Genomic DNA, 72,089 nt, shown 5'->3' with positions numbered 1-72,089 from the left:
AACATCTTCCATTGCTAAATTAGATTTTATAGGGGCGTTTTACATTAAAAAACAATCATTCTCTTCTAGTTAACAAACCTCATTCCAATCCATCTTTATCTTCAGTCTTTAAGGAAATTATTTTTCAGCTTTCTTGCTCCATCAACAGATGGCGCCAGTAGCTTAACTCCTGTTCAGCCATTCGTATCTTATCTTATCGCCATATATTTTCTCGTTCATTTGGAGTTTGGCAGCTGAGGTAAATGTTTCGGTAGTTAAGCCATCGAAACTAGTCCTGGTAAATTTGCAAATATAACACTGCGAGCCGCCTGAGATAACCACTGACCTGACTTTGTTTTAAAAGTCTTACAGTGTTAATAGTCATCCTGGCAGAAGGGAATATTTCCTCCGTGTAAAAATATACATATAAATATTACATGGGCATACAAGGCCTGTGTATAAGCATAGCCTTTTCCCGTGGGCTATAGGGTCTAATTTCGAATGTATTATTGGCCATTTAGTCACTTATTTTAACTGAAAGGAACAGAAAAACAAATCGACAGGGTATGGCACTTTCTAATCCATATTAAGGAGTAAATTTTAAATCTCCATACTTTACTGAAATTTCTTGAGACACATTTAAAGTAGTGAACGTGCGGGACATATATGTCCCAGCCCCCGGAAAAAGGATAGATATGTTGATTAAAATCATTGTCTTGTACAAGTTACATATGATAGATACATAAAATCATGACAGCTATGTGTACATTTAAACCTTATATGAATTCATATTTACAATACTTTTACTGAGATAATCAAATTAAACTTCTAATTCCTTTACACATTGACTGGATTTTCAATATCATTTAAACTGCTTTACAATATTATTTTTATCAGGTACATACAAACTGGATAGTAACATGCTTACATTACAACAGTTTTGCTCTTACAGTCCTGTTATTATTCTACGGGGTGAGCTATTTTTCTAGTGTTGATTTTTAGTTGTTGTAGTATTTTGAATTGCCATGAAAATTATGCTGCGAAGATACAATTCTCAAGGGAGGGAGAGATTTCTTAGTACCTTGCTGAGCATAGCCTGATTACCTCCTCTATTTTAGTTTTCGTCTGCTTGTTGCCGCAGGTATTCTCCGCCCATTGCGGGCAGTATTCACTGCTTGGCATTTTTAAATGCAGTTTATCGGTTTGTGGGCAGTTGAAGAGGAAGTGACCTGCATCACCTACCGCACCACATTCACACAATTCTGATGCTCGTATGTCGAATCTCTTAGGATAATGTAGGAAGGGACCATGGCCAGTGTATGTGCTCCGCTGTATGTATTAACTGAGCACATGACTTTCGGAAAGAACTTGTAGGTTCTTCTCCCTGTGCTTTCCCTTTCCCATCTTTTCTGCCATTCTTAAATACAGGGATTGAACAAAAATATGGAAACACCTTTAAAAAACATGTTTCTTTGCTTAATATGGTGTAGGAAACCCGTTGGCATCCAAAACAACTTGCAGGTTTCTCGGAATGGATAAATACAGTTCCTGTATGTTTGCCAAGGGAATATTATACCATTCTTCCTGCAAAACGGTGGCAAGTTCAGATAACGATGTTGGCGGTGGATAACGAGCACGCACTTTCCGTTCCAATGTAGACCACAAAGGTTCGATAATATTCAGGTCTGGTGACTGTGGTGGCCAGCGGAGATGGGACAACTCATCTTTGTGCTCAGAAAACCAGTCCTGGACAATGTGATCTGTGTGAACAGGGGCTTTGTCGTCTTGAAAGACACCATCACCATCGGGGAACAAAGTTTGTACCATGGGATGAACTTGATCGGACAAAATGTTCACATAAGTCTTGGCAGTCATGTGCCCTGACACAGTTATCATGGGGCTAGCAGAGAACCACGATATGGCTGCCCAAACCATAAGAGAACCCCCGCCATGTTTCACTCTTGGCAACAAGCAGTCTGTATTATAGGCTTGAGATGGCGTTCTCCAGACGTAAACTCGGCCAGAAGTGGGAAACAATGTGAAAGAAGACTCGTCAGACCATATTACTCGCTTCCACTGCTCTATAGTCCAGGCTTTATGACTTAAACACCCCCTTTTCCTGTTACGGGCATTAGCATCACTGATGAGTGGCTTCTCAGTCGCAGCACGGCCAGCAATTCCCTGTTTATGAAGCTCCCTTCTAATTGTTTTGGTACTCATAGGTTCGGTAACACAACATTCATTCCAGCAGTAACTTTTGCAGCTGTGGTCTTCTTATTTTTCGTCACAATTGCCCTTAATGATCGTCTGTCACGATCACTCAGGACACACTTTCGTCCGCGCTGTGATTTAGCAGATGATGTTTTCCCGCTTTTCAAATAGGCGGAATAAATCTTCGATACAGTACCTCTTGAAACACTAAACACCTCGGCTACCTTGCTTTCGGAAGCACCTACCATACAACAATTTGCCCACGTTCGAAGTCTGTTAACTCTGACATAATGCAATGACAACCTCACATAACAGTACTCCGACAACAACTAAACTGTTTAGCACATTTACGAAGTTGTATAGGTGGCGTCAGTAGTCAAACACGCCAGCACCAGCTACATATTTCATTAAAATCAATCTTTCTTTTCAAACATGCATTTCACAAGGTGTTTCCATATTTTTGTCCATCCACTGTATAACACTGACTTTTGTTGTTTAACTTCTAAAGTAATCGTTGTTTGGTGTGTTATTTTAAACTAAATTAAAGTAAATATCTGTTGAAAACTTCAAAAATTGAAATTTCAGTCATAATCATTTTAATATTTTTGATAAATATTTTAAAAGAGAAGAACGAAAACTTTAAGATTTATAACAAATGCAAAATATATTGATTAATTTCCCCTTTATACCGTTGTGAATTTATTTAAAATTTTTCATCATATCCCAGGACTAGTTAATTACGACAATAAAGTTTTTATTTTCCTCTTTTATTTTATTTTATTTTATTTTATTTTATTTATTTATTTATTTATTTATTTATTTATTTATTTATTTATTTTTATTTATTTATTTTTTTTTTGTTACGGTAAAGGGCAAGGTGGGTAAAAATTATCTATAATTTCTATGCTACCAGAAAACTCTTTCCCTTAGATGCATCTTAAATTTGCATGTGTTCAATAACTGCTTTCGCTAATAAACAATCTCGACTTTTGCTGACAGTTTTCGGACAACCCTAAATCGAAGTCATAAGTAATGCTTAAAAAAGAACAATTCAGTTTTCCTGCCATTCATTAAGGAGAAAACGACGACTTGAAGTTGATAAAACAAAACAACGTCAACATTGTTAAACGTACTTCGCAAGATACACATCACCCGCAAAGATTACGGACAGAAACACACCACTGACTCACCCGAAAAACTTCATCCCTGACTAAGTTCCAGTGAGAACGGCAATCGAATTAGAGGCCGTCACTTTACCAGAGGAGAATTCAATTAACGGTGCCGTCCATTTACATCCCCCCAAGTTGGGGTAAGAATACGAGGCACATCAATCCACTTATTACACCAAGCTCCAGGAGATACTACGTCAAAGGGTGGACAGACGTAGACTCCTGTGGGTTAAATTAAATAGAGGAAACGACGGTCAACGTCAACGGTCGTGCTCTCGGCATTTATACTGTGGATTAAATGCCATTATATTGTTGGTCAGGAATGCTCATACAGCCTGTGCCACGAAAATTCAATAGCATAGGCATTTAACATTTTCCGTCCATTTATTCACACAAAAAAAAAAAAAAAAAAATTAAACGATCCCGTTTTTCTTGTTGATTTCTGATATAATCCACCACTAAGATATTTAAATTAACTGCAAAAAGAAAAAAAAAAAAAAAATGTGAAGGCTTTCAGATTTTATATTACACCGAAAAGGGCGTCTCTTTTAACGTTTTGTGTGTTACCTTTATTTATTAACCTTCCAGCACGTTCGCTGGGCAATTTTACACGAGCGTCGTATATTTTCCGACATCCGCTATTTTACCGTTTTTGCCACAAAAAACGACAGAAATGAGTGAATATTGATAATAAATTTAAGAAAATTTAATTTAAGAAATTAAGAAATAAAATATTAATCTTATTATTGCAAAATACAAATGATATCACATTCAAATATAAGTAAATTATTTTTTAGTTCTTATGTGAGTGAGATGGAAATGCAATGATACATTTCATTACAGAAAATTTTAATTTTATTATTTAATAATTATATTTTTAAACCGAAGCTAATTTTAACATTCATCAAAGGCAAGTATAGACAAATAAAAAAGGAAAACACCTTGGTAGAAAAAAAAAGTAAGTTTGGCATTACTTACTTCTGCAAGGAAATTTACTTCTTACTGGTTACAAAAACGCACTTTAAACTAACTATACTATTTTTATTTATTTCTATAAAATATAAATAAAAGAAAATAAGGAATGGAAATCGCTATTGTTCTCCCATCCGAATGTTTCCTTGTCTTCATTTTCTTCATCACATAATTCTTGGAGAATGCGAGCAAAATCAACTGCTTGCACATATTTTGTGCCATGAAAACCGATATAAAGTTTACAGAGCCAAATGTATTCAAATTAAAGTAATACACGGCAATTAATAACACAAAATTACAAAATATTTTCCGAATTTTCACGCGCGTGTCGTAAAAGCCGCCACTGTAGCACAAAAAACCAGTAAAAATAAAAGTCAAATGACTTCTTATTGGCATATTCCATGAAAGCTAATAAACCACGGCATAATATCATAAATAAATAATTTTGCTTTAATTAAATTATCGTACTATTTGTATTATAAAACTAATTGATTTTTGAAAAAATCGCATTACTTTAGTTGCACAATTTATTTTCATCGCAAAATTTTAAAATGCTTTTCTCTTCCTCCCTAATTTACGAAAAATTTACGAAGCACGATGGAGAGCAAGTGAAATTGAAGTATAATCCTTAAAAGGGCAAAACGCCCGAGATTGCTCTACATTCAAACGACCACAACTACCCGAAACGGCCGAGATTACAATGTTATTTTCTTCCCTTCCTCTAACGTATGCAGTAGCAGGTACACTTTCCCTAAATGCATTGTATCAGATTATTGCAAACAGTTTCTCCTAGAAGGTTAATGGAAGCTTCTTTGTTAGGAAGTAGAAAAGACGTCATCTGAAATCTTCACCCCTCTTTGTGCGTTAATGAACGGGAAGGGACAGGAGTTTGGGTATTTTAAGCATATAGATTAGCAAAGGCTCCAGGTTTCTAAGTATTAAAGCAGCGAAAAATATACATCATAAACTTCATTAATTTTATGCCTTATTAAAAGACAATAATTATTCTGGGCTATACGAAATTAAAAATTATGATGAGTTCACTAATATGAAACGAAAAGTTTGTTTTACTAGTGAAATAGCTGCCTTGATTCTAATTGCGGATGTTTGAATCCAACGTCCATGTTAGTGGCGTATATGATATCATTACAGCTGTTAAAGAAGTAGCATTTCTATATAGACAAAACGCTGTTCATAGTATGGAATTTCATGCTGGAAAACACATTACTGTCTTCTCGTACAACAATTTCGAATACTATTCTAAAACTAGCAAAAGTACTCGATGTTAGATTGAAAGTAATATATCTAACAACAGAGAGAACGATACCGCTGTAACCCCTCTCTGCTAGCGATACAAAAAATGCGATTCATACTCGTACATATTTCAACCTCATGCTATATGGAACCTACATATAAAATTTTGATGGAAAACTGAACTTATTCTCTCTCATTATATCAGCAACAATGGCACGCGGTCATTAATGATTTTCGTCTGTCTAATCAAATACTCGTCAAAGCTGAAGTTCCATCCAATATTTCACCTATATTCAATTTCAGTCAATTAAATGTGGCAAAAAATTGATCATAATTGATCAGAAATCAATAACGCGAGCAAACACACAAACAGACATTCTTTATATATACAGATTTTATAAAACTTACAAATTTTTGATTAACAAACTCTACGACTCGAAAACGAACAGTAGCAACACTTTTCGAAATAAAGCATTTTTGTCTCCAAAGTGCAAGTCTGTTGCCACTGAGGAAAATGACTGCGAAAATTAATATTTTTAAAGTTTTTAATTAATATCTCGGATGATTAAAGTCATACGAAGATGGCAACAGTTGAATTGGCTTCCCACGAATTTTTGGAATCGGGAATAATGTATTTAATGTCTGACAATGCTATTTTTATTTCATTGTAAAACTTCGAATTTTTTTATTAACAAACTCTACAATTTGAAAGCGACCAGTGGCAACACTTCTCGAAATAAAGCAGATTTTTTATCTCGAACGCGGAGACTGTTGCCACTCAGAAAAATGAGCGCGAAATAAGAGTTTTCAGAGTTTTTAATTAATACCTCGGCTGATTAAAGTCGTACGAAGATGGCAACAGTCGAAATGGCTTCCCACGAATTTTTAGAATCGGGAACAAGGTATTTAATGTTTCGCAATGCTATTTTTATTTTATTGTAAAAATTGGAAACATTTTACGAAAATGCTACGATTTGAAATGCTAATAACTACGATTTGAAAGTAAGCAGTGGCAACACTTCTCGAAATAAAGCATATTTTTATCTGCAGCGTGCGACACTGTTGCCACTCGGAGAAATGAGGGCGAAAATGAGAGTTATCGGACTTTTTAATTAACATCTCTGATTTTAGCTATTTTTTGGGGGGGATGAAATGACTTTCCAGGACCGAGAAAAGAATTGTAAAAAGTTTGGTGACAATAGCTGTAGTAGTGACTGCGTCAATCGAGAACGGACACACAAACAGGTATTCTTTATATATAGATTTTGTTTTCACAAAATCTTTCATTGTAATCAGCAATTTATGTCGAAAAAAAAATATTTGACGAAATGAATGTAAGCGTTTTGAAGACCAATATAATTTCAATTTAAAACAAATTTTAACTCTTTTAAAATTAAAATTTAGCGAAGTATTTGTAGAATAATATACCACAGGTCATGGTTTGTTTAATTTGTAAGACTATTTTCCATTACAGCTTGAAAATATCCTGCGGAATAATGCTGATATATTAATTCGATAATCTCGAAATGTAAAACACATTTCTCTAAATTTAATAGAAGTTAAGCCATATATTTTGCGTATTTTCATGGAAGAAGAACTTTATATTAGAAATGCCCTCAGAAATAAGTCAGACATTTACTGTAACTAATTAAGTACACTTATGAAATGCATTTAAATAGAATGATGCATGAAACTCAAGTTGAAACTCATAAGTTCGTGAAACTCTTAAATTCGGAATATTAAACACTAAAAATAGCTCTAACAGAATTTTCGAACGTGGTAAAATATTATTTGAGTTCATTATCATGCATGAACAAATATTTAAATAATTTGTCATCGTTTTAAACAGTTTAATATTTACTAAAACAGTGAAGTAGAACTTTACGAGAGATTACTGACGAAATTTCTTTGTTTGGCATATGGACTGATACAATTAAAGATCTGCAAATAGATTTCTGGTCGACTAGTTTCAGCTCAAAAGCATTAATTCTTCAGTTAGTGGTTTTTCAGCAACACAGAATCTCTCAGCTTTGTGGAAGGTGAATATCTAAAAACCAAAATTTAAATGAACATATAGTATAGTGTCTCATAAACAATGACAATCGGAGACAAAACAAGGAAAGTCTCAGTTTGGTAGGTAACGTCTGGGTACGAGAACACAGAGTTGAAAAAAAAAGAAAAGAAAAATCTGGAAGATTTCAGATTTAAACGATAGACTGGAAGGGTTTGGAAAGGTTTTTTGCGCGGAGGTCGCAGTGTTTCAGTCTGCTTTTATACTCAATCCTAGTAACACATTTTTTTGTCTTTTAAGCTTTGTTATTAAGCATAATTTTCTTCTCATTTACTCCATTAAAAATCAATAGCGAAATAAAAATTTTAAAATCGGCATAAAAGTATACGTTTAGAATTCCTGATGCATAAAGTATTGGCATTATATATATATATACATATTTAGCCCTTTTTATATAAATTATAATAATAAAAATGTATTATATGAAATTAACCTTTCATATAAATTAAAACAATTATCTTTAGATAGTTATTTACTATTATACTTCCTTTCTTGAGATGGGTTGCCACAATTATTTTTGGCAACACTTGCATCAACAATAGTTTGGCGATTTTTTACGGTCCTCAAACCGGAATAGTACCTTACATTCTTTCGACGTTTGTTTACATTTAGCTTTCTTTTAATTTTTCAAAATTACAAACTTAATTAGAAACTTGAATGCCTTTTAAAGTCTGATAAAGGAAGTATTCTTAACAGGATGCTAATTACTCTTTAAATTCAGCAAAACAGAAAACATGTGAATATTTGCATGGCGTTTATGCGTTTTGTGTTCCTATCTTCCTATCTGGACACATATGAATTTTCCAAAGGCTGAAAAATTCTCGCAAAAATCTTGCGATGTACAGACGCGAATGGAAGGTTTATATGTCAGAAAAACTAGCGAAGAAATTGAATTTTGTTAGCCTCAATTTCGATTCGCTTGGTGCCTAGACGGTATAGTGGTTAGGGTAGTCTACCAAGGAATTTTACGGGTCTCGAACCCGGAACCTTCAGTACTGCAATAGGAGTTCAAATCCCGGAGAATATATGCTGTTTGCAAATGTACAGTGTCTTTGTTGCATTGGGGCATTCTAAATACATGACGAGCCGAAAGTCTTCTCGAGAGGTTGGCGGTAGAGGAAGAGGTGTCGGAGCCACTGGGATCCTTCTCTCTCTCGGGGTGATCTCTACTCAAATTGTGGGCGGAACTGAGCGAGGACGTGATGTCAGCTGTATGGTGCTCACGTCTCTAGCCAATGACAGATATAGTTTTGTTCTCCTTGCCATGACGAATTCCGTGGAATTTTTTTTTCTGATGTTACAATTAGACAAGTGCAATGCTATGCAACAAAATCCAATCCATCAACCTGTTAAAAGCATAAATGTGAAAAATATACTGCTGAAGAATTCAATCCATTTGTAAAAGCTTATGTGGTATTTTCTCCCTGCTTTCTGCATGGCTTCTTGATGTAACGATAGCACACTCGGCACGTATTCGAGAGATCAAGCTTCGAGTCCCGGCCAGTGCATTACACATTTTTCATGTAATCCTGCTAAAAATATCCTAATGAAATCTACAGTGGTGTCCTAACCAAAAGGGCACGGACGATGATTCTTTACCACCAGGATTGGGCTATTGAGTCCCTTAATCCCCAGTCGCCCTTTAACTCTTTCGCATCGAGAGACGACCAAATCTGTTTTCATCAAACATCGAAAACGCCTGTGTTTACGAATTTGTCTTGCAATAGTTTTCCTTTCCCCCTGCATGGTAGATAGCTACAGCTTTAACAATCACCTACTTAAGTGAAATGACTGTTTCTCTCTTGGTCGTTTTTCAGCGGTTTCATCCATTGTGTGCAGTTTCACCTTAGAGCCGGATTGCACTTGCGAACGTTAATAGCTTTCCGTATGTCTCCTTTAGTTGCTTCAAAAGAATGATTGACATATCTCTTAACAACTCGCGAAACCAATGAGCCATACACTAACGTGAAGGGGGAAAGCACTAGGTGGAAAATAAACGAGGCGTTGGGGCGGTTTGCCGTTGCCTGAATGAACGGGCGTTACGGGCGACTTCGATGCGAAAGAGTTAAAAGGGGGTATATAGGTCACATGACAGCAATTCCATTGTTTGGTATCCTTTCTTACTATTTATAAAAAAATTCTATTTAATAAATAAGCCAAACGATTTGAATCGTTTGGCTTATTTATTAAATAGAATTTTTTTCGAGTTTCATCAGCATATTATTAAGCATTATATATTGTTACGAATTTGGTATTTAAAAAGCTAATGTTAGTTCAATTATAAATTAAATGGTTTTATTTCTCGCGCAGTGCAGCGCGTGACGAATATTAAAAGAAAGCTAAGCCGGAAAATTGAAAATACAAGAGCGCGTGCATTAAATAAATAAATATCTCTTTTTGATTTCGAGAAAGTACTGGAAAATTCTAGCGCGTGATTTTAAAATCTTATAAAAGGGGGAAAACATCTCAGTTTGTAGTTGGTTGCTTGCTTAGTTTGTTGTTGTTTAGAAAACTGCTCTTGTTGATTGTAGCGAATTCGCGGATTAGCGTTCTTTAGCTGTTTTGAATGACGTTCTATTGGATATTTGAGTAGTTAAAAGATAACTACTGTGAGATATTGTAATACTGCATGATAATTTGGGAAAATTTAAGCATTTTTGTTGTGATAATAATAAATTTTTGTTCATTTTTCATCGGACTTGTGCATTCATTTCATAACGAACCCGTACGCACGCAACAATATCTTATATATATGAACAGTTATCTCTTATCTAGATTTTTGGATAACTATTGCAGTTTTCGCTTCGAATTTTGGTGTCAAAAGATGGACAGCAGTGTTTTTAATATTAGCGTTTTTGTCTTTGTCTTGCTGAAATTTGCTTGTGTCATTTTTAGTTCCATATTTCCAATTCACAAAACTAACAACGTTTATGTTCTTGAATGCAGTTTTTTAAAAAAAAATCTAATAATTTATAAAAGTAGATGAAATCCAAATTCTCGTAAATTTAGGCTAATCTTTGGAATATGGTAACAGGTAGTTTGGCGACATTTTGGTAAAGCGATAAAGGTTACTAGCTAGGACTTTAGCAGTGTACATGGATAAAGTCAAGAGTGTGCGCAATGCCATTTTTGTGCAATTCTGGGATGTTTTTTTAAGTGAAAATAGGTCGACGTGTACATGGATAACGTGTATGTGCAATTCTTAAAAACGCGGCAAGCAGTTTGCGATTATGCACTTTTTCCCAATTTCGCACCTAATCTTCGTCATGATTAAGCATTTTTGTTCCATAAATGTTCTAGTATAAGCGTAATTCGGCTAGCAGATTGTTGGAAAAAGTGTTGAGTAAAAAAAAAAAAAAAATTGCCTTTACTTCGTGAAAACAAAATGGCGTCCAAAACAAAACTAGCAGGTTGCTGTAACAGGGTTGGTCGCCAAATTTTCGCCAAAAAATCGCCAAGTTACCATAATTCAAAGATTAACCTAAATTTATTTTCCTTTAAATTTCCAAATTCCCGAGATAAATTCTAAACCAGAAAATAAAAAAAAAAGTAAAATAAAGTAAAAAAAAATACATTCGGTCACCTTAACCAGTCTCCAAAACTAGAAACCTGTTTCGCTCGAAATTTCGCAAGAGAACTATCGAATATTGATTTGGGAGATATTAGAATACTTAAAATGTAGTATTAGGAATATTATATTGAGCGACGCATTCGTCTTATTCGTCTTTTATTAAAACTACTGAACGACCGAAACGAACTTTCTGATCACTAGCATTTGCACTTAGTACTTAACGATGAATTTTAATCGAGATTCGCAAAGTGTAGTGATGTCAAACACAATCGATATTGCTTTTTAGAAAAGCAGGAATTTTCATACTATGCAACAAAATCCAGTCTATCAACTTGTTAAAAGCATAAATGTGAAAACTATACTTCTGAAGAATTCAGTCAAATTTTAGAAACTTATAAGGTATTTTGTCCCTGCTTTCTGCATGCCTTCTTGATTAAGATGATGTAACGATCTGGGTGCGTATTCGAAAGGTCACGGCTCGAGTCCCGGCCAGGGCAATGTTAAGTGAATGTTAATGCACATATTTCATGTAATCCTGTTAAAAATATCCTAATGAAATTTACAGTGGCACCCGAACTAAAAGTGCATGGACGATGATTCTTCACCACCAGATTTGGCGACTGAGTCTCCTAATCCCCAGTCGTTCTTTAAAAGGGGGTATATAAGGTATTTTCTCCATTCTTTCTGCATGCCTTCGTGGATTCCTGAGGTCCAGGGTCGAAACCTACTGAAGGCATTGCTCATTTTTCATATTTCCTTCTTCAAAAATACCTTATGTTTACTAGTTTACAAGCTTACCAGTTTTCAAATTATATACATGTGTATGATGTCAATATGAAATGGTATATTTATTTGAACTTTACTAACAAAATATCGTTTTCGATTTAAGAAATAGTGTGTGAAAATAAGAATTAAAGGATAATCCCGTACAAACATACAATAAATATGGAATTCTAGCTGAGCTAAATCGCACTGACACCTGTTAGGTGCTGAAGACTGTTGCCAATGACAGGCGTATTTTGCGCTCCTTGCCACGAGGAACTTCGTGGGCTTGGCTTAATGTTACTGTCAGACAAGTGAGCGTAAGTAACAACCACAACTTACTTAGGTGATCAGAAATGATATCAAATTGTTAACGACCATAAATCAGAAAGCTTTTACTATGTGTTTATCATAAATATAATTGCATCAGATCGTGAAATAGCTTTAACATTAAAGAGTAAACAAGACGTTAACAAATGGCGGAATTCTGGTTGTATTTAACCAAGGAGGTTAGAATAGAAGGAGGGAGGGTTCGCGGTTTCCTCCACTATCGGGGAATGAAAACTTCGCCGAACAAGCGGCGTCCATGTTTGTGACTTCAAAACATTGCATTACGGCAGTGACATGTACGTGTTTCTAACCTGTTCCGTGCATTTATTTTCCAGTAAGAATATGTTAAATTTATAATGAAATCCCTCGCTATTGTTGAATTTTTGTTTTAAAGTAATAAAGATGACATCCATAATTTACTATGTACAGCAAATTATTAAGAAATAGTTTGAAATCGAAATGCATGCGCATAACATTAAAGCCTTTAAAAAATGATGTTTCTGCATATTTCACGGATTTGCTTAGGTTAGAAAATAAATCTTAATAAAATAAAACAGATTTATGTGAATTCATTGATTTCAGTTTATGCGCATTTCATATTTATTAATCTCAAAGAAACTGCCTTTAATTAAGTTTAATTACAGAAATACGCAGAAATATAAGTTTTTGGATACATCTTTTCACATGTTCAATTGTGTAAATATTTTACTTAATTTTATCACTATACTGCCCAGAAATTTGTAATTTTATGCAAAAAAATTTTAACAACAGAACAGTTTAACTTAAAAAAATGAATAATAATTAATATATAAAGAAAAGCATTGCTTTATTTAACACCTTTACAATTAATAAAAATAGTAACAATTGATTTCTTACTTTTCATGAAAGTTATAAAACGAATTAACTAAAACGTTCAAATTATAAAATTTAAATCCTACCATATAGCATTGTATCTTAAGGAACGAAGATACCAGCTATAAACAGAAATATTAAAATGTATTTAATATATTTTGATTATAGTTATATTAAATAACCTATTTTAAGTCCTTTTTTCACATCTGGAAAGAAAACCACATGACATTGTGATATTTTTTGACATAGTTGTCATATTACATAAAAAAAAGAAAATTAATACTTACGTGTGAAAAATAATGCCCGGAATTTTTTTCGAGAATCTAAATGTGTATCCATATGCAATACAAGCTGACATGCTTCAAAAAGAAAAGAAAAAAATGTTGCAATGACCGACTTCCTTGCACAAGTCACGGTGATAACAGGAAGATGGCCGCCAAGCTTCACCGTTTGAGTTGAACCTTCCCTCCTTCTATTCTAACCTCCTTGTATTTAACTGCATTTGTAATCTAGTATATGATCTAGTTCAAGTATTCTTTCTTTTATTTATTACTGGCGGCTAAGCGGCCAGCCGTCGTCTGGCTTTTAAATGTACCGGAAAAATGTCCGAAGGAAACACCAAACATTAAATTTAAAAACTGTACAGAATATTTCTCTGCAGAGTATCATATATATAAAAAATGACAATGAAATATGCCAATCTCTTAAAAAGAGTGACGTAAAAGAGTGACGATGAAAAATTGTTGCCAAACCCTTATTTTTAAAAGAATGAAACTATTCAAAATGATGCGATTTCATCAAAAATCTATCAACAACAATAAGACAAGGAAAATGGATGCCAAAATCACATTTTTAAAGATGTGAGAAGTGTACTCGGAAGCTTCATTTAAAATTTTTTTTAAATACAAAATATTATCATTTTTCCGAAATTCTTTTTGTAAAAGCAGTCGCAAGGATGAAAGTTAAACGTGTCCAAAAACCAAAGAAAAATAAACTGCGCATTTTTAAAAATAAATTTTTTTAAGAAAAAATCCCGTTAGAAAGGTGTTAAGCTCCCTTTGTTAAATAAATTCGTAATGAATCGATTTATTGAAACACGAAATTTATTTTAAGTTCATAAAATAGCTAAGTGCCTAACGTTTCGTGACGATGTGAAAATGGAGTGTGTTGAGTAAAATCTCGCCTTCCTATAGCCCATTATGTCTCCAAATGACGCGAGTTTGTCACAAAACATAAAATAAAAAAAAATTCGAATTCGAATTTCGAAAAAATCGCTTCGAGGTGTGCTAGATGTCTAGATGCACCTATGTACCAAATTTCGTAGCCTGTGGGTCTATTAACTTACGCGCAGCGCGTACGAAAGACATACAGACACACTGTTTCTTTTATTATATGTATAGAAGAAGATTATAGATAGATGAACATTCAACATTTGAAATTAAACCTCTGTGAATGTTTGCGATGGCAACTCTGTGTCCAGAAATGTCAGACAGGAAAAGCTCACCACAAGACCGTCTGATCAAAATGAAATCCAGGTGTTGGATCTGGCGGTGGAAACAACAAGTAATACAGCCGAAAGTAAAATTTCTACAATTTATAACTTCGGATAGACTTCTGTTGGAATCCTCCCGATCTCCAGAGAATGGACGAGCAAACACAAATTTCGATCTGCGCTGGTTTCTCTTCTCCTCCCCTGGAACAGCCCCTGGTTTTATGGGGGGGGGACTGGAGGTTGGGGGTTTCTTTTCCGGCAATGTAATGAGTTTTGAGCGGAAATTAAGACTTTTGGACACGTCCACCTGTCTCGCCCCACGCACTCTCTGGAGAAAGGTGGAGCGGAGGATTGGTCTCTGCTTTACGCCTCCTCGCAAGAAGCCGCGTTGGAAAGAGGATAGAATCATTTTGAGTAAGTTTCCATTGGAGCCCAGGTTTAAAGTGTTTGATTGAGTTTAATGAAACTGGCGAGGGGTTGTTGTTGCTGCCAAACCGTATTATGAAAATCGGAATTTTAGAAAAATGAATTTCGGTGTTAGGCTGTTGGTTTTGTGCCATTTTGATTATTTTTCACCCAAATTTGCAACAACCGATACAGAGATAAGGTGTTGCCTATATATTAGGCTTTAGCTGATAGGTGTTCACTATTTAAATGTTTTTAGTTTTAGTATCACAAGATAAAAATGTAAAAAAAAAAAAAAAAAAAAAAAAAAAAAAAAAAAAAAATTGGGCGCTTATACGTAAAATATGTGACAAGAATGTTCAATTGCAGAAAAATTTATTCTAAAATGTTTACCACAAATAAAACAAATATGCAATTAAATAATTAAAAGCACTAGAAAATATTATAAAACTACACGGAAGCAGCAACGGGTATCTCATTTGTAGAGATATTAGGTTAACCCAAAAATGATAACCAAAAATGAAAAATGAAAAATATGCAAGGCCTTCGCCTGGAATCGAACCGCGGACCACTGGATACGCGCCCAGCGTGCACACCACCACATCACGAAGGCATGCCAAGAAGCCGGATAAATACCTTATGTGCTGGGGATTTTTAGGGCTTACCTGGGGATTTTTAGGGCACTTAGTCGCCGAACTCTGGGTGAGAAGAATCATAATCCACAACTCTTTTAGTTCGGGCGCCAGAGACATTAGGTATTTCCCCCTTTTTTTTCTGATTTCTGATTTTTTTTTTTTTTTTTTATGATTTTGAGCAGGCAAGATGAAAAATGAGCAAAGCTTTCGTCGGGAATCAAACCACAGACCTCTGGATACTCGCCCATTGTACAGACCATCACACCACGAACCCATGCTGAGAAGGTGAGAGAACCTTATAAACTAATGTGGCGATAAATCTCCAAAAATGTGCGAAATTTGGCAAGCATTTGGAGAAAACTTTTGGTCCGATCCCTGTATCACCAAAATATGTATTTAAATTGAATAAATGTAATTAACCACCTGTAGACACATTAGGTTATTCTGAAGAAGGGAAGATGAAAAATGAGCATGGAGAATTATCTTCCACTGCCCTTTTGTTCGGGGGCCACTGTAGAGATGTTAGGTTATTCTGAAGAAGGAGAGATGAAACATGAGCAACGCCTTCGCCGGAATTCGAACCACGGACCTTTGGAATACGCGCACAGACTGCAGACTACTACACCACGAAGGCATGCTAAGAAGGCGGGAGAAATACCTTATACACGTTTTAGCTATACCTGCAACTCCAACCAACATCCATAGCAGGGGAACGTCTTAAATTAAGGCTCGCCGTCTCGAAAAGGTTAAGCAGAAATCAGTTAAAATTTGTTCCCTGAATTATTGCTTCGAGTGCACGTCTTCTAAAAACGAAGTTGGTCATACTTAAGAACCAGGCATATTAAAATACTTAAAGACTTTTAGAAAATATTTCTATATCTAATAATGCTAGAGAATTTCAAACAAAAAATCGGCCGCAAGATAATAAGGATACGTCTCATAGAATATGCATATTATTTTTGCTGTGGTAATAAAACAAGAGATTTAAAAAATCATGTGTATTATTTTAACAATCTACAAAACTCATATGTAACAGACGGAAATTTTACTTTTTTAAAGAAGTATCTGAAATCAATAATTTGAAAGAATGGAAACCGATACGGTCAGGGGGTAATGGGAATCATTGAAGGAAGCTAAAAAAACGACGATAAAAGGATAAAATAAAAAAGACTAACACATAACTTCAGAGGATGTTTTTAAGTTTCTCAGAAAAATGTTAAAAATGTATTGTACTAAAGAACGTGTTTTCTTTTGCAAGGTAAATTCTCTGAATTATATTATTTATTTATATTCCACATTGCTAAAGTTAAGAGCGATATAAATTTATTTAAACTATGTGCTTACAGATTCAATAAGCTTCTTTGAGATATTTCCTTAAAAATGAAATAATAATTTAAAAAAAAAATTCCACTCTTTGCGACGGCAAAACGTAAAAAATATTAATGCGGTTGAATGTTTTCCAACTGAATTAACATGAAATAACATTATTCGAAATTCTTTTTCCACTGCAGTAAAAAGAAAGAAAGAAAAAGGTAAATATTTTCTAAAATTATTAAATTTTAATATTTTTCCTTACAACGCAAACAATATATTAAAATTTTAATATTTCGAGAAAAATATATATTAGTAATAGCTGCTTCTTACAATATATCCACAATGAAGCTGCTTCGCAATTTACTTGCTTCGTCTGCTTTAAAAGCAGACAAAAAACTTAATTTATTCACATAATTAACTAATCATATGCATTCCCAGATATTGCAGTAAATATCATAAATATTTAACAAGAGCTGTTATTAGCATGAAAGCATAAATTACAATACTTTAAATGATACAACTAAAATACAAATAAAGTTTAAATGTATTACGTACATACACCTAATAATCTACAAATAAGATTGTGAGGTATATTTTACTCTTATAACAGTTATTTTAACTTTAATGTCCCTTTCCTATCAATTCTTGTTTCCCACCTACAATTCCCTACCAGAATGAGTCACGTTGAATGGAAATGTGTAGTATTAAAAGTATTAAAAGAAGTAGTGTTAAAAGAAAGTAGTATTAAAAGAAAGTTCAACTTACTTTCATAGTCAGTGCTAGGAATCCTTGGTAGCACGTGTTTGTCACTCTTGAAGGTACAGAGGCTGTTCACACATTTCATAGACGATGTATATTGTATTCATTAAACTAAATTACATAAAATTCTTGTCTTTTAAATGTTCTATTTGACATCCCTTATTCCGAACTATCTATCTTTCGACACCGCAATTTCCAGGATAATAATGCCTTTTGAAGCGGCAGAAGAGGTACTCTATCCCTGAAATTCCGAAAGCACAAAAATCCATTGGTGACACATCGGGAGATTTAGTAGGGGTATCAGTGAAGGGTATGGCCTCGATACCAGTTTTCTTGTTCCATTTCTTTTAGGAAATTTACAGTGGATTTTGATGTGTGACTGCTAGCTTTGTCGTGACAGAGTCTCACAGATGGATGACACTGTGGGTAAAGCGATGCTATTTCATTCAGACAAATTGGCAATAAAAATATGTTCCTGATAGCATTTGGAGTTAATCTTGACATTTTTTTGCACTCTCTATATTTTTCACTTGCCATTATAAGAAAAACCAGCAACAATCATGAATCCCTTAGAAAAACTTTCTTTCGATTCTTTGAACCATGTACTTAAATTTTTTTCTCCCCTTTTATGATAATGAATGGCTCTTTTTTTGCTAAAATTATTTAAATACAACCATGCTTCATCTATTGTGACGATTGTTTTCCATTTTTCTTTGGATAAGTGTTTCTCATATAGAATTCGGCAGCGTGTCCTGCGTCGAGCGATATGCTTTGGAAGATGACGATGCACATTGCGTTTTTTCGCTTTCTGAAGATTGAAATCGACATTTATCATTTTGTTTACTGTGGTGGTGTGGTGTATTTAATTATGGCAAAGAACACTAGGGCTATCTGCCTAAGGGGAGGGATGCCTTTCGTGGAGGACTTTCTAAGGGAAACTGGCTCGTATACACGTTACACATGGGGAAAACCACGAAAACGCCCATGCAGCCAGCCCGTTCGCGGGATTCGAACCTCGGACCGAACTACCAGTGTTCAGCGACTTTACCGCTCGGCCGCTGGTGGGCCCTATTTCTCTTCGGAAAGAGCGTAAATGTAGCCTTCGAACCATTGCTTTGTTAAATTCGCCATTTTGAATAAAAAAAAAACTTCCAAGCCACAGACGATAATTTTGACTTTTAAAAATGTAGTACTATTGCAATTACTTCTTTTGCAGTAAACGATGTTTTATTACCGCTTACCAAAATCGTCTAAAAAATGTGCGAACAGCCTCTGTAACATGGCGGACATATTTGTTTACATTTGAAACAGCAGAAGAGTAGATTTGTTGCCAATCTAGAGAGACGAAGCTTCCGAACAACAAAGATAACACCTTCATTTATTATTGCGAATTAAATCATGCTTAATCCTTTCTGGAATTTTTTCTATGAAATATGTGTTTAAGATTTACTTCGTAATTTTTAATACAGATATTTTGAGTTTTTGTGTATTTTTGCCTTTTCGCGAAGTGAGAACTGAGTTAATTGAATGAGAAATAATCAATCGTCTTTGAAAAACTGTTTCTTTTTTGTTTTGTTTGCCTAATTTTTTATACATCGTTATAGCTTTATTATAGTATTTGAATCCAGCGGCCGAGCGGTAAAGTCGCTGAAAACTGAAGGAGATGATGTTACTTCACCCCATATATATATATACGCGGCTTAAGTATCTGTTTGTCGCCGATAGTTTATGGGTTGCTTGCGTAACTGTTCTAGCCAATGGGGTGAAATTGCCACGGCACAGGGTTGTCGTTTCAATTGAGACGTAGACAATTTCCTGTAAAACATGCCTTTGCTATGACCATCGATAAGTCTCAGGGCCAAACGCTTAAGCATGTTAGCATTTTTTTACCTGAGCCTGCATTTGCACACGGTCAACTTTATGTTGCCTGTTCAAGATTTCGTGAAAGAAAGGACGTAAAATTAAAAATAATGGATGGTCCTCTGCAAAGCGAGCTTAAAAATGATCGAAAGATCTGCACAAGAAATGTTATGTACAAAGAGATCTTTGACATGTGAATTAACATTTTATTATTTAAATCACCTTTATTTATTGAGCTAGCGGTGACTCTTAAGAAATGTGCCGCCAGTGGTTTCCTTCATTGCACTCTACTTTAAGCAATTAGGCAAGTAGAAGGGGTAAACCCCGTGGGGCAGCAAAGGGGCGTCCTCGCCTCCTGCCCTGAGTAATTCAGTTTGAATTATCGGACACCTTTGCACAAATCATTTTAATTACAATTTGTAATATCTAGAAGAGCAGTCATTTCGTATAACCGCCTAGGTTTCTAATATATATATATATCTACTCTGTTACCAGACTCGTTGAGCTCAATTTTTTATTCTTATATGTTGGTGAATCGTGCATTTTTACTTAAAACTGATTGAACTATGTTCTTCTTATGTTCCGGTTAAAAATTTTATGCCTTTGGTTAATTTGCATGCAACGGTTATAGAATTATCAACAATTTAAAACTCGTTTATGTGCTACTAAGCGTAACGAAACTGCCATTTGTTTACATTTGGAACTCTTAGTAGAACAGTGAATGAAGTCAGTTTCGGCACCAACTTCAGTGTCTCTTTACCTAATGGGACCAAAGTTAATCTTTCAGTTTTGTTCACCGAAAAGTCTTTCGGCTGGCTGGCCAAATTCCTTGTTTTTGTGTAGAAACTGTAATTTTAATTGTACAAATTTTTGTTTAATTGTTTTAACTGCATTTGGTGTATTACACTCATGTCCATAAATAAAGGATAATTCGTAGTCACGCGGAAATCGAACGTTAAAATAAATATATCATCTGTAAGATCACTACACACATCTCCAAGAATCATATGCAAATTTCAGGAAGTAACCAGATGACACCGATGGTACGTCACAATGACGAGAGTGTAAGAGAGTGATATATAAGAAATACAGGCAAAGAAGTTAAATTGTTCGCAGGCGCTTTATAAGCATTTCAGTGCAATAACCGAATAGTTATGACACAAAGGGCGCATTTGGATGATTTTTACGTGGTAGAATTATCGGCCGTCTGGAATGTGGGCATACCCAACTGGAAGTATCAGACGAACTTGGAATTGCGCAGAGTGTCATCTCCAGGCTTTGGCAACGATTCCAAGATGATGGTAATGTGAGTAGACGTTACAGCACAGGTCGCCCCAGAGTTACAACGCCGAATGAGGACCGGTATTTGGCAGTTACTGCCAAACGGAACAGGTGGAGCACAGCCTCAGACCTGTCTCGTCAGCTCTCTTCAGCCACTGGTACGACAATTTCAAGGCAGACCGTGTACAGACGCGTAGGGCAGATTGGTCTATATACTCGTAGACCTGTCAGATGCGTTTCACTTACTGCAACTCACTGTCGCCAGCGGTTAGCCTGGAGTAGAGAGCATGCATTGTGGACACCGCAACAGTGGTCTTGTGTGATGTTTTCCGACGAGTCCAGGTTTAGCTTGCAGTCTGATTCTCGTCGGGCTTTCATATAGAGAGCTCCAAGTACTCGTTACCACCAAGAAAACATCATTGAACGACACAGTTACGGTGGTGCAGGAGTGCTCGTTTGGGGACCTGCATGTTCAAATTAGAACCTTGGCAAGCCAAATCTATCGGGACGTGATTCTGGAACAACATGTACGTTTGTTTCGTTGCGCCATTGGCGCACAATTTGTGTTTATGGATGACAACGTCCGTCCTCACCGTGCAAACATCGTAAGCGAATGCCTTCAATCGGAGGATAGCACCCGTATGGACTGGCCAGCATTCTCACCGTACTTGAATTCAGTAGAGCACGTGTGGGATACGCTTGGCCGACGAGTTGCAGCCCGTCAACCTCCTCCTAAATGTCTACCGGAACTTCGGAGAAAATTGCTTTTTGGGTGGTGTAATATCCCCCAAGATCAGATCGATAATTTGATGCTCAGAATACCTAGGGGTTGTACGGTCTGTATTGCATCGTCTGGGAGACATAAAATGTATTAACAATCATACCAACCGAGTAATACTGGTTTTTTGTAAATAGGTTTTTTTTTTTTTTTTGTAATTTGCTCCAGGGAGAAAAAATCGCTAATTGTTTTAATAATATCAAAGATATAGCATCATTTTTTGCTCTTTGCCTTTTGTTTAATAAATAAGCTTTACAAATAAGTCACGTTTGGTTTGCTTCTAACTCTTTCTTTGCCCGATTTTGCATTATTCTTAATTTATGGACATGAGTGTCTATTTTTCTCTATCTTTCAATTTTCAATTAAGATATTTTGAGTTTTTATATATTTTCTTTCTGTGCCTCGAAATGAGAACTAACTTAATTGAATGAGAAATAATTCTTAATGAAATTTGCGGAAATAATTTTCAATGAATTGCAGCAAAAATATGCATAATTTAATAGACCGCACAAGGAAACTCGTGGTGTTTGTCAGATATCTTCAATGAGCATTATTTACTAATCGATATATACTGCACAAATAAATTAAAAATTGAATTTAATTTTTAATTGCGTTTTGACTTTAAATATTGTTTGTTAATTATGCTATGGTTTTGCATAAAAGTACCTTTTGGTGAATATACTCATCAAAGGCAATCCTGGGTATAATAATTTTCAGTGCGATAACTGCTTCTAATAGCTGAATTTTCTAGTAAAATAGTCGAAATTGAAACATTCATTTCACAAACTACCTCCTCAAAATAGTATAGCACTAAATATATTTTAAAATGTATGAAATAAAACTTGTACATGTGCTCCTTATTCCTTTTTAAATAAAAGCATCATTTATTCTTAATTTTGAAATCAAATTATTTACTGTTGAATCAAATTTGAATTCAGCTTACAAATAATTTTATTTAAAAAACACTTTGGCTTTCCTTTCTATCTTTAGATTGTATAAAGAGAAAATATCAAAGTACGGAAATGTATATTCCTATTTGAATAAAAGGAAAAATATAACGCATTTGAATGATTGCATTTTCTATGTTGCTGCAGAATGTTCGTCATAATTCATCATTTTTATTTTGCATGCAGACGATAGCGTGAAACGGTAATAAAGTTATAAATTGCCAGACAGTATATTGCAAGATATTTTTAAACGTATTTCGTTCTTCATATTTGCGGTGTAGAATAACAATTGCTGTAAAATATTTTCAAGAAATGCATATAAAATATTTAAATAATTTGTTTTTTTTTTTTTTATGAGAAATGCAGACTTATAATAGCAGAGATAAATAAAATATCTTATGCATCATGGATTCGAAATAACATGACGTTAAGCGTTTGATTTTCATTTGTAAAGCTTCATTTGTAATATCAGCTTTTCAAATTCTTGTTCAATTCTTGTTGACAGGAAGATGTGATATTTCGCTTGCTCAGATTTCTTACTCATTAACCTGAGAAACATTTAGAATAATCCCACATAGCACAAAAACATCCTTGGGATATCCCGAGGATGTTGCTCGCGGGATATGCGCACATCCTCAGGACATCCCGGAATATCCCACAAACCTCCTAAACCCCTCTTCCCGAGTGCTTAATGTCACATCCCAGGACATCCTCAGAACATCCTAACTAAGTCCCATCGACAGCGTACGGAATGTTGTTAGGATATGAACTCCTACTTACTACATCCTCAGGACATCCCGGGATAACACATACCATTATATCCTAAGAACATTCTATCTATGTCCTATGTTTAGTAAAAAAATTATGCTGTACTTTAAAGCAAAGAGAATTTTTTAAATAATACAGCTTTTATGAACTGGATTTGAAAAAGTACAATAAAAACAATGTCTGATTTAATGTGAGTAAAAGATATAAGGTATTTTTACTTTCCTTCCAGCATGCCTTCGTAGAGTAACAGTGAGCACACTCGGCGCGTATACGAGAGGTCCAGCTTCTTGTCCGGGTGAGGAAATTGCTTATTTTACACTTCTCCAACATCAAAATAACCTAATGGCTCTACAGTGGCGCCCGAACCCAAAGGGGGCGGATGATGATTCTTCAACACCATGATTTGGTGATTGGGTTTCCTAATTCCCAATCGCCCTTTAAAAGTGGGAGTATATAAGGTATTTTCTCCTTCCTTTCAGCATGCCCTCGTTGTGTATCAATTAGCACACTCGGTAGGTATTTGAGAGGTCCAGGTTCGAGTCCTGAAGAGGGCATTGTTCATTTTTCATGTCTTGAGTTTCAAAATAATCTAATGCCTCAACAAAATAACAGATATTCATGACTATGTTACTATATGTACGATTTAAAATTTAATCACCAAAGCTTAATTGTTACAATACAATATGAGCAATATCATATCTAAGTAGCAGCTTTTTCGGTCAAAGAAGCAATCACATAGAAAATAGCCGTTTAGGGAAAAGCAGGCAGGATAAAGTCGCAGCACGATAACAATCAACAGAAAAAAACTTAGTAATTTGATGATAAATGACTTATTTACTAACATTACGAGCTAAGACACGTTATATATGCATTAGAAATGAGTTTTATGAACGGCGTGTTGATTAATAAACACGATACAAATGTTTTTTTAAAAATTATTAGTTACTAACAATTTAAATTATGTAAAACAAATTCATTATAATTTATCAGGTATAGTAATTTTTAAAACAAAATACGACGTTTGACAGAAAAAAACGAGGCTGGTCCAATAAATCAATGTACTTACAGAATCAATTCTCCGGGACATTATCACCTTCAACGTAGTTCCCTTTCAGCATTCATACATTTCTGATTTCGGTGCTGCCATTGCTGGTAACAGTTCTGAAACGAGGTTTTTGGAAGGTCTTTCAGGAGATTTTCCGTTTCTGCCTGAACCTCTTCAGCTGAGGTAAAATGGGTTCCCTTTAAGTAAGATTTATCTTTAGGAAATAAAAAATTGTCGCAAGGAGCTAAATCAGGTGAATAAGAAGGATGCCGCCTCATCACAGTAATATTGTTGCCGGTCAGAAACTGCTGGACAGGTAGGGCCGTGTGAGCGGATGCATTGTCCTGGTGCAACAACCACCCGTCACTCCACAACTCTGGCCTTTTTGTTCATAATGTTTTCACGAAGTCCTTTTTAGTACTTCAATGTAGTAGTATTGATTAATAGTGTGAACATCTGAAACCCGTTAAATGATGATTAACGTGATGGGCGCCCTCTTTGGCGCCCAAAACTTTCATCATCTTCCACACTGTCCTTTTCTTCTGAAATCCGCGTATGCCATTCAAACACATGAGAATAAGACAAAGTTTCATCTCCATAAGCCTCGGTTAACATTTTAACTGTTTCCTCCGTGGCTGATTTCTTAAGTTTCACATGACACTTGATTTTGATTCGCTGTTAGGTTTTTACATTGGACACTTTTCCGGCAGAATGCAGTTGAACGTGTTCACTAAATGACGCAGTACTCCCCACTGGCGTGGTCGGTCAAATCGAAACTGGCCGCATAGATAGGTGTGGCATGACATTACCAAAACAGTTATTGCCAACTCCACTCAGTTTTCAAGCATCACACTTAGTCTCTTTTTTTTTCACACCTCGTAATGTTTTAAATCATTATATAGTGAAAACATTGGTTTTAAATCGCTTAGTCTGTTAAACAATAAACATTTAAATTTCAGAGATAAAGATCTATATAAATTAATAAACCGGAAATGAGGGGGCTTCGATGAGAACATGTTGGACATGGTACGATGATGGCTGCAGACATCTTTCTGACGTGTTTATTCTAACTCAGTATCATCTATGTTTATTGTTACGATAAGCTCATAAACATCGCACGTGTACTCACAACAATGGAACCAACTTGGTCGGACAACGGTCAACGCCTACTCCGTGGTCGTGTCAAGCTTGGCCGTCTTCAAGATGATCATCTGGTCGAAGCATTTGTCGTAGAATGTCAGCAAGCCAGTGGTAAGAATAGCTTTGAAAAATAAACACAGAGGACTAAAAGTATGTAATTACTAACAACGTCATTCAATGTTTTTTTTTCTTAAATGTACCCAATAGGATTAATATCGGGAGAGTTAATAGATTAAGACACCAACTGGAAATCCCCAGCATGTTCCTTAGCCATGGTAGCACAATTCCATGTCATCGTACGCCGTACTGTATTATCATATCCCGCTCCTAGTGGCAAAGACAGAAATTGTGAAGCGAATAAACAACCAGAAGTGATACTGTTCACAGATGTTAGGGTATCGTTTTCAACAAACATCGCTTCCAAGAACGCCCATAAGAAAGTACCCCAAATCATAATATTCTTACCATTGGCTCGCTTACATTCTGAAGCGAGTACTCCGACCAGCTAATCAGCTTTAGGGTATGGTAGCTACACACGACCATAGATTCAATGTTGGCCATAGTCCGACCATGCAATTTTGTTCCATTGTTGTGAGTGCAGGCACCACCTTTATGGGCTTGTTGTAATATTAAACGTTGATGATTATGAGTTAGCAAAACCACGCGAGAAATGCATTTGCTGCGGAATGGCATATCCAGCAGCGTTCCATATAAAACAGGGTCCCATCCTTCGAATAACTGTGCTTCCTGATACGATAATAGATGGATTTGGTTTCTATTTACATCTCAGATCCTCCATTGGTCGTTGCTTTGCAGAGTATTAGATACGACAGTAAATGTACACCATTTTGTCCATTCATCAACTTCTTTCTACCTAAATAATCTCTCACAAATTTAAACACAACCAAACAAGTTTATTCTACCAAACTAAACACATTTTACAGCTGTTGCCACACAAGCAGAACTAAAAAGAAATTAATATTTCACTGGTTGAATGTATATGAGTTATTCTATGCTTAACACAGAGGTTGCTTTAAATTTGTAACAGTTATTTTAAGTTTAAACATGCCTAAGTGTCTATTCTTGTTTCCCATTTACTATTCCCTACCAGAATGAGATTTTGGTTCAGCATTGTATGCAAATGAGTTAGTAGTAGTATTTAAGGAAAGTTAACTTACTTCGAAAAAGGGAGAGCTTAGGAATATTTAGTGCCGCGTTTCTGCCGCCTGGCTACGTCGTTCTGAAATCTACTGCCTTCGGCCGTATTACGTGCTTGTTAATAATCACTTTCTTGTTTAAATTAAGGGCCAACTACCTTAGGTATTTGTGTCTAGCTTCAGCTAAGTCTGTTTAATTTAGAATTATCTTAGTTTCTGATTTTCTTATCTTGAGTTAAAAGCCCGAATGGAGGCTTTCCTGTAAACTGGAGAAGGATCCATCTGTTATTATTTCTTTGAGTGAATAGTCTTTGATTACAGCGTTTGTTAATCAGACGTGGATGTCAAATGCTTCGGCAATCATTACGGTTTCCACCGTACTTCTTTCCCCTTTCATAAATACTAACAACACAAGTTCTCACACACTCAATATCCTACTTAACCAGTAATCATTAAATAATGCTACCACCTTGTCAAGTACCATCTGTATAAATGAAAGATAATGCATTCCCACAGTTTAAATTTGATCATAATGTTTTAGCGCTGACCCACATATACACACACACAGATATATATATATATATAGAGAGAGAGAGAGATATAGATATAGATATATACATACATATTATATATGCTTAGGTATCTTTTTGGAAGCAAGTAAGATGAAACATGAGCAATCGCCTTCGTCGGGAATCGAACCACGGACATCTGGTATACCGGCCCAGGGTGCAGAACTACTACACCACGAAGGCACGCCAGGAAAGCGGGAGAAATACCCTTTTTAAAGGGGAGTATATAAGGTATTAAAAGGGGATATACTGGGGATTTTACGGGGATCCAATCGCCAAATCCTGGGTGTGGAGAGTCCTCATCCACAACCTTTTTATTTCAGGGGCCACTGTAGAGACATTAGGTTTTTTTTTGAAGCATGCAAGATGAAAGAGTAGCAATCACCTTCGCCGGGAATCGAACCACGGAACTCTGGAATACCGGCCCAGAGTGCAGACAAACTACACCACGAAGACATGCCAGGAAAGCAGGAGATGTACCTTATAAAGTTAATTTTAGCTATGAACCTTCAGTTATTGAATTCACTTATACGGATATATTTTGAATAACACTTAATATCATCTTTGTCAGCCTGACGTAAAAGTGAATAAAATAAGGAAATGTAACCAGAAAAATATATTGCTCTTTGTAATTCATGTCTAAGTCATTTAATGTAATAGAATATTGTTTTGATCTTTTTCCTCGATACGCTTACTAGCAAATGTGTTCTGCCATCTTTATACGAACTGTTCATATGAGACTCATTTTCTGAATACCTATTTTACAGTTCTTTACAAAATATGCGTTTACCAGTGAAAAATGAAACGACGAGAAAAATAAAAAAAAAACTTTGTATATGAGCGATTTTAGCATTTATGATTCAGCTTCCCCGGTTTCTTCAAAATTACATTTAATCCCCATTTCGCTTAACCCTTTCACTACTAACGGGACATCCCAGTCGTAGAATCAAACTAGTTATGCATGTTCCAACTCTTGTTACCCAGTTGGCGCTAAATGTTATCCTGCCAAATGCCACTGTTTTCCCCGCCAAATGCCATTATTTATTTTTCAATTCGTAGGCAAAGGGTTAAACTATATTTTTACTGTAAATGTATTTAAAAAAGTTTGTATTTCTGAGTATATATATGCGTAATGAAAATGTGGTTCGATGACACGACATGAATGATTTGATTGAGAATGCGGCACAAACTTGCATTAAAATCTTAGGTGAAAATAGGACTTTTCCCATGATTCACTGTGAACATAGCTTAACAAACACGTGTAGATTTCTTCATAATTAGAACTTGCCGAATAATGTAATGACAGAACAATTTTGGAAGCACTGAAATAAGAACACTGAGACGTAAATGCGCAAAAATATTGATTGCGTAGATACTTGATGTTTAGAGCGCCCATCCATTCTGAGAAAGAAGCAGTCGATCCGGATTAAATTCTTTTTACTACCTTGTACGAAGTAAAAAGGAAGTATTGTAATCGCGAAAAGTTTCAGGCAGCATATTTCAACGAAAATATCCATCTTAACCGCTATCGAATGCAATTTTACGATGTTTTTGCGTGATATCTGTACGTAAGGACAGAATAAAATACACTTTTCCTGCAAAAAAATTACAAAACTGCTTTAAAATTAATTCTGAAGAGAATTTTTCGTGGCGTCTGTACGAACGTACGTGCGTGCGTACGTACGTATCTCGCATAACTCAAAAACGAGTAGCCTCAGAAAGTTGAAATTTTGTATACAGGACTGCTATAACATGTAGATGTGCACCTCGCATTTCGGTTGCAATCGGCCGCACCAAACGTATATAAATATATTTATATAAATATATTTATATATATATATATATCCACTCTGTTACCCGGCTCAGTGATCTCAGTTTCTTTACGCTTATATGTTTGTAAATTGTACATTTTTTGCTTTAAAAATGATTGAATTATGTTGTTTTTATCTTCCGGATAAGGATTTTATGCCTTTAGTAAATCTGTGTGCAATATTTTTAGAATTATCAGCAATTTTAAAGTTGTTCAATTGCCGCTAAGCCTCTTTTTAATGGCGGCCATTGATGTTTACATTTGAAACAGGTGACTAGTGGATTTGTTGCCAATCTAGAGAAACTTAGCTTCGCAACAACAAACATAACGCATTCATTTATTATTGCCAATTAAATCATGCTCAATTCTTTCTGGAATTTTTTCGAGGAAATAAGTGTTTGAGATTTGCTTCGTAATTTTTAATATAGATATTTTGAGTTTTTATGCATTTTTGCCTTCTCGCGAAGTGAGAACTGAATTAATTAAATGAGAAATATTCAATCGTATGTGAAAAACACTTTCTTTTTTGTTTTGTTTGCTTAATTTCTTTTATGAATCATTCTAGCTTTATTATAGTATTTGAATAGAACATGGGCAACGATTAGATAATTCTATTCTTTAAATGATATAAATTTTCTGCATATGAACGAAATATATAAGTTAACTGTTATATAATTATTGGATTATATAACAGTTAACTTAGTTTCCGTTATAGAATTATTATATAAGTCAACTGTTATATAATATTTAATATTGTTAAGTGAATCTAGCGCCAGAGTGTCGCTATGGTAAACAAATACTAGAGTGAATTTTAAAGAATGCATTTATTCTATTGTGATTTATTCGCTGTCGGCGAAGTAGATTTATTTCAATCCAATAAGTTTAAAGTGCCTATTAAAGAACACTTACATTTTTGATATTATTGCCATAGAAGCGAGTATAGCAGCTCAGACTAATTGTAATACAGCATCTGGCGAAGAGGAAAGCAAAAGTGGCGCATCAGTTCATAGAAAGAAGGGAGGGAGTCAAAAGTTACAGTTTTTTGTTTGGTTTACAATTCGGTGATTGAACAAGAGGCATCTGCATTAAGGGTTACGTAAGATCGCAGCATTAATTTCAATAACCCAGTGTACACTTAAGCTCTATTTGTAAGACAAATAGATGAAGTTCCCAAGTGAAATAAAAAATAAAACAGGTTATAGTGAATTAAATTTAGAAGATTGCTTTCATAATACTATGACCCAGTGAATTTAATCTTACTTAGTAGAGAATGATTATATGCCTTTTCAATTGAAGAAAGATATGGAGTTATAAATTTAAATCTTTCTGTGTCGTCATTGGATTGACAAGTTTCAGTAATGTGCCTGACTGCTAAAATATTACATATATACCTTACGAAAGTTGTAATATCTACTTGTTTATCTTCGGATGTGACGGCTGAAGTATCTGTAGGAACCATACACCAGAAAGGGAAAAAGCGCACCTTTTTAAAATCTTTAAAATTCACAAACCGTCGACTTAACACATAACGCCTCACTCGGGCTGTAACACAACTACCATGAGCTAAACTAAAATTTCGAAGATATTAACAAGCAGTAGAATTACCGTACAAAGCTCAGATAATCTTGTTACTTAAAACGGCGTCGAAATCTGGTGGCAGATATTACGTCATTTTAACCAGCAATAAATGCAGAAGCAGAAGCTTGCGCTACAGAAAAAAAAAACGCTCGCCCACGCTATCTAACTTTTTCTGGAACTCTGTATTTAAACCTTTTCTCCTCAAAGTAGAATTTGCTTTACTTCACGCGCGCTACCAAATTTAAATATTCTGGCATTGACAATTAACCCTTTGTTGCATCATGTCCACTGTAGTAGACAAAAATTTAAATTTGTTTATTCTTCTATAAATGCCTTAACAGATTCCATTTCTGTGTTTATTCGTTCTATATTATTAGAACTTTCAACTGACGATCATAGATGACTGTATAGCATCACGAAGTAAAGCACTGCCATTTAAAAAATGGCTGCTACTTCTGTTTCCAAGTTAGTACAATTTCTCTCAGTCAACATTATATAATATTGCTTATATTTTCTTATACTGCCATTTTTTATTCCTAATTAGTCATTTTAGACATTTTATTTTAAATGCCAATTTAAGAACATTGTGGAGTGGGTAGATAAAGATCTACCGAAAAGAGTGAATTGAAACCCAAATGTACTGCTTTATCAAGCCAAAACACCACTGGAAATGTTTATGTTTGGCATAGAATTTCTAGAACATTTGACACTTGAATCCAATAGTTACAGGTTATGAAATCGTAGCAAAATGAATTCAATCACAATCGACGAAATGAAGGTATTTTAGGGGATGTGTATGTACATGTCAGTTGTAGATTTACCATTTAGAAGATGGTAGTGATCAGTGCAAACAAGGCAGGAAATGATTTCAAATGCAATGACCGTAAATCGTTGGGAAGAGATTTGTATGCATGTACGTATAAGCATGCTGTACACTGTAGTGAACAAACTGTAGCAATCATTTAAAACGGCATTTGAATAAAATTAATTTTTTTTATTATTACTAAAGTTATTTTAAGTAGAAAAAATACAAACATTTTCGTTTAACTTCTCTAGATTATTTGTATGCAACAAAGGGTTAAGGGAAGGAAGACTTATAGGAAGGAATTTAAATTTAACTGATTATTAAAATTCAATATAAATTCCTACAAGGTTTTTAAAATTCAAGAATTGCTTTATTTCATCAAATGTATAATTGTTGAGATAAGCCTTGCTATTACTTTAATACAGTATAATTCTGCTTTCTCTATGGGAAATTATCTAATACTAGGTATCAATAAAACTGACATAACATTATATTTATACATAACATTTTTCCTCGGGAATATTATACTTGCCAATCATGTCCGGAGAGGTCCTATAAATTGCATTTCTTTTATATCACAATTATCAACATCGAAGCACATTATTTCGACAACGCCATTTTCATTGATTTTGCATTTTACCTTATTCAATGCGATTTCTTTGTTTGCGGCGTTGGGAAACAGCAACAGTTTTGAGCTGAGGCCACGTCAGCATCTGTTGAAAAGTACCTGAGGGGGTTTCATTCATCATAAGACGATTTTAAGCATGGCTGCATGTTCTTTATCCATTTTCGAAGGAACTCGAGTACCGCCATTTCTTTCGGCACATAGTTCACCTTGTAATAACTTCTTTTTAATTCTTTCCTTTTCTCAGATTGTTTTTCTTCTTCTATAGTTAAGTGTAAGAAATAAAAACTGTAATATCAGTAACCATTTAAACGCTAAAAATCTACTCTCATAACACTTTAAATTGTTCCTAACTATGTTTTTGATATTTCATATTAATTTTCCAAGCAGTTAGAACAACATTTATAGAATGAAATAAATATTGAGATGATTGATTTTGCAAAGGAGCATAGAGAGAAAAACTTTGCAGCCCACTTCTAGTAGAATACATAAATGTGCGGCGAGCCGAAAGTCCTTTCGTGTGGATTGGCGGTGGAGGAGAGGGGTGTGAGACCCCCGGATCCCCCTTGGGGTGCACTTCCTCAAAACTGGGTGTCGAAAATAGAAATCATACCCGTCTTTGGAATAGGCTTTGGGCAAACCATTGTTCCATGTAATATGGACAAGACAACAACAACAATGATTATGTGACAATGGAAAAAAAACACATAGTCGCTGTTATTATTGTTGTTGTTTAGTCTATATTAGTCACATATATGTGACAATGGAAATTCATAATCACTGTTGTTGTCTTGTGCATATTAGGCACATATAGAAAACATCTTATAAGGTTTTAAAATTTATTTGTAAAATTGAATACTGCTCCATATGTATATTAGGGATTTAATAAATCCTAAATTATTATTTAATAGAGCATACGTTTTGTTATTTGTAAATAATTTTTTAAGAACAAAGAGTTCAAAATTTGTAGAGGAACTTGATTCCAAAAAACCAGTCAAATGTATGTCAAGGTAATGACTAATTGCACACACATCAATTTAGGTTCATTGTTTTAAGGCAGTTTATTTTTACAGTGAGCGCATTTGGCAAAAATATTTACAAGTTTTGGCAAGTGTACAGAGTGATACTTATAAACGGAATAAACGTATTTAAGATTAAAACAATCTACGGAAGTAATAAAACCGCTAGCATAAAAGCTAGCGGTTTTATTACTTATTTTATTCATAGAAGGAAATTGAGAGTTTTTATCTTCAAAAGGCAGAAATTATTCCTTTATTCTAGCTTGATTGTGAATAAATTTCTCCAGTATTAATAACAACGTAATTTTGTGACAAATAATTTAAAAATCAGCATTAACATCATCAGTGGGTGCATTAAAGTTCCTTTTAAATAAAAAACAGTTCGAAAGAGTGTTCTTACGTTTGGTGACTATAACATGTTTAAGAAGAAATATAATTTTTCATATAAAATAATAATTTAGGTACACTTCTTTGAAAGCTCTAAAAGTAACCATCAAGCAGCGGTTACAGCCGAAAACATCGCAGCAAAAACATCACGGACGAAAATGTCGCGGAGAAAACAACGCAAGGCGAAAACGTCGTGCTACAAAACATCGTGGGAGAAAACATCGCAAAGAGAAAACATCGCCGTTCTAAAACATCGTGGTACAAAATATCGTCGTCGAAAATAAAGCGGTTCAAAAACTTCGCAGTTTAAAAACATCGTCGTCGAAAATATCGTGGTAAAAAATAAAGTATCTACAAATCATCGCATGACGATAACATCGCAGACATGCTTCACGACACGCTGAACCTTGATAGCTTCGGCTATATTTCTTTAGTTAATCTTAGTTTTAGTTTAATTCTTAGTCTTTTAAGTTCAAGCCCAAGTGCGGGCTTTGTTTGTACACTCCCAAGCGGAGTTTTGTTAAATCTTATTGGAATAATAAAAGGTTAGTTACCCTTCTATCTTGTTGTTTCTTGTCACCCGAACTTGAGAGCGATTATTTGCTTATCAGTTCTTAAGATTCTTCACTTCCAACATTAACTTAGAATTACAAAGTGAGGAACTCTACAAGCTCTCACTTTTTCGAGTGGCAAGAATGCTGACATCAGCAATAATGGCTGCGTGCGTGTGTTGCCGATATAATGAGAGAGAATTAGTTTGTTTCTACTGAGAAATGTGTCACTATGAATCGTATTTTTTGCTCAAAATAATGATGTATTTGTTTTTATGTTTGCTGACCCAAATGGCAATTCCATATGATTCTGTGATTACGGGTTACAGGCAAAAACATCGCACACGAAAATGTCGCGGAGAAAACAACGCAAGGCGAAAACGTCGCGCTACAAAACATCGTGGGAGAAAACATCGCAGTTCTAAAACATCGTGGTACAAAACATCGTCGTCGAAAATAAAGCGGTTCAAAAACATCGCAGTTTAAAAACATCGTCGTCGAAAATATCGTGGTAAAAAATAAAGTATCTACAAATCATCGCATGACGATAACATCGCAGACATGCTTTTCTCAGGCTTTAATAACTATAAACGGATATTTCCGTAATGATTTGTGAGCGCAAGATGAAAAGAAGGATAATTTTTACTTTCATATTTTTTATTAATCAATAAATTTTTGCTGAGAAAATAAAAAGGAAACTTAAGCATAGAAAATTAATGCAACTTATAGCACTTAAAAGAATTTTAAACCGACATAGTTAACTAACAAAGATCATTAATAAATCATTCTTTTATAAAGTTTTTACTGGTAATTGTTAATGAAAAGTATAATCTATAAGTTGCATTTAGTTTTCTATGCTTAAGTTTCCTTCTTACTTTTTCAGCAAAAAATTATTAGTTAATAAAAAACTGTGAAAGTAAAAATTATCCTTCTTTACATCTTGCGCTCACAAATCGTTATGGGAATATCCATTTACAATTATTAAAACCTGAAAAAAGCATGTCTGCGATGTTACCATCATGCGATGATTTGTAGATACTTTATTTTTTACCACGATATTTTCGACGACGATGTTTTTAAACTGCGAAGTTTTTGAACCGCTTTATTTTGGACGACGATATTTTGTACCGCGATGTTTTAGAACTGCGATGTTTTCTCTATGCGATGTTTTCTCCCACGATGTTTTGTAGCACGACGTTTTCGCCTTGCGTTGTTTTCTCCGCGATGTTTTCGTCCGCGATGCTTTTGCCGCGATGTTATCGGCGGACACCCAAGCAACAATAGAACATTCTTACATGAAAACATCAACTTAACAATGAGCAACTTTTACAATGTACACTGGCATGAATTAAGTTGATGTTTTCCCGTCTTATTTTGGCTAAAGGATTTCCAACGAAATATTGAACTTCCGTTATTTTGATGTTATTAAATATTAGTCGCTATGTATTCGTCTGGCTTTTAAATGCACCGAGAAACAAACTTCCTCTCGACAAACTCGACATTTGTCGTATCCAAGTACCTCTCGACGAACGTCCAGTATCCAAATATCTCACTCGAATTTTGGAAAACTCGCTTCGAGGTGCACTGGCTATTCACTAGATAAAACTACGTAAAAATTTAGTAGCCCTGTGTCTATTAGCGTACGGCCAGCACGAACGAAAGGCACACACACACACACACAGGCAGTCTCTGTCTTTTATTATATGTAGAGATAAACTGTTTTTTTTTAATTGTCAGAATAATAATGCCAGTTTATTTTCTAAATGTTTTGAATATACCTTTTCCGAAAACGTTTTCAATAATTTTTTAGAAGTAAACAGGTTTTTAGATATTTAACCGACAGTGTAGGTGAGAGACAAGTAAAGTCATTTTGCTAATATATAGCAACTGATATTTGCAAATAAATTTGGAAAACAAGTTTTAGAAAACAAAAGTGAGCCTATGTAGTATAGACGGTAAGTGAAATTTGGTATAAAATACATAAAAAGATGCAATTAAGATATTTGAAAATATTTTTCTTGTTATCTGTTCTAAAATAAACACAATGAGAAAATATTTCATATTGTCAACAGACGTCGCATTGAAATGCATTTAAATAATAAATACATCATAAAATAGCAATTGAAATACATACATCACATTATTTTCATGTCAATAACATCAAAGAAGAAGTTCAGCCTTAGGCGACTGAGATTAAATCCAATTTTGCAGTCATATTAGCCTTTATTCAAAGAACTGAAATCACTTTTTATCCTCGAGAAAATTAAGAAAAGTGTTTTATGTGGCAAGAGAAAATAAACGCAATAAAGAAATTTTTCAAATGAATATTCCAATCGACAATAAATTTGAAATAATTTAATTACCAGCCAATGCCAAACATTGTTATTACTTTCTTCAGATATGAAATATTCTATTGAAATTCAATAAGTTTGATTATAATTAAATAAAAGAAATTCAGCCTTCATAAAAGCTAGCCTCTCCATAGCAATTCGACGCTTTGGAATATTAAATATCGTCTACGGTCGGTCCGAATTGAAGTGCAGTGCAGTGAGGGTAATTATGTGAAATTAATTGATTCATACTTTTCTTTTTTTAAATACTGAATAAGAACCATTGATATTTTATTCTGGTGTACTAAATTATATTTCGCTTTTATGAATGACAGCTTAACATTCCAATTAATTTTTAAGCTATTTTCTAAGGGACAAAGAAGCCTTTTGAAGCTTTATTCAAAACATAAATTTATCTTGTATTTTTAGAAAGTGGGTCTAAAATATGCTCGGCTAAGCTATAATTCGAAAGGGTTTACAACGCGGATGAAACCGCGCAGACGATATAGTTGCTAGGAGAGCCTACTGCGATATCGAAGGGCCTGGGTTCGAATCCTGGGAGAAGGAATGGCTGTAATTTTCCGTCCATTCGTAAGTGATAAGTGACGGAGGACGTGGGCACTTTCCTTTACCTTAATGGTTAATCCCGTCTTCCCACATATTAGGTGCTTCCAGAATGAAGTGGCCATCACTTCTGGCCTTAGTAGTGGCCAAGCCTAAATCGGCTAAGTGTTCGCCTATGGAAAAAAAAACATGGACGAAAAGGATTACTTTACACTGTTTTTCAAAGAATCATTTTAACTGAAAGATGCCTGCTCAATTCCTTATATATTTTACACTACCTATTAGAATCACAGCTTACTTGTTTTAATGCGAGTTATTTTAAGAAATTTCTGAATAAATCATTTATTTTCACCAAAATCGTTTTGAATAATTTTTCCCCAAACAAGCAGGATTTAAGAAATGCGATAAATACCATTAATATATATTTATTTCACTAGTATTCTGTAACTCATATTTGCAAATAAAACTGGGAAGCATAAGAGTACGAAATCAAATATGAGTCAAATGTAAATAAAAGAAAAATAAATCAGCTTTATAAAAATTTAATAAGATTTTAAAATTTAACGTTTCGAATTTTTATTAATTAAAGCATTGATTTTCAGGTAATTGCTTTTGATAATAATATCAGTAGCAAACTTGGCGTTATGATGTATTCTCTGATAGAAGAAAATTTGCCTATTTTTTCTTGTTTTCTTCTCTTATTTGCATTTGATGTGTATAAAAAACAAAATTAATTTATTGGTCTGTTTTGTTTCCAGTTCGAAATAGGCGTTATGGAGAAAATAACATAAGTTTTCGAAAATTAGCTTAGTTTCAGAGCTTTATATTATGGAGAGTATAGAAAGAAAAGAAGAAGCGGGAGAAGCTAAGAAAGCGGGAGAAATACCTTATATACTCCCCCTTTTAAAGGGATTAGGGGACGATTGGGGATTAGGGGACAGAATCGCCAAATCCTGATGGTGGAGAATCATCATCCAGCAACGTTTTCAGTTTGGGTGCCATTGTAGACATATTAGGTTATTTCGAACGAAGAGATGGGAAAAATAAGCAATGCTCTCGCCAGCACTCGAACCTGGAGCTCTCGAATGCGCGCCGAGCGTGCTGACCATTACATCCCGAATGCACGCTAAGAAGACGGAAGAAATACCTTATAAGATAAACCAATCTTTACCTTATTGTTGTTTTTTTTTAACTTAAAATAGAATTTCACTATATCTGTATGGAACACAGATGTAGTTTAATAATTTAAGTGTTTTTGAAGAAAATATATGTCCCTGAAAGGAATTGAAATATGTCCATTCACTTATTAAAGGAAAGTGAAAAAAAATATACATATCGGGTTTTAAAGAAAGTTTCGCACTATCGCAAATATTCTCTGAGAAAACATTTCGCGCAAACGATATTTGCGATGGTTAGCGTTGGTATGTATAAGAATATTTCATGAAACCATATTTGGCATTGGAAAGAAAGAGACTTGCTTTAGAACGCTGAACTGTGAAATTTGTAAAGAAAATATCGTTGCCATTATGTACAATATGTCTGAAATGGAACTTACACGCTACCAGATTCGAACCATTATTTTCTTCCAGTTCTGCTGCAAAAAGTCAGCTACAGAATGCACCAAATCACGAGTGCAGCCTCCAGCGCTAATGTTCTGACATATGACACTGTGAAAGTTCGGTAATAAAAGTTCAAAACAATGACTATGACATTCAAGAATCAGTTCACTTTGACCTGCCTACCGATCTTGATGAGGCCCTTCAGCAGTAAATTGTGGAAGATGTGTATGCAACCATTCAAGAGCGTGCTAAAGAGTTCGACGTTAGTGCCATATTCGCTAGTCACGCTCTGCATTGCATAAATTTGACGTGCAAGTTCAATCGCTGTGTGCCGTATGAGCTGACTCAAGCAGATAAGGGCAGACGTGTTCGGGCCTGCACTAATCTGCCCGAATATTAAATCAAGAAGAAAATTCTGGACCGGATTGTAACTCGCTATGAAAATTGGATTTACTTACACCACACAGGTCGAAAAGGGGGTTGTCAGCGCCCGGTGAACCCGTCAGTAGCGTCGCAAAGCGCAATTTAACTAACAAGAAGATCATGCTTTGTATCTGGTGGGATTTCCGTGGTATTATCCACAAACAGTATCTGAAAAAAATCTGATGTGTACACCACATGACTTCCTTGTACGGAATATTAAATTATATGCATTTTTTCCCCTTGAATTTCATTTAAATTGATTAAATTGAATTAAACCTACTTCGTCGACAGCGCATAAACCACAATAGAATAAATGCACTCTTTAAAATTCACTATATTTGTTTACTATAAAGACACTCTGAATGCACAAAATTTATATCATTTGAAGAATTATCTTATCGATGCCATATGTTCTATTCAAATACTATAATAAAGCTAGAACGATGTATGAAAGAAATTAAGCAAACAAAACAGAAAAGAAACAGTTTTTCACAGACAATTGAGTATTTCTCATTCAATTAATTCAGTTCTCACTTCGCGAGAAGGCAAAAATACATAAAAACTCAAAATATATTAAAAATTACGAAGTAAATCACAAACACTTATTTCCTCGAAAAAATTCCAGAAAGAATTAAGCATGATTTAATTGGCAATAATAAATGTATGCGTTATCTTTGTTGTTGCAAAGCTAAGTTTCTCTAGATTGGCAACAAATCCACTAGTCTCCTGTTTCAAATGTAAAAATCAATGGCCGCCATTAAAAACAGGCTTAGCGGCAATTAAACAACTTTAAAATTGCTGATAATTCTAAAAATATTGCACACAGATTTACTAAAGGCATAAAATCCTTAACCAGAAGATAAAAACAACATAATTCAATCATTTTTATAGCAAAAAATGTACAATTTTCAAACATATAAGAGTAAAGAAACTGAGATCACTGAGCCGGGTAACAGAGTGGATATATTTATAAATATATTTATATACGTTTGGTGCGGTTGATTGCAACTAAAATAAGAGGTGCGCCTGTACATGTTATAGTAGTCCTATATACAAAATTTCAATGTTCTGAGGCTACTCGTTTTCGAGTTATGCGAGATACGTACGTACATACGTTCGTACAGGCGCCACGAAAAATTCTCTTCAGAATTAATTTTAAAGCAGTTTTATAATTTTTTTGAAGGAAAAGAGTATTTTATACTGTCCTTACCTACAAATATCACTCAAAAACAATGTTAAATTGCATTCGATAGCGGTCAAAATGGATATTTTCGTTGAAATATGCTGCCTGAAACTTTTCGCGATTACCATACTTCCTTTTTACTTCGTACAAGGAAGTGAAAAGGTAAAAATCTCGACACTAAGTTAGGCAGTGAGATGCTAGTCCGTGTTGACGCTGCTGTCAAGGAAAAACATCGAACTGAGTTCCGTCGCAAAAAGATAACGTCCCTTCAAGATAATGCAAGATCAAACGTGTTTGCATTCACCGGCAGGTGACTCTGTGTGAACTTGAATGGAATCTTTTGCCACACCCACCCTATAACCCCGACATCGCTCCTTCGGACTTCTACCTTTTTTCACACATGCAGCTATATCTTTGCTAGTGCTATCTTCCGTTCTGCAGAAGACGTCTGAAATGAGGTTCATTTGTTTTTGAACTCGCAGCCACGAAGTTTCTGGGACGAAGGCTTTGAAAAACTACCAAAACATCTTCAGAGAATCATAGATTTGGGTGGGGATTATTACCGGCAGTAAAAGTAAACAACATAATTCAATCATGTTCTTTTGTAAATTTATTAAGAATGTTTTTCGGCGAAAAAATTTTCATTACAAGGAGATATCATATGATGATGTTACTGTATATTGATGTTATTATCATTTTTTCAGTGATCTTAACGTGAAACGTACAACGTTAGATTCGTGCAAGTTTTAATAAAAAGGACAATTAACAGACAATCGGTGATTTTGTAACTTTAACCCTTTCCGGCACGCTACCTTTTAAAGTCTGAGTTTTGATAAAAAAAAAAAAAAAAAGGTAGGCAGTCTAATTAGGCCTAGAGGAGTACACAAATAAAATTTTGTGAAGATAGCACTTATCTTTAATTTCAGTGGGTGAGCCCGAAGTGAGCACACTGATTGAATAGAGCTTCGAAAAGAGTGCTGAAACAAGCATTGTTGTCAATGAAATGACCGATGAGATGCGGCGAAACAAAGAATACAGACTCTCAGTTGTCCTAGATTATCGGTGAGCCCAATCTGGGAACTCCTAAGGTCCGCCGTTTGATTTTAGGCAAGATTTCAAGGTAAAAATTTTAAAAATTAATAGAACAAGAAGATTAGCATACAGTCAGAAAATAACATAGAACTTTCTATGCAAACAATTCCTTTCATACCCTAAAAAAATCTTTGAAAAACAAACTATAGGCTGTATTAAATATGCGCGCATAAAAAGTATTAAATTAAAAATTGGTTATTATTTTAATTATCAAAATTTAAGTTATAATATTTTAATTCTATAATTCAGTGCGAAATTCGGGCCTCTTTAAGAGAGATCAATTTCTTTGCGTCAGGTCTTATTTCTTTTAAATTTAACCGTAAATTAGGATCCGTAGTTTTTTCTCTATTTCTTTTTCAAATAAAATGTGGAAGAAAATACTTGTTCACAGAAACAGGTTGTGCAAAACCACAATAAAACAATTTTATTGCGGTTTTGCACAACCTGCCAAATTTAACAACTGTATTATTAAATTCCTACTTATTAGCAGAAACTGTGCCTATATGTCTTGTTAAAAATTTCAATCGTTAATAAAATACTTTTTATTCATCCACTCAAGTTCAAATGCATTTTTTAAACTTGTAGTGGATGACACTTGATGTTAATACCGTTTTTTCACAGATTAAATTTTTTTTTAAATTTTAATATGTGACATTTTTTGTAATTTAAACTTTTTTGAATTTTGAATTTTTCTTTGTATTTAAATTTTTTTTTATTATTTTGAAAATTATTCTTTTTTGACTTCAGTAGGAATTTAATTAATTTTTTTATTTAATTAATTAATTTTCAATCATTTGTAGGGTTTATATTTATTTTAACTAACATTTATTTTAAGTTTAAGCTATCTTTCCTGTCAAGCCTTTACTTTCCCCTAGAATTACCAATGCCAGAGTATGTAAATTGTAGTAGAGTGCGAAGTGTATTCAAATTTTTAGCAGAAGTAAGTTGAGTTTAAATAGAAGAGAAATGAATTTGTAAGTGTGCTTCTTGAATCGCGAACATGAAGGTTGCTAGGTAGAAATTTAAGAACCGCTCGTTTCGGCCTGTGTGCCTATCTCGGCAGTTCATTGAATCTTTCAACTGCTTAATCAGTTGAATCTCAGCTGTATTTTAGAACGCGGTTAGGTTAATTACGATTTCAGAGCCTCGTAGGTAGTGATCCAGTTGTTTATTCATCCTGTCATTTATTTTTAATTTCACATTTTTGTTTTGTTAAACCGCCGGGTCGGCGTAGTTCGTGAGCGTCAAGTGAACGCAGCTGTTATTTCTAAAGTGAAATAAAAAGGGATTTAAACCTTTCTTACGTGTTTGTGTAAATTTACAGTTCATAGCAGTCACTACCACGGTTGCTGACAAGTTGAGGCCACACCATACTACAAGTTAATAAAACACCTTTTATTAACCACTCAAGTTCAAATATATTCTTTTATCTAAACTTTTATCTAAACAAGTGCATGGCACTTGATGTTAATATAGTTTTTTCACGTATAAAAATTTTAAAAAATTTAAATTTTAATTACATTTGTTTTTTTATTTTTAATTTTTTTGAGTCCAAAGGGGTTTTGTCCCTGAAGGACTACCGTTTTCGTTTTGCGTTGAATCAATATAAATGTCCGTTTCACTTTTCAAACTGTTGCCACTCAATGTTAGAGTCCTGTATTATATTTGAAGATATTAAATAATGAAAAATTTGCATAAATGTATGTATACTTCTCGCATTGTGATAAAACAACGGTACATAGAGCCATCGAATTTTGATTGACGTCACCCTACTGCAAATATCGACATGTGGAAAGCCAAATTTGGAATTTGTTTTATGATCGATTTCACATTTTGTAAAACTTCAACGAATTTTTGAGTAACAAACTGAATGATTTAAAAGCGAGCAATAGAACCACTCTACGGGGGGGGGGAACCCTTTCTATCTCTAGCGCGCGAAACTGTGTATCCGAAATTCTAAAGATATGCTCATTTTAAAAATACTTTGTGGCATTGCTATTGAGCTGAATTTTCTGGTTTAAGGCACCTGGAAGCCCGAATTTTTAATTTGTTTTATTATCTGTTTCATATTTTGTAAAACTAACTAATTTTTAGCTATAAATCTATGATGTTAAGAGAGGTTCTTGAATAAATTCCCAAAGTCTGAAGAAATTACACTCAAAAGATTTAATCACTATAAACGGCGAATCACTTTTCAAACTGTTGCCACCAATTGTCAGAGTCTTGCATTATATTTGAAGAAAATTAAATAATGAAAAATTTGCATAAATGTTTATTTCTCGCATTGTGATAAAAAAAAAAGGTATATATAGCCATCCAATTTTGCATGACGTCATCCTCCTACGACTATGGGCATGTGGAAGACCAAATTTGAATTTGAAATTTGTTTTATGATCGGTTTCATATTTTTTAAAACTTTGATGAATTTTTGATTAACAAACTCAAGGATTTGAAAGCGAGCTAAGGCAAGGTTGCACAGAAAAAGACATTTTTATCTGCAGCTCGCGAGAATGTCTATCGGAAATTCTAAAGATATGCTCGTTTTAAAATTATTTTGCAACATTGCTATTGAACTGAATTTTATGGTTTAAGTGCAAAGAACGTGATATATAAATAAATAAACGTAACACACAGAACGTTAAAATAACGCCTCTTTGGATTTAATTTAAAATCTGAAACCTTTCTTTTTTCTTTTTGTATTTTTAAAATTTTTCTTTGTTGGTCTAAATAGGAATTGACTTAATTTTTTTTATTACTTGTTTTTAAAATCTTCAGTTAGAGTTCGATCACAGAAAATTTCTATCATTTTTTTCTTTTTTTTCGCGAGATTTTGAAATGCAAAAGTTAAAAATATTTTGTTTCTTTGCGTAACACCTATTTTTCTCTTGCGTACCACCAGTAGTACGCGTACTACCAGTTGAGAATCGCTGCTGTAGATAAAGAACTCCTATGAATTCCATGAATTTCAAATTCCTCTGAATGTTACAAAAGGAACTATTGAAACAGAGCTCATAAAAATAAAAATCTCCTCCAAACCTTGACATTAGAAAATAAAATGAAACTGTAGATACGTTTCCAACGTCAACCTCGCATTGGAACCAATAGGTATAAAATCTGAAATCCAATAAGGGAACTTGGGTTTAGTTGACACAAAACAGAGTTTATTACGCACTAAATCGAGCTATTAAGGTTTGGGGTAATCTCATGACAGCACCTGGCTTTCAGCATTTTCTCTACGCAATTAGACTATAAAAGATCGCAAAATATATTTATTTGGGGTCATAAAAGTTTCCGTATCTTCCTTGAAAACGAAGAGTAATGAATGTAAAGAGAAGAGGGCAGAGGAATTTTAATAATGGAAATATATAGTTTCATTGTGACATGATTAGCAGCTATTCTAAAATGTATGCAAATATCAGTAACAGGAAAATTCAAAAGGAAAAGATTTTCTCTTAGAATTACATTATGCAAAAGAAAAATAGCTTTAATTAGACAATTTCCGAATCTTACGACTAGTTTTGTTTTTAGTGAGTATATTGCTAAAATCCCCAACATGTAATCTCTATTTAATTAAGATTAAAATCAAAATTTAAACATTTGCATCACTAACTCAAGCGCAGTCATCACATTAATTGAATAGAACTAACATTAATTGAATAGTCATCACATTAATTGAATAGCGCAAGTAGAATCTGTGATATTTGTTTCTGAAAGCTTGTTTATATTTGTAAAATAATAATAAAAAAACTAATACAAAAAAATAAAACAAAAATTAAGAAAACTATTTCAAGCCTAAGAGCGAGAACCTGGTCTCAGTTTCTATTGTTGTTGTGAGTTGGTATTTCCGCGTGAATTGAGTTAGCTTTCTCTTTAGAATCCTTTTGCATTGCGTTAAGTTTATCGCTCTTAGAACCTTGAAAAATAACTACTGATTCTACTCTGTGATACTCTGAACAGCTGTACGAGAATTTCTGGGAAAATTTCCAGAATTTCGAAGTGTTCCTTTTAAGGGGACTCATACACCTTAAACCCCTCATGATCTTCGAAAATGTGACTGTTGCAAGAATTGGGATATTTTATTTATTTTAAAAGCAATTACTTCCAACGTTTTACAGCTGACTACATAATATAGCTGCTTTGGAAACTAGTAACCAGAAAGTTTGTGTTGCCACAAATATTTTTGTAATTTAATCCTCTTTGTGACAAATTATTTCGCACTGTTTTCACCTTGCGCGCATGACATTTTAAAAGTGGCTAATGGTACATACTTGAAATTGGATGGAATTCTTTATATGAGCACTATTTTCTAACTGAACCAACAATCTGATAAATATTTTAATATTGAAAAATTTTATGGACGAAAACATTAAAATTTTTTTTAATAAAATACATTTTATAAACTCAACTCAAAATAAAATAAAAATTTAATGTGAAATTCTTACAATTTTAGGTTCACAGTAGTTTCCAAATGTTATAAGAGCTATATATTAAATATGGAATTAAATTATGAAACAGAATGTTTTAATGTGTGCGCGCAAGTTGGAAGCATGACGAAAAATTTTGTCACAAAACGGATTAAATTATAAAAATATTTGTGGCAACACAAACTTTCTGATTACTATTTCAGAGAGCAGCTATATTATGTAGTCAGCTGTAAAAAGTTGGTAGTAATTGCTTTTAAAATAAATAATTAATCCCAATTCTTGCAACAGTCACCTATTCGAACATCTTATGGGTTTTAAGGTGTATGAGTCCCCTTAAGAAAATGAATTGTAGTCAAAAGTCGTTAATCCGGACTCTTCGGGAATTCGGCAATTCCGGATTATCGATTTTTTCCGGATTATAGATCATCAGTTTAAATCTGGTAAAATGGCATGCAGAAATTATAAAATTAAAAATATGAAACCGTAATTTACGAAATAAAGAACAATTATGATCTAAAGGGTATCAAAATGTACAAAAAAAAGCTTATTATTTATTTGTTTACTTTACTAAACATTTCTTTCAATGTAAGTTGTTTAAGTTGCTTCGTTTTTTATGTGATAATACATTCTCTTTAATTCTATAAACAGACATAGTTCTTGTTCAGTTACAAAGTTCCGCTGTTCAAGTCCTATAATTGCTGTGTTGAGAATACCGACTAATTTGTCAATCGAAATTTTTTCGTTTTCAATAACCTCTGTCACTTTCTTCGCTATCGGAAGCGAATTATAATGACGAGGCATTTGATTTAAATCATATCAAGGAGTACATCGAGATGAAATACTACATTGAGTAAGCAATTATAAGCAAAATAAAATAAAAAAATCTGGCCTTAAGCTAAGGATAGTGTTGACAGATCAACTTCCAATTCATTGCACGCGGCCGCGGCGTTAAAGATAAACAAAGTGTAGATAAACAAACGTTAAAGTTTAGATAAACAAACGTTAATGTTTAGATAAACAAAGGATATGCCTTTATCCATTTTTTGCAGCAATTCCACTTTTAGTTTAATGGACTTCGAAAGATACTTTCGCTTTGTATATCCTTTACATATTAGTAAATATATATCGGAAATTCTATTTGACATAATCGAAAGTTGAAGCTTACTTTTATAAAATTGCTCTAACAGTCTGCAAAAAATAATAATCTGGAACATTAACTGAAATAGATAATTAGATAATTTTAGCTTAGCTTATCCCGTTCGTTATACATTAAACGCGCATTCGTAAACGTATTTTGCGCACGCGCACACTCGACGCATGCGCAGAAAGTTTGTAGCTTTGCGGTCCGGATTATAGATCATTCCGGATTATGGGTGTCCGAATTAACGACTTTTGACTGTATTAACCTCTCATCAGACCTGTGTGCATTCAATCCATTACGAACTTGTACACACGCAGCAGTATGTTGTTATATTATAATAATATGTTATTATATTATTCGTACTGATGTCCGGTGGAAACGATAATTTTAGGAATGTTACGTGAAGTAATATTAACAATTAAAAGCGTTTTACATACAAATAGAGATTTTATTTCAAAATATCGAGGAGGAAAACCTATATTTCAGCTTCTATCAACGCACAGAAAGAGCAAAACTGAGAAGGTGAGTAAAGAAAAAGCAATGAAAACTATGAGTCACACATACGCTCCTTTGTTCAACAACTATAAAGTGCTATGAATTTGTTATAGCTGAAATGCGAAAAAAATATTACCTAATTATTATTATTATATCTTCGTAGTTAACATTTGTCGGGACACATCAGCCCTTCTCAGATTTTAAAGCATTCGTGGCGAGGTACTTTATTTTTTACATTTTAAGCTCTATTTTGGATAGCTTAAATTTCCTGAAAACTTTGATCCCGTGGAATTAGACGATAAGAGAGGACGTTCGCGACGAATGATGCGAAATCTGACAACTGAGATAGCTGTGGAAAGAAAACATCCAGTTTTTGATAAAAAGAAAAAAAAAAGTAGCGTTCACACATGCTTTGCTAAATATACAACGCTGCGGTGAATTGTCGAAGGATACTTTGATTTTTTTTTTACATTATAATACGAGTTACGTTGTCCCAAAGTCCACCAATGTCCATGCGGTCAAGTCGCTGAATATTGGTGCTACGATTAGGGGTTCGAGTGCCACGAACAGGCTGGCTGCATGGTCGTTTTCGTCGTTTTCCCAATGCATAACTTGTATACGACCAGTTTCCCTTAGAACGCCCTCCAGAAAGGCATCTCTTCCCTTAGGTAGATAGCCCTGCGGCTTTAGCGTAATCACATCAAAATACCTTCGTTGTCCCGAATGATAACACCTTATGAGTTTTTTCTGGTTCTGAAAAGGCCGCCACGATCTGTGTGTAGTTAGCGGCGACTTTGGCTGCGTATTGATGGACCCAAGTTTTGAATTCTCCGTACGTAGATGTTTAAAAGTACATAATGGCTGTGCGGCGTGGGGAGCTCAAAATACTAGCGAGCCAAAAGCCCGAAAGCCCTATAGAGTGGTTTACTTATAAGAGAAAAGAGGCGGAAGACCCTTAAACTATTCCACGGGGGCTCCCTAACAGAAGCGGATCTCCACAGTTAGTGGCGAAGGATAAAACTATGTGAACTTCTAGTGTTCCGCCCACTTTTACCTCTGCCTGGTTCTGGTAGGCATAGGTATAATCTTCACAGGTATATGTAGAATTAGGCGCCTTAGAATTTTATCACTGGTCGCTCAGACATAGAAGTTCCTTCACCGATTTTGCACGGGTAGTGCACCCCTGAATTCGGCGATGCAACTCGTCCCAGAGGTTCTCGATAGGGTTCAGGTCTGGAATCTGGACAGGCCAGTTCATTCGATGAACTCCATTGGCACCATACCAAGCCTTGTTTAACGTCGAAACATGACAACTGGCATTGTCGTCCTGAAATTAAAAGGGGTTCAACCGGTAAAACTGCCACAACGTAGGAAGCACATTATCATCCAAAATAGTGCAGTAGGCATCGGAGTTGAGCTTACCATGAATGCGGACTAAGGGCCCCAGCCCATACCAGGAGAAACACCCCCAGACCATAGTTCCACCTCCGCCGAACTTGAGTGTTGGCACAATGCATTCTGGCAGGATACGTTCTCCAGGTAGACGCCAGACCCAGACCCTGCCATCCGAACGGAAAAGGGTGAACATTGATTCGTTACTCCAAAGAACCCGTCTCCACTGATCTACGGTGCAATTTCCATGTGCTTTGCACCACATTAACCGAACAGCGCAGTTGGACTTTGTGATCAAAGGCTTATGGGCAGCAGCACGACCATGAAATCCAAGCAAATGTGCTTCCTTACGAATGGTATTCATTGAAACAATACTCTCGGATGCCTGTTGAAACTCCTCGCGGATGAGGGCCATCGGTTGGGTGCGGTTCTTCCGAATTTCTCTGGACAGCACTCGCCGATCTCTATCTCCCATTTTCGTTGGTCTGCCGACTCGGGGCACATTCCAACAATTACCACTCACCTTCCACTTCTTAATCACATAGGCCACTGTCAATTTTGGGTACTTCAGATCGCTAGATATGTCCCTTAAGGATCGGCCACATTTGTGATACCCGATAATTATACCTTTCTCGAAATCAGAGAGCTCCGAACTGCGAGACATCTTGCATGCGACTAAAGCCGATGCTGTGTCCTACACGATACATACCGGCGGAGTCCGTGACGTACCTTAGGACCGCAGATATCGTCGTTTGCATAGGTGTCCAAATATTTATTGGTAGTCAGTGTATAATGCAGTTTCCCAGAATAATAGCTGTGCTTACAGTGAGACGATCGCTACATGTGGGGCATATGTATTCCACCATTAACTACGGCTGGGACGTCCCAGCCTTTGACTTGAATACCGTTTGTCAAAAATAGCCCAAATGCTAAATTTACATTAGTTATGACATATTTTGTTCACATGTATAGTAAACGGGGTAATTTTTATTCCAAAGGGGCAAATTATTCTGAAGATTTATTAATTTCGATTTGGCATTTCCCGTTGAACACTATAAACGGCAAATCACTTTTCAAATTCTTGTTACCAAATATTACCGACCTGCATTATATTTAAAGAAATTAAATAATGAATAATATGCATGAATGTATGTACGTTTCTCGCATTGTGATAAAACAACGGTACCTAGAGCCATCGAAATTTGATTAACGTTATTTTCCATAGAAATATGGGCACGTGGAAGACCTAATTTGAATTTGAAACTTAATTTATTACCAATTTCAGATTTTGTAACACTTCAACGAATTTTTCATTAAAAAACTAAAGGATTTCAAAGCCAGCAATGGCAACACTGTAAAAAAAAAAAAAAAAAAAAAATCTCTAACGCGCGAGACTCTGTATGGGAAATCCTAAAAATATGCGCATTTAAAATTTATTTTGCGATATTGCTGTTGAGCTGAATTTTACGGTTTAAGTGCGAAAGACTGGATTGGATTGGATTTTTCAATTATAGCAAAGCACACGAGGGCTATCTGCCTAAAGAGAGGAATGCCTTCGTGGAGGACTTTCTAAGAGAAACTGGCTCGTATATACGTTACGCATGGGGAAAAACCACGAAAACGCTCATGCAGCCAGCCCGTTCGCGGGATTCGGAACTCGCACCGAACTACCAGTGTTCAACGTCTTTACCGGTCGGCCGCTGGTGGCCGTTTAAGTGCGAAGAACATGAGATTTAATAAATAAAGATAACACGCAAAACGTTGAAAAAACGCCCGTTTGAACGTAATTTAAAATCTGAAACTTTTCAGACATTTTTTTTTAATTCGCAGTAAAGGGTTCCCCCTGCGTCGCACAGGCATTATGCAGTAAAAAATATAAATATCTGAGTTTAAATCCCAGTGCATTTTTATTAAATCAATTAATATTTTGCTGCAATCTGAACTACAGTTCGGGATGTACTGGAATCTAAAAACGCACTGCATATTATATTAATACCAATATATATATATATATTCTCTCAAATAATTGCGGATTATATTTGCGAATAATTGCGGTAGGAAGATCTGTCAGCTGAATAATACTGAATAAATTGAGAAACCAAATAAATAAGCGTTTTTGAAAAATTATATGTCGGAAAGTTGTCTTGAAGGAGCATTGGACTATGCATAAAAATCCATCTTGAGCGTTAGCGCTCTCTCAAATCAAATCATTCCTTTAGATTCTCCAATTAATCTTCCTTTCTGACATAATGCAAGAAAATATGGGATGAATATGCTCACATTTCGTCTTGCAATATATTTCGATCGCTGTTAGTCAGATCCCTTCGCGAATTCCAACGCACTATAACCGTCGTATCTGCAATAACGCGAAACAAAACAAATATCTGAGGCGCAATGAGAGTATGAAATAAAAGAATCTTATTTCTACTTATGAAAGGATATAGCAGGAACTAGAGACCTTCATTTCATCTCCAAGGTATTGCACACATATCTGGCTGAAGGAGATTAAATTTTCGTAGATAACTGTTGGTGCAGAATTTCTGCTGAATTTCAGATACCGAGCCTCAGGTAAGAATGTATTTCATTATGGGAAGCTTTTAGAATTTTTAAGATTAGGATGTATGTATATATATATACACCTTATTGTTACCTTCTTTCTATTTTGTGTTTTATGATAATGGAAGTGAGTGGATTTCCAGTTTTCTAAAACTTAAAATGATTAAAAGTTATATTTGGAAACATTCAATACATAGTATTACGCATAGTTTGATCCTAGAATATATTTAATAAATTTCGCGTGATATCCTCTGAGATACCCTTCTTTGGTGTTAAAGATAACAGCGTAGTTCAAAAGACTAATTATGCAAGATGTGGAAATTTCTTTATTGTGTTTGTAATAGAACACGGATAATTTTGTTTCTAAATAATTGGATGCTCTGATTAAATAAATTGCATAAGAAAACATTTAAAACTAACATAACTTCTTTATTTATTTTAAGTTGAAAAAAGCATGTCTTTAATCAAAATGCAAATTTTAAATACCTCAATGCTTAAGTATTTCAGCTAAATTTAGTTAGTGATGTCGGTATTGTTGACAGTGGTGTTCTTGTTTGTCTACGATGCATTGTTTAACCCTTTGAAGACCAAACCACCCGAAACTGTCTTACATTCAAGCCATTGCAGCCCCCGAAACTGCCGAGAGACTGCGATATTGTTTTCTTCCCTCCCGCTAAGGTATGCAGTAGCAAGCGCAGTTTCCCAAAATGCACTGTATTTGTTTACTGCAGACAGCTTGCCCTAAAGTATTAATGGAAGCTTCTTTGTTAGGAAGTAGAAAGGATATATTGCGGCACCTTTTTGTGCGTTAATGGATGGAGAGGGGAGGAAACAGATGGGACGGATAATGGAGGCGGGCGGGCGTTTCGGTACTTTAAGCATACAGTTTACCGAAAGTTTCGGTTTTCTAAGAGTTAAGCGATAAAAATAAGATGAAACAGCAGAGAGAACATGAAGAAGGCTGGATTTATATTTTATTGTTCCTTTAAATTAAAAATATTACTTTTATTATAAGACATAAAATTAAACCCTGTTATTTTTAAGTCATACGTGTCACTTGTACTTCACACACAGGAAGCTTTTATTTGAAATAAATGGAAAAACGAACGGATTTCACACACGCACAAAAAAAGATGTTAGAAAGGGCTTAGATTTCTTATAATTTACATTCTAACAGAATCTACTATTTCGCTGAATTTCATGCGTACACTATAAAGAAAACATAATTCTGAAGAAAATAAAGCAAATAAAATTGTAGAGAGGATTGTACTCAAAAGTTAAACAGTCAGAAATATTTCGAAAGATTTGTATTTAAATAAAATTAATTTTTAAAACTTGATTTTTCGATTTATATTTAAATGGTGTAAGTGTTTGAAAACATTGCTCGCTAAAGAATTTTGTAGGTTCTTTTTTCTGTTACACTTCAGTAAAATTATGCTCGTTTTAGACTACTTGAAGATTTTTAAAAGGAAATCCTTTTTGGAATTATGTATTCAAAATAGAAATTTAAATGGATCTTCACAATTTAAAATATTTTAGATCAGAATAAAATAAAGAAGAGTATATACTCCAATAAATTCAACTTAAATATATTTAACAGATTTGTTTAACCTTTAACTGCTGTGAGCGGTCTCTCAGGCCGCGAGACATTTTCCATTAAATGCTTCCACCCCTTAGAATAATTAATGGGTATTGCCATTCCTAGTACCTTCCTAAATCAGTTGTCCACGGTCACATACCAAGTTGCGTTTGGGTAGCTATATTTCTTCTTTCACCTTTTTTAATTTTTCCCCCTCATCAGTCTGTGGGACCGATCACAGCAGATACGATTCAAATTTCGGCCGATAAAGTTCACTTTTCGTTGAAAAGTTCACTTTTCACTTTCAGTGAATTGAAAGTTCACTTTTCGTTTTTGTTACATATTTCGCGTTTTTATAAATATTGTTCAAATGCGTGCAGAAAACGTTCTAAATATCTTACCTAAGACCAAATTGAATACATAGTTCGAAATTGGTCTAATTTAGAGTTCTCTGATGAAACTTCCTATGATGAAATTATTGAGAACGATCACGACACAACTTCAGAAATATCTGCCGATGAAAATGAAAACCCATGTTCTCCTTCTACAAAAAAATCTTTTTATTGGAAAAAATGAATTCAAATGGTCTATTCAAGAGCCCAACAAGGGTGTTCGAACTCGTAGTCACAATATTGTTCTTCGTTCACACTATTCAACTGCTCGTCGAACCCGACGTTAACCTATGGTAATATTCTTCAGAAACTTGGATATCTGTGCAACAAATGCATTCGTATTATTTCAATCTTATCCCATTGGCTCCGAAAATGAAACGAAAAGATTTCATTAGCAATGCAATTGGTGCAGTCTCATGTAAAACGGAGGATAACTTCATCATCTTTACTTAAAGAACTCAAATTTACAATAAGGAGAGTTTTCGGAATAAATGATGATGAAGGAAACATTGCGATCGAAGACGATAAATTAGATAAAAAAAAGAACGTGCTATATTTGTTCACCGAGCAAAAAAAGAAAAACAGCTTACAAATATATAGCATGCAAAGAATCAGTGTCTCTACAAAGCAGTAGAAAAGCATGTATAAAATCAGCTCGAATTATAATTTTTAAAATAAAAATTAATTTTCTATATTCTTATTAAAGTATTCTTATCGCAAATTTTAATGCAAAATAAAAAGTTGAATTTTAAAATTTACTTCATCCATCCAGATACGTAAGCGAAGGAATTATTATCATAGTACATATTTTATTTTAATGAACTGATTTAAGTATAAAAATTGCTTTATATCTTCATGAAGAAGTAAAATATATGAAATTATATAATATTTATTCAAATAAGAAAACAAAAACAATATCTTATTTTGTTTTTAGCAGAAGCGGTCTGAGAGACCGCTCACAGTAGTTATGCGACAATTTAAGTCACAGTAGTTAAAGGTTAAACACTCGTAAAACTCTTCAATAATCTTAATAATATTTATGTAGCATACACTATCAAATTTTAAGTTGTTTACATAGAATAGGTGAATGTTTCTCATCAGGAACAACACGGCGATGTTTTTGATGCTTTATCGGCTGCATAATTTTCGCTTAAATATACTTACGTAATGCCAGTAAAAAGAGTGTTACATCATGAACTTTACTTTGAGAAACTTTAAAAATTTATAACATCTTGTATGCTTGACTATCGTAAACTGAGCTCTACGTGAGAAGATTGTTTAGAGAATCATCAATAAATCTTAAAAGTACTACAAATCAGGAGAAGCCTTTATTTACTAACTCGTGCTTACAAAAGCCAAAACTTTTCTTTGAACTTAAAAGATAATCAATAACTTAAAATCAAATGAAGCATAACGGCTTGCTTTGGTTAGCCTAACTGCTAACTTCATGATGATTAGCCTAACGGCTTCACAAGTTAACTATCGCGAAAACTGGCTCTGACTCAAACATTCGGCATAAACAACACAAATGGCAAGAACTGCTCAACGCCACAGAAAACTAATAGATAGGAAAATCAAAGTTAACGACGTGGCCTTCAAGCAGACAGAACACACTCTCATTTAAAGCCTTCCTTTAATTGCTAACTTCTTTCTACTTGGATAGTACAGAAATGGTTGACGCAACGACTCGTGAGGTAGACACAAGGGGACGTGGGCGACTCAGAATGCAAATATGGTGCTGGCCGCAAGCCGAGCAGTATACGTCAGCGACCATTCTTTTCACCATCGTCATCGAGAGCGTAGACAGCAATGATCCAAGGTGATTATCATGGTCGGCATTGGACAGCGTGCTTCCCATGGATGGAAGGAATACAATGGTGTCGGCGTGCGGGAACAAAGCACCCTCAATGGCTTACCGTATCTCGTTGGTTGGCCAAGTTCAGCAATGGAGTGGAGACTACAGCCAAATATCTCAGCGCGGGACAACCAGCAACATCGCATACAGCAGCAGATGTGGCAGCCGTGTCGCATTTGATCATGGCAAACAAGCGCATGACGTTCAAACAGATGCAGAAAGAGCTAGGTCTTGCGCAAGCAAAACATCGCAGGCGACTGTGCATGGTGATTTGGCGATGACAAACGTGTGCGTAAAGTGGGTGGTCCTCAAACCAACACCTTCGACTACGCCTTGCTTGACAAGATGAAGGACGCAGTCAGGGGCCCAACAGCTTAGAATTTTATAAAACAAATTCATAATCAAAATCGCTGTTGTTAGTGATCGAAAAATAACCAAGATTTGATTTTTTGCGTAAATGTCTTTAAACTATACAAATTGCTATTATCCATCACATCATGAATGTTTCTTTTACGCGGAAATGTTCTGTTTTTCGATTTGTACTGAACTGACGTGCGTCGAAATACCAGCGAAGCGCTGTCAAGGGAGCTTCTGAATGTAAACAAAAAACACCTTATCTAGAGACCGAAGCTTAGTGACAAGCTCTTAGCCACAAGCTTAGCTCTTAGTGACAAGCCACTCCTTCCTTTCTTACCTCTGGTGTCGGTGTGGGGAAACTAAGCATCTTCAAGACGTACCGTACCCCGCTGGCTGGCCAAGTTCAGCAGTGAAGTAGAGATCGCAGCCAAAGATGTTAGTGTGCAACATCGCATACAGTAGCAAATGCTGCAGCAGTGTTGGATATGACCATGCCGAATAGGTGCATAAAGTTCAACAAGATGCAGGAAGAGACAGGCTTGCACAAGGAACATTGCAGGCGATTGTGCATGGTAATCTGGAGATGACAAATGTGTGTGTAAAGAGGGTGGAGCTCGAACTACGCCCTGCTTGACAACATGAAGCACGCAGACAGGGGCCAACATGTTGAATCTACTGCCGAATTGCATGCAACTGCCCATAGGGTGTGCACCAACTCCACCACAGACTGGTTTACCAAATACCTTCCGGACCTCCCAGCCATATAGTAGAAATGTATTCGCATGGGTGGGGATTATTTCTAACTGATGCAGTATTTTGTTAATAAATTGCATTCCGCTCTGTAGCAGCATTTGGGTCATTCATTTCTGTACGACCTTAACCCTCTGTTGCGTACAAATAATCTGGAGAAGTTCAACGAAAATGTTCGTATTTTTCTACTTAACATAACCTTTAACAATTAAAAAATTAATTTTATTCAAATTTCGTTTTAAATAATTGCTACAGTTTGTTCACTACAGTGGACAGCATGCATATACGTACATGCATACGAATCTCTTCCCAACGATTTACGGTCATTGCATTTGAAATAATTCCCTGACTTGTTTGCAGTGATCATTACCATCTTCTAAATGGTCAATCTACAACTGACATGTATATACAGATTCTCCAGAATACCTTCATTTCGTCGATTGTGTTTGAATTCATTTTGCTACTATTTCGTAAGCTGTCCCTATTGGATTCAAATGTCGAATATTCTAGAAATTCCTTGCCAAACATAAATATTTCCAGTGGTGTTTTGGCTTGATAAGCAGTCCATTTGGCTTTCAATTCACTCTTTTCGGTAGATCTTCATCTACCCACTCCACAATTTTCTCGAACTGACATTGAAAATAAAATGTCTAAAATGACTAATTACGAACAAAAAATGGCAGTATAAGAAAACGTAAGCAATATTTTATTATAATGTTTACTATAAGAAATTGTACTAATTTGAAAACAGAAATAGCAGCCATTTTCCAAAGTGCAATGCTTTACTTGGTGATGCTATACAGTCATCTACGATCGACAGTTGAAAGTTCTAATAATGTAGAATGAACAAACACAGGAATGGAATCTGTTAAGCCATTTACAGAAGAATAAACAAATATAAACTTTTGTACACTAGAGTGGACAAGATGCAACGAAGGGTTAATGTGTTATTTAAATACACGCGCTATAGTCGATTTGCATTCCAGCAAGAAAGTGTGCGTTGAAAGGAAGAGCGACAGGAAATCTACTCCAACATAAAATAACTCTTAAGTGAAATAAATAAATTTGCACAAAGTAATAAAAATAAAACACAGATTTGCTAAGTATAAAAAAATTAATGCAGGAAGGTGTAATCGTTTAATCATTTATTCTAATGGGTGTGAAAAAGATAGCTCCCTGTAAGCTGCCGTTCATAGCTACCTGTAAGAGACATATGTAAAAGAATAAAAATGGAAAGTATCTGAATAGAATTTAGTTATCAAAGTTTTTAAAACACTTAACCTCGATTGCATGAAGCATCAACCAAAAAAAGTTCTGAAGATTAAAATAATGTACATAAAATGATGTATAACTGTTAGAAATATGTACCATATAATAAAAGGAAGAGTCTCTCTGTCTGTGTGTGTGTCTTTCGTTCGTGCTGCGCGTACGTTTATAGACCCAAGGATACGAATTTGGTATATGGGGGTGCATCTAGACAAGAGCCAGTGCACCTCGAATAGATATTTTCAAAATTCGAATGAGTTTTGTTTTTCTTTTTACATTTTATGTTTTTTGATGAAATTGCATCAAATCAATAATTCTCTCTCATTATAGCAGCAACAATGGCACATGCCATTGTTGCTTATATATCACTGTTGCCACTAATAAATAAACAAATTTGTTTTTATTTTATGTTGCTGATATCAGCACTATTGCCACTCGGAGAAATGAGGGCGATAATTCTGTGCAATTTTATATTTAATGTTTCTCTTGGATACTGGACGTTTGTGGAAGAGAAGGCAACGGGGAGTTCGTTAATTTAATTATTAATATACTAGAAAACCCGGCTGTCATACGAAATGACCGCTGTTCTAGATATTACAAATTGTAATTAAAATGATTTGTGCAAAGGTGTCTGCTAATTCAAACTGAATTAATCTGAATTAGTTTATTTACTGCACAAAATGAATTTTTATTTAAAATGCAAATTGTAAATACTTGATCCTGCTCTGGCGCAAGAATACTAACTAGCAAATATCGTCGTGAACAGATTCCCTAGAATGAAGATATAATTACAGTTGGAAACCATTTCAAAAACAAACGATTACAAATGCAAACGAATGTTCACGCTTTCCCTGATACACGGAATTTGAGTTCAGCTGAAAATTCAGTTTAAAATGTAAAAACAGATTTAATAATTTTAAACGAAAATGCATTTATTGGCAACATTGTATTTCATATCTAGTGTTGGCAACAATAAAAGAAAATTCTGAACTTGGATTTGAAAATCAAATGTATGAGAAACCATTGGCTAGTGCAGTTACGCAAGCAACCAATAAACTATCGGTGACAAACATTTAAGCCGCATATATATTAGAATTAATATTTGTGTTAAGAGGTATTGCTTATTTCATTGTAATTTTTTATATGTTATACATTTTATTGATTTTTTCCCTTGATATAGTTGTTCTGCAGGGTAAAATTCTGTGCGTTTTTAAATTCAATGTTTGATGTTCCTTTTAGGTAATTTTTCGGTTCATTTAACAGCCAGACAAAGGCTGGCAGGAAAGGGAAACATACCTGTAACTCAGAATTTCACTATACCTTATAGAGAATTCTGGGATAAATGTGGGATACCTTTCATTCTAAATTTCAAACATGACTGTATCATATGCATTTTGCTAAGATAAAGCTTTCTGACAATGGATCCATCAGTCATTGAATATCAAAACCCGTGGGAACAACTCATCGCAAATCCTTATTACCAATTCATTTCTTCACACTCAATAAATCACCCTTGCATACTAGATACCTCCATTTATCATCTTTCCCTTTCACGAGCCTCGTGAAACCTCTCGCAAAAACTGCTTCAACAAATCTGCCAAAATGAATGATATCTTGGGGGAAGAATTCGAGAGGAAAACGGGTCTTGAGTATTGATGCATAGTATTAAAGTTGTATCGATAGAATTAATAAAGTATACCGAGTTTTTCGCCAATCTTTTTGGGTTTGTTTTAGTGGCACAGGATAAAGGAAATTTTTAAAGAGATGGCAAATAGAATTATTAAGCTATATTTAAAATTGATAGATTTAAAATATGTAACAGAAGTCACATTAACCAAGCAACTATGATTTTCTTTGTAGCAAAAAAATTGCTTTTGGTGTTATTAATTTCTTTAATGATTCAGTGAAATTTAAAAATTAGCCTTTTTTTCAGAAATGATAATAAAATTACTGAAAAGGCATTCGAATGAATACTTTACGTGAGAAACAAAATATCAATAACCGATGACATTTAAAAATTGGGAGAAGACGATGTATTACGTTCGCTTTGCGTTAAAACCATAAGGGCTATCTTGACAAAATTTTACTTGTGTACTCCTCTAGGCATAATTAGACTGCCTACCTTTTTTTTAATCAAAACTCCGACTATAAAAGGTAGCGGTCCGTAAAGGGTTAAAGAAGGTTTAAAGGAAAGACATTCAGGTCGAAATATACTTATCTCGTATATTGAAGCTGTAAACTACCGAACAGTTTATTCTTGGAAGGAAGAAAATATTTCTTCATATCTTACTTGGATTCAATATCTGATGAGGTGAGAGTATACAACAGTGATTATGTAAAACGCAACATTTTGTGCCTGCCTAAAACCACTGCTTAAAATAACAATTTCTAATATTACGAGCAGTATGTAGTCTTAGAAAAAATAAAGTGATTAAGTAACGCTAAAAGTAAAGCATTATTATAACTTGCTGCGTCACCATATTTAAATATTTTGCTAAAAATAATATTTCTCTAACCCACATAATGTTTCTGGTTTGTTTATGTGATTACGGCAAAGCCTCGAGGGCAATCGGCTTAAGGAAAGGGTTGCCTTCGTGGAGGATTTTATAAGGAAAACCGGGTCGTATGCACGTTACACATGGCGAAAAACACGTAAAGGCTCATGCAGCCAGTCCATTTGGAGCATTCGAACCTAGGTTGCGAAACCTATGCGAAGAACCTGATATTTAATAAATAAAGTTAACGCATGAAATAACAAAAAGACAAAAAAGTTTTGTAAACCGCATTATTAAGAAAACAGGACGTTGATGTTATAAAAAGATACACACGAAAAAAAAAGAATGTATGCTAACACTTGACACTTCATCGGGTATTCTAAGCATAAATTGCTTTTAAAAATGTGTGATTTTGCTGCTGAATTTTATGTCGAGTTAGCGAGACTCGAACCTCTGACCGAAATACCAGTGTTCAGAGACTTTACCGCTCTGCCGGTGACATGTTGTAGGAGCTTGAGAATATGACTTCTATATTAGCATAAGGTGTTGCACGATTCCTATAAAATTGTGATTTTGCTGCTGAATTTTATGTCGAGTTAGCGAGACTCAACCTCTGACCGAAATACCAGTGTTCAGAGATTTTACCACTCTGAAGGTGACATGTTGTAGGAGCTTGACAATATGACTTCACCTTCTATATTAGCATAAGGTTTTGCACGATTCCTATAATTTTAAGATTAAAATGTAATGAAAATCCTTTTTAAACGCTTTTTTAGCAAAATTCCTTTCCTACTTTCGATTGAAACGATATACCGTTAGACTCATCACTAATCTTCTTTCTTGCTAATATGCACCTTTCAGAAATTTGTTTTTGCATAAAACATTGTGGTGCAATAGATTGAATGCACACAGAATTGATGACAGCGTGATCAAATTTATTTTACCAGAATCAGTAGTTATACTTCGAACTAATAAGAACGTTGGATTGGATTGGATTGGATTATTGTAATTTGGCACAAAACCTGTCAAGGTTATCTGCGCCAGACAAATGGTAACAATGCAATTAGTCATTTGTAAAAACTTCTAGCTTAGGTAAAAAGAGACAGATTACAGTCTATGATAAAAGCTTATATCTTTTAAAAAACAGGTTAAAGTCTATTATAAAAGCCAATATCTTTTAAAAACAGAAACAAATTACGATGATGTGTTTTTACAATTAAATTTCCTAAGTCCAGTTCTGAGCAATTAAAATTGTTTTTGGCGAAAATAATTAAAACTCTGGCATTCCACCAAGATTAATAAGAACGTTAAACACAAAACAATGCGAAACGCATCTAAAAAGCGAAGCCCTCACGTATATCTCAATACTTCGAATTCATTTCTGAACTAAAAACTGAGAGCACATGCTCTCTCCTGTTTTATGAAGTTCTCGCCCGGCCGCCCAGAAATCTCTAGTAAATTCCTTTTCTCGAAACTACTAGAAGGCATACGAGGGCCGGATACGGTTGCAGTAACATAAGGATCAATTACAGTTATTCAATTACAATACCCATTACAGTTACAGAGGAACCGGAAAAAAAATGTCGCTAAATGGTCCTCAAGCTGGGCGACTTTTGGCGACTTCTCGCCAAATTGGGCGACAAAAATATCGCCAAAACCATCGCCAGCTCAGCGATATTTACCCCATTTAGCGAGACAGCCATGTTACTCAAGTGTTATAAATCCTGCCTTCTTATTTTTCCTTCTTTAGATCATTTTTTCGTTTCTTTAGATTCTCATGTTGCATTATACAAACAATTATTACAATTTCACGTAAAATTAAACTAAAATTATTTTTATATGTATAAAATGCGTACCGATACTTCTGATAATGAAGTAAATAACTTAAACAAATTTTAAGAAACGCATTTATTTGTGCATTTTATGTATTTATTTATTATGTCATTATACAGAGTTACGTAAGGAAATTTAGAATTTATATTCAAGTAATATACGAGCATGTTTGTCATATAAGACTGTTTCCAGCCAAAGCATTTATTCACGATCCATCATTAGGACAGTTCCAGGACACTTTTGATGTATTAGAACTCCAACTTTTGCCTGTTGGAAATAATTGGAATTCGAGCACACTTCATGTTTAGCTCCTATTAATTTTCACTATATTACAAACACGAATCTAATATATTCTACATCTGTAATTTAAAGATCAACACATAGTAAAACTAAACATATTTGTGGAAGTACATTTCTTACATTCGAGATATGAATAATCTTTTTTTTTGTTTCATAATTTTTATTCATAAATCTTTAGTACTGATTTTTATGCTTGCTTCTATTGCTGTTGCTCTTGTTAACTTGTGCTCACTTGTCTGACCTATAGTCAGCCCAAGCAGACGAAATTCCTCGTGGCAAGGAGCGTAGTATACGCCTGTCGTTGGCAACAGCCTTTAGAACTTTATAGGTGACAGTGAGATTTAGCTCAATTCCGCCCCCAATTTTGTTCGAATCCCCGGGGAAGATGCGTCGGAGGATTTCGTACCCCTGTTTCCCTACCTCTCGAGAGGACTTTCAGCTCACTGCATATTTATAGTGCCCCCATGCCACACAGACACTGTACATTTACAAACATCCATACCTTCTCCAGGATTCGAACGCCTGCTTTGGTAGACGATTCCACGGATTTTGGCGATTTCTTGGCGATTTTGTTTTGGCGAGCGATACGACTTATGGTAGACCCATTGCTGGACAAGTTATTTATGGTAACCGATACTTTGTTGTCATTTTATTTAAAAAATAATGCTTTTTATTATGCATAAATTCCGTGTTTTAAATATTATTTATGACTTCTAAATAATAAAAGTGAATTTAATTTTGCATTTTTATTTGAAATAAAAATGTTATTGTTTATGATATTTTATGGAATTTTATGTTGTGAATGATGTAAAGAATGACGTCACATTATTTTAAAAGTAATTGGTTTTAATATCTATAAATTTAATCTAATGTTTTAATCATTATTTATGGCTCTTAAATATTAAAATACAATTTAATTTTGCATTTTTTTAAATATGATTTTATTAAGAATGATTATTTAAATAATTTTAATTCTATTCGTGATGTAATCAGCTCTCTGATTGGTTATCGAATATTTGTGCATTACCGCGCCATTTTAAAATTTTATTATTCATCTCTTCAAATTCCTCAGATTTCAAAGCGAATGGATGTGTCCGTTTCGAAGATGAATATTGTTATTGGTAATTACCAAGAATTATTGGTATCGGAATAAAAAAAAAAATGCCTTTTGAGACCTTATTTTGTCCAACCTGGCTTTCTTAATCAAAGATTTATTTATCGTTACAAGGGTCAGAGGTAATTTATTTTAAATTTTTGGAGGAAACTTCGCTAATTGCTTCTTCAATGAAGTGCGAGAGATGTAGATCACAGACGAAGATCTTTTTTTTTCTATTACATATCAATATAAAACACGTAAAATTCTTAAAAAAATGTAAGTACATATTTTTCTTTTACTTTAAAATTGTATACTTCAATTTTTATTAAAAAATTAACACACTGTTTTCAAAAATGCCTGAGATATTTATTGCCACATATGTTTTAATGTTAATAATTATATCCTATAAAACTTATTTTAAAAGATTTGAATTTACGTAATTGAAAAAATTTAATTCTTTTAAACGTTGGTATTATGCTTTTAATTCAATATACTATTTAAGTAATATTTTATTCCAATTAAATGTTGGCGCAATGTTTTTATAGCGGTGTTTTTATTCTATTATATGAAAGTAATAATTTAACCTTACTTTAGCATTTTATTTTCTTAGTAAATGTATTGATTTACATTTACCAGCCATCTTAAAAAACAACGTTTTTAACAAAAAATTAATCCATTATTTTTAACGATATTTATTTTTTTAAAGTATCGAATACTTTATTATGCGTGAAATACGTAAAAACAGCATTTTTCAAGATGGCTGACGACTGTAAAAACCACGCCAACAATTGCGCCAATGTAAATCGCCAAAAATCCGTGCAACTGTCTACCAAAGTAGCACCTTTCATTATCCCGAGGACTTTCACCTTATATACTCATCCTTTTAAATGGCGACTGGGGATTAGAGGACCCATTAGCCAAATTCTGGTAGTGAAGTATTATCATCCACCCCCTTTTTAGTTCGGGCACCACTATAGAGACATTAGGTTTTTCTTCAGGCAGGAGTTATGAAAAGTGAGCAATTCCTTCGCCGGGACTCGAACCTGGACTTCTCGAATACGAGTCCAGTGTGCTAACCATTACACCACGGAGGCATGCCCAAAGGAGGGTGAAAATATTTTATAGGGTTATTATCATACTGCATTAATCAGTTACTTATAACTCCAGCCTTTACTATAACTTCTTCCTTCCGTTCCCTCACCAGAAATGATTACAAAGGTACAAAGTATTTAAGCTGAGGTTTTAAACTGTGTATCAAAGAGTGTTTCTGCCACTCACGGCCACGATGCATTAGTTCTGCCAGCTCCGATAAAGATTGTAATCACTGGCTTCGCGTTATTGCTGCCATGTTGTGAATTGTTACGCCGGTTAGAGTTTTGAGCCAACTTCGAATTAAATTAAATTATATAGTCTTTGACAAAAGTTGAATTGACTATTATTTCAATTACTTCACCACAAAGAGAGTTGACCTCGTGAAAAACAAAAAGTGCACTTATGTTCAAATTCTCTTTTAATAAGCAGGTAGTTTTAAATCTTTTCAAGTCTCTGTAGTTAATAGCAGATATAGGGATAATTTCGCTCTATGTGTGTTAGGAGTTTCGATTTAGTTTAAGGTCCCAAAACAAATCAACTCTATAGTGACGACCCAACAAATGCACAATATAAGCCAAATTTTAATCTGCCTCTACCCCCAAGATGATGGCAGGCTCCACTGGCACCAACAAGTCTCAAGTTACTATCTTATCAGATTGACTAGTTTAAAATAAATTAAATAACTGAAACATTCTACAAAATTGCCAGAAAAAGTTTCTGATGGGAAGAAAATAAATTATAAATCAGAACGATGTTCTTTTTTCAGCTCTTGGAACACACTGTATTTTGATTTCGAATCTTCTCCCATGTTATATCAACAAAATGTTGATAAAAATTGCTAATGATTTTATAAAATATTTCAGTATTTCTAAATTTGTATAGTATTTATTCAATACTATCCGATACAAATCCATCAATCTAAAAAAATGTTTTGATCATTTCCTTCTGCTACGAACTATTATTTTTCTTATCATAAAATGCATTCTTTCATGTGCTAATCTTACAAATAAGCTGCAAGGTTTGAGGTTTGATTCAGGGAAATTAAATCATTACGATAAAAATACGTATAAGAAATTTTGAATAAAAATAGCAGAAAAAAAACAAGTTATTAACCTTCGAAATCAAATTGAGAGTATTATGAATTATTTCTTAGATATGTTTTCATTTTTCGTTTTCTATTAGTATGATAATACTAGTCTTATTTCGTTTTCTTTGAGGGGAAAGTACCTATCCATACTATTTGTGAAATTCATTTTTTTAGTCGTATTGCGCTCTATTTTGCAAATCGTAATTTTATATTAAATAGGATATTGAAATTACTGATGTAAAGGATAATTCAGTGCTTTGTAACATTCTTACTTTATTGTAAACGTGTTTAATTCAACGCTGTAAAGAACATGAGAATTTTGACATTAAAGATAAAATTCCATGTATTAAGTTTTTTCCTCGTTAAATAAACTTTCCTTCTTCGAATGGAACATTTTCGGTATTGTCTGCCCTAAAATGTTTCCAAATAATTCCATTCCAACTGAATTAAGAAATATACCTTTTTTATCTTAGTGCAAAAAAGCACGGTATTTATTTTGGCATGTCTTCCAAGAAGAAAATTAGTTTTTCAGTCATTATAGTTCGAAATGCAGTTACAGTAAAAACTTCAATAAAAATGTCGAGATTTTTTATATAACTGAAACGGAAGCAAGGCTAGCTTTCCATTTTATACAGAAAATTATTAAAGTCAATGTGAAAAAGTAAGATTATTCTAAAACATTTTGTATAGATGAAGTTTAAGATGTTTTAGTTTGTCTAAACTTAAAAACGCAGGAATAAGCTAATTAAATCCTACAATAATATAATTTAACTAACAGTCTATAAAATTAATAAAGCCAGAAAAATTATTTTAGACAAAATATAGTAAACACAACGATTTTTTCCAGTAATGAAGCTCCTGATGGAATTTGTTAAACATATTTTATATGTAATTTATTGCATGACAAGAAAAATTTTAATTTTAAGTAAATCAATAGAGTGAATGGCAATATATTAAATTATGAAAGTTCTTTTTTACGAATGATTCAGTAAATCATACAATGATAATTATAGCGAATTGTATAGGTACTGTATTGCATATGTATTTCCTGTCTGGTTTATTACATTGCCGATATTTAAAATTACATAAAAGATTTTACAAAACAAATGAAGAAGTTTTGAAGACGGTTTTTTTGGCATGTTTCAATACATCGAAAACTGAAGTCTTACTTCGAAACAATCAAAGAAATTCTGTCGACATCTATATTTTTTACGGAGATTAGAATAAACGGAGAAAGCATAACGTCACAAAATGATAACTCCGTCCTTATATAGTTCTAACCCTGTCGCAGAGACATTTCTAGTAATTCTGCTACTCGAAATTACTGAAAGGCAATACAAGGGTTGAATTACGGTTATCTCTACATATAATAAAAGAAAGAGTCTCTCTGTGTATGTGTGTGTCTTTCATTCGCGCTACGCGTAAGCTAATAGACCCACGGCTACAAAATTTGGTACATACTGCATGCATCTATACAAAAGTCAGTGCACCTCGAAGCGATTTTTCAAAATTCGAATTCGAAATTTTTTTTAATTTTATGTTTTGTGACGAAATCGAGCCAGTTTGAGACATAATGGGCTATAAGAAACCGAGATTTTACTCTACACACTCCATTTTCACAACGTCATGAAACGTAGGCACTTAGCTGGCCTGTATTTTACGAACTTAAAATAAATTTCGTGTTTTAACAAATCGATTAAGTATGAATTTATTTAACAAAGGGAACTTAACACCTTTTCAACGGGATTTTTCCTAAAAAAAGTTTCTTTTTAAAAATGTACAGTTTATTTTTCTTTGATTTTTTCACACGTTAAACTTTCATCCTTGCGACTGCTTTTACAAAAAGAATTTTGGAAAAATGATAATATTGTGTATTTTTAAAAAAATTTTAAATGATGCTTCCGAGTACACTTCTCACATCTCGCATCTTTAAAAATGTGATTTTGGCAACCATTTTCCTGTCTTATTGTTGTTGATAGATTTCGGATGAAATCGCATCATTTTGAATAATTTCATTCTTTTAGAAATATGGGTTTGGCAACAGTTTTTCATCGTATTTCTTATGTCACTGTTTTTAAGAGATTCGCATATTTTTATATATATAATACATTTTTACTGATTTTTTTTTTTTTTTTTTTTTTTTTGATAACGTTATTCTATAGAGTAAAATTCTGCGCGGAATTTTAGGTTTTTTGAGTTGCTTTCATGTTATTTTTTACTTATTTCACTGTTTGTAAGATATTGAAAAGTTTTGAGTGATTTTATTTCTTCAACGGAAAGTTGGTTAATTTTTTATTAGGATAATTAATATTTGTATTAAGGGATATAACTTATTTTATTGTAATATTTTCTCTTGAAAATATAAGATAAAATATCATTCATTATACTTTGCTTTTCAGAATTTTTTGTTTTTTGTATTCTTTTATGTTATTTAATGCTCATTTCACTGTTTTTAAGATATTGAAAAGTTTTGAGTGATTTTTTTAGGAAGAAAAGTTCTTAACCTCTTTTATACAATTTGAGTTCTTAAGATTTTGCAAACGGATGTTGAATAATTTATTTATTAGGATAATTAATATATGTATTAAAGGATATTGCTTATTTCATTGTAATTTTGTTATACGTAATAACTTTTGTTTTATGAAGTTGTTCTGCAGAGTAAAATTCTACGTAATTTTTAAATTTAATGTTTGGTGTTCCTTTCAGCCATTTTTCCAGTACATTTAAAAGCCAGACGAAGGCTGGCAGCGAAGCTGCTAGTAGCTAATCTAGTGATCAATTACATTTATTGAATTACACTCATGTCCACAAATTAAGGATAATAGAAAATCAGGCAATGGAAGAGTTAGAAGCAAAACAAATTTGACTTATTTGTAAAGCTTATTCATTAAACAAAAGGTAAAGAGCAAAAAAAGATGCTATATGTTTGATATTATTAAAGAAGTTAGCGATTTTTTCTCCTTCGATCAAATTACAAAAAAGAACCTATTTACAAAATATCAATATTACATGGTTGGTATGATTGTTAATACATTGTATGTCTCCCAGACGATGCATTACAGTCCGTACAACGCCTAGGCATGCTGAGTATCAAATTATCAATGTGATCTTGGGGGATATTACAGCACTCAAAAAGCAATGCTCTCCGAAGTTCCGCTAGACATATAGGAGGAGGTTGACGGGTTTGAACTCGTCGGCCAAGCATGTCCCACACGTGCTCTAATGGATTCAAGTCTGGTGAGATTGCTGGCCAGTCCATACGAGTGATATTCTTCGATAGAAGGCATTCGCTTACGATGTTTGCATGGTGCGGACGGGCGTTGTCATCCATAAACACAAATTGTGCGCCCATGGCGCCCGGAAACAAACGTACATGTTGTTCCAGAATGACGTACCAATAGATTTGGCTTCTCATGGCTCCAATTTGAACATGCAGGTCAGTTCTGGAACCCAGAATAATTCCACCCCAAACGAGCACTCCTACACCACCGTAACGGTGTCGTTCAATGATGTTTTCTTGGTGGTAACGGGTACCTGGAGCTCTCCATATGAAAGTCCAGCGAGAATCAGCCTGCAAGCTAAACCTGGACTCGTCAGAAAACATCACACAAGCCCACTGTTGCGGTGTCCCCAATGCATGCTCTTTACTCCAGGCTAACCGCAGGCGACAGTGAGTTGCAGTAAGTGGAACGCATCTGACATTTCTACGAGCATATAGCCCAATCTGTCCTAATCGTCTGTACATGTTCTGCCTTGAAATTGTCGTACCAGTGGCTGAAGAGAGCTGACGAGACAGGTCTGAGGCTGTGCTCCGCCTGTTTCTTTTGGCAGTAAGTGCCAAATACCGGTCCTCATTCGGCGTTGTAACTCTGGGGCGACCTGTGCTGTAACGTCTACTCACATTACCATCATCTTGGAATTGTTTCCAAAGCCTGGAGATGACACTCTGGGCAATTCCATGTTCGTCTGATACTTCCAGTTGGGTACGCCCACATTCCAGACGGCGGATAATTCTACCACGTAAAAAATCATCCAAATGCGTAATTTGTGTCATAACTATTCGGTTATTGCACTGAAATGCTTATAAAGCGCGTGCGAAGAATTTTACTTCTTTGCCTGTATTCCTTATATATCACTCTCGTCATTGTGACGTATCATCGGTGTCATCTGGTTACTTCCTGAAATTTGCATATGATTCTTGAAGATGTGTGTAGTGATTTTACAGGTGATATATTTATTTTAGAGTTCGATTTCCGCGTGACTTCGAATTATCTTTAATTTATGGACATGAGTGTATAATATTTGGTATGGTGATACAAGGACCGGAGCAAAATGTCGCCAAATGGTCGCTACGTTTCGCGAGTTTGCGTGTTACTTCGACAAATTACCGAGATACCCATTTACTCAATGTTAATTTGACTTCCCTTGTATTCTTACTTTTCCGACATAACTCGCCTCTCGAGATTTTTCAGCTTTCATTACAAAGAGTAATACAACAATTTCACACATAGTTGCACTAAAATCATCTATCTATGTACAAAATATATTATATATATATATACACACAAACTTCTGTAATATTAATATATATATATATATACACCACTGTAATTTATATATGCTCATTCTTAAGAAATATGCCTGATCTACTTCTGACACCGTTTACATGCAATTATATAATAGAAATTTTGATGTCAGTTGAGAGAAACGTGATGCTTAATTTTACATGATATTTTATGTCATAGAATCTCTTTTCATGTATGCATGCGTTGCAATGATACTTAAAGAAAAGAAAATTTTTAGTCCAAAGGTGCTTTGTCCCTGAAGGACTACAATTTTCGTTCTGCCATTTTGCGTTGAATCACTATAAATGTCCGTTTCACTTTTCAAACTGTTGCCACCCAATGTTAGAGTCCTGCATTATATTTGAAGAAATTAAATAATGAAAAAATCTGCATTAATGTAATGTATACTTCTCGCATTGTGATAAAACAACGGTACATAGAGCCATCGAATTTTGAATGACGTACCCTACTGCAAATATCGACATGTGGAAGGGCAAATTTAAAATTTGGAATTTGATTTATGTCGATTTCATATTTTGTAAAACTTGAACGAATTTTTGAGTAACAAACTCAATGATTTTAAAAGCGAGCAATAGCAACACTCTACGGGGGGGGGGAATCCTTTCTATCTCCAGCGCGCGAAACTGTGTATCGGAAATTCTAAAGATATGCTCATTTTAAAAATACTTTGTGGCATTGCTATTGAGCTGAATTTTCTGGTTTACGTGCGAAGAACATGATATTTAATAAATAAAAGTAACACACAAAACGTTAAAAAAACGCCTTTTTGGACGTAATTTAAATTATGAAAACCTTTGAGATCATTTTTTGGGCCCACCAGCGGCCGAGCGGTAAAGGCGCTGAACACTGATAGTTCGGTCAGAGGTTCGAATCCCGCGAACGGGCTGGCTGCATGGGCGTTTTCGTGGTTTTCCCCATGTGTAACGTGTATACGAGCCAGTTTCCCTTAGAAAATCCTCCACGAAGGCATCCCTCCCCTTAGGCAGATACCCCTAGTGTGCTTTGCCATAATTGAATAATCAATCCAATAACTTTTTTTGGTTCCATATGGCGGGCTGTTGTCTATGCCGGCATTGGCTACTTCTGAGGCCAGATGTGGTGGTCTCTTTATTATGGAGGCACCTAATAGGTGGGCCACCATTGCCTTCTATGAAGGGACAGACGGTTTTTAATCCATGCCTTCTCCGGGATTCGAAACCAGGCCCTTCGGTATGGCTGTCATGCTTTCCCTAATGACTATACCGTCTGAGATGCTTGTTTTGTTGTTGCTTCTTACGCCGACGTGTCTGACGTAGTCAGCCCAAGTCCACGAAATTCCTTGTGTTAAGGAGCGCAAGATTTCGATGTTTACGATGTTACGAGAGTACGATGTTTTTGTTTTAATCATGTTTATTGAAGTGCTTTTGGATGAACAACATTTCTTTCTTTCACATCTGGCGCGTACATGAATAAATCGGAAGGTTTCCTGGTGCGTAGGTCACATACAGCTGCCCATATGTAAATCATGAATACTCCAGATTTAGTCCACAGTCTTGTAGCTATTCTCCCTCTGATTTGTTGATCGTCATTCCAAATGACAAGTCGCACCGGAGACCGCAACTTCCGTGATCTATATGGTATTTCTCCTAATTTCTTAGCATGCCTTCATGGTGTAATGGTCAGCACGCTCGGTGCGTATTCGACAGGTCCGAGATTCGAGTCCCGGTGAGGGCATTGTTCATTTTTCATCTATTCTTGCTTCAAAAATACCCAATATCTCTACAGATGAGCACGAATTAAAAAAGGTGGTAGATTATGATTTTCAACTCCACGATTTGGGAAATGGGTCCTCTAATCCGCAGTCATCATTTAAAAGGGGGCGTATATAAGGTATTTCTCCCGCCTTCTTAGCAGGCCTTTGTTGTGTAGTGGTCAGCACAATCGGCGAGTTCTCGAGAGGTCCGTGGTTCGAATCCCGACGAGAGGAATGCTTATTTTTCATGTCCCCTGCTTCAAAATAACCCAATGTCTCAACAACAGTTCAATTAATGAAATACCTCTGCTCTTACTTATTATTTCCTTGCACGAAGTAAAAAGGAAGTATCGTAATCGCGAAAAGTTTCAGGTAGCATATTTCAACGAAAATATCCGTTTTGACCGCTATCGA

This window comes from Stegodyphus dumicola, chromosome 12 (assembly GCF_044657685.1).
Source record: "Stegodyphus dumicola isolate Sdum_Otavi_A_Nest chromosome 12, ASM4465768v1".
Classification (NCBI taxonomy): Eukaryota; Metazoa; Arthropoda; class Arachnida; order Araneae; family Eresidae; genus Stegodyphus; species Stegodyphus dumicola.
Note: the sequence above shows the minus strand (reverse complement) of the source record.